At 41.9% G+C, this 72089-nt stretch overlaps 1 protein-coding gene and 2 long non-coding RNA genes across 7 annotated transcripts; 2 read left to right on the top strand and 1 right to left on the bottom strand.

Moving 5' to 3' along the window:
- Positions 1 to 25536: 25536 nt before the first annotated feature.
- Positions 25537 to 52088, bottom strand: LOC145658714 (uncharacterized). 5 transcript variants are annotated; one of them, XR_014124506.1, is made up of 6 exons: positions 50917 to 52088; positions 37809 to 37948; positions 37374 to 37513; positions 35130 to 36160; positions 31913 to 33131; positions 25539 to 31000 (listed from the first exon to the last, which is right to left on the bottom strand). It is a non-coding gene; the product is annotated as an uncharacterized LOC145658714 (long non-coding RNA). The 5 variants fall into 5 exon arrangements; XR_014124507.1 differs by having other exon boundaries at positions 31970 to 33131; XR_014124505.1 differs by having other exon boundaries at positions 25539 to 33131; positions 35130 to 35241; positions 36090 to 36160.
- On the top strand, positions 49849 to 52903 carry LOC145658718 (uncharacterized). Its single transcript, XR_014124509.1, has 2 exons — positions 49849 to 50074; positions 52238 to 52903. It is a non-coding gene; the product is annotated as an uncharacterized LOC145658718 (long non-coding RNA).
- Positions 52904 to 57723: 4820 nt separating this feature from the next.
- Positions 57724 to 62138, top strand: bhlhe22 (basic helix-loop-helix family, member e22). Its single transcript, XM_027004449.3, has one exon. It carries the CDS (start codon positions 59498 to 59500, stop codon positions 60299 to 60301), a length of 804 nt encoding a protein of 267 aa, XP_026860250.1. The 5' UTR covers positions 57724 to 59497; the 3' UTR covers positions 60302 to 62138.
- Positions 62139 to 72089: the final 9951 nt, after the last annotated feature.

Raw genomic sequence — 72089 nt, 5'->3', positions numbered from 1 at the left:
TATGCTTCGCCCCCGGCGCGAGAGAGTCAGCCACTGCATCGATCTGCATGCCACTCTCAAAGTCATGTGAAGTATTAAAAACACATAGTGCACGTTCCTGTCGTGGCTCTGCAGGTGCATTTCAGAGTGTAGCAAAACCCATTCAACTTTCAAACTAAACTATATTTTAAATAATGAAAAAGAAGGTATATCGTTAAATATGCTAATTACATGGTAGTGTTTTTAAATCTGTAGTTAGGAGTGTTTAAAATAACAGTTTCTCTGAGAAATGCAAAGTAATTTTACATTTAACATATTTGACATTAATATGTAAAACGGGAATAAAAGAGGTTGCACATAATTACTGAAAATTTCAACCTGTAATTGCAGCTGTTGTTATCAACTATCTATTACAAGGAATAAAATCATCCCCTCCCCCTGACAATATAATCTCTTTCTCTCTTTCTTCAGACACACACATGCATGCACGCACACACACACACACACACACACACACACACACACACACAATGATTTACATATCGTCTGCAGCCATCTGCTGTAAATGATGAGTAATTAACTCGGCACCATTGTCTTTCTCTTGCTGCTCCACTGACATGTATGGACTTTTTAAGAGAATATTTGACTGAGATAACGAGCTGGAGAGTGGGGGTGGGGGGACACAAGAAAGAAGATAATATGAGGCAAAAAAGGATTGCGAGACAGGCTAAGAGAAAACACAGACAGAAGAATAGTCATCAGCCCGCCAGCCAGTCAGATGGGCTAGTAAACATGAATCTCAATGTGAATGAATAATACTGCAGGACTGACCTGTAAAGCAACACAGGAAACCCATTAAGGTGATGGTGGGAGGACACGGCTCAAAAAGTCTTCAGTTTGTGTGCGTGAGACAGAGAGAGAGAGAGAGAGAGAGAGATAAAGAGAAAAAGAGCAAAGAGCAAGAGAGAGCGAGAGACATTGACAGGCAGAGAGAGAGTGTGTGAATGAAAGATCTGAGAGAGTACCGCGGCCAAGGTCAGGATGCATTAGACAGTGCTGCAACAGCCGTACATTACTGTAACATTTTAATGAGCCATATCCTCTCCATTCAAAACAGAGCTACAGCAGAGCGAAGCAGGAAGAGGGAGGGAGACCCAGACTGAGTAATACCCATAAAACAGCCATCAGTTCAATCAGTGCTGCATATCAAGGCAGTTTTCCTTCTACGGCGTAATCCCACAGGTCTAAGAGCTGTGCTGGCACTGAGGGCATTATAATCTAGCTGCTCATCCAACTCTCTCACAGAGTGCCCGCTGTCTATTCAACACCACACACACACACACACACACGCACACACACACGCACACGCACACACATACACACACACTCACACTATAAATAAGGAGGCAACACCCAAACCTTCTACAGGCCTCAGCTGAGGGCGGTTCCATAAGAACACTGATAAAACACAACAAACTGCTAAAGGTTCTGTTTATGGAAAAAGCTACATAGGTTGGAAAAAATTCAGAAATCACTGGAACATTAGCCTATGCAGCTAAATGCAGCACAGCTCTCTGCTTTACTGGCTCTTGGTGCTAAAGGTATCTCTGCTTCATGGCAGCTTCTGCTCCGAGAGCTTCCTCACTGCTGCTCGCTGATTGCGGAACTGTGTGCAGCTCTACATGTGCCAATCCTCTGGCCACTGCGGAACGTTTCCATAGTCTGCTCAGTCATGTGCGTGTCTGTGTGTGTGTGTGTGTGCTCTCCTGGGTTGCTGGCTTTAGTATTTCGTGTCCATAGTTTTGGTCTCTTCTCCTACTGAGTGGGCTATCTAAATAAACAAACACTTTTGTACAACACACACACACAGGACAGACCAAACTCCAAAGTATATCCAAAGAATATAGCAAAGATATGTTTCTTAAGTCACAGTTAGTGGGGATCAAGACTCCATGTTACATTTAAGAGCAGAGGTTTGATAGCGCTTTGAGGGTGCCTGTCTTTCTGAGGTCATTCCACCGACAGTAGGACCCCACCTATTTTCTCTCTCAGCCCGTAACGTATGAACTGTGCACCATAACGCTGGCCATCATGCCCTCCATCCACTGTAAGCCTGCCTATGAATTATTGAGATGAGTGGAGCACCCTCTCCGATTATCCTCTGATCGATATTCCTTGCGTGCCTCCCTGTAACATCAAACAAGCTCCGCTATTGATCTAACCGGTCACGCATGCCTGCCACATCTGAGGAGAGCTGCATAAGCTTGATTGGGCATACAGCAGACAGTGTACCAAGCTCGCAACATGTTCTTTCTCCCACCCTCTCTCTTTCTTTGTCAGATCAGAGCTCTAAAGTCAGATGACTGGCGAGCTCCATGCCACAAAGCGGTTTGGTACGCCATTTTACTGCACAGCGAATGGGCTGCTCTGTTGCCGTGGCACTGGACTGGGCTGTAACGGATGGTCTGACAGCCACCTGCATGTGGTCACCAGGGACCAGAAGGTGCATCAGATTTTAGAGGCTGGTCTTTATCTGGACCAGCCCAGCAGAACGGGGTAGAAGGTAGGTGGGGGTGGCGAGGGGTGTCCATGGATCTATTCATTCCAGTGAAGCCTGTACTCCTGGGAGATGGCAACCTCAAGTGAGTTTTATTGATTTTTCTTTTTCAATTACGTAGTCCAAGGTAAATCACAGTCAGAGGTGTTTCAAAATGAGCAGCATAAATACAAATAGAGCGCATGTAAGCGTGCAATTATACTAGCAACTGCCCTGCCACACTGCCCCAACCAGTTCAGCACACTGCAAGGCTATTATTACCGAGATGGAATTGGTTGTGCTGTGTGTGTATGTCCGTGTGTGTGTGTGTGTGTCAGTATGCTGTGCTTTCTGCACATGTGCACTAATGACTCTATGTCCATTGCACCACTTATAAAATGTAGAGTATGATGGTAGGCTCTGACTACGAAGACGTTCTCTCTGTGCACGTGTGTGTTTCTGCTTGAGCATTTTTGTTTGCTCACTTGTACAGCCACTGCAGTGTAGTGTGGTGCAGGCCCGCAGAGCTGCAGCTTCTGGTGCCTCTTTCTCTCTCTATCTATCTACGTCTTCTCCTCTCCCTTCTCTCCTCCTCTCTCTCAGTCTCTCTTTCTCTATCTCTCTCTCTCTCTCTCCCCCTCTCTCTCTCTCTCTCACTCTCTCTCTCTCTCTCTCACATTCAGCTGATTGATTACACAACGGCACTTTAAAGTCTCCCAAGCGGTCTGAGAACAGCAGCGAGCGATGGTCGGTATGGCGGATTGTTGGAGTGGAGCGACCATTCCATCAACACAACGAGGACGTAGTGCAGCGAATGGCAACCCAGCAGGCAATGCCGGCCTGCACTCAAACACCCGATGGAGAAGCAGACTGCAGAAGCAGCGGTGGGCTGCATGAGGGCTTGTCTGCTCGTCAGTTCGCAGGAGGGCATGCTGTTACGGTGCTAGTTTTTACAGAGACCCAGTCTGTTGAGTTTAGTAATATGCGCAGAACACAGCGAGTGCTAAAATTCGGCCAGCCCGAATTCTTAAAGCAAGAATGCTTCATAACCTCTAAGTGAAAGGAGACCAGAAGTGGTTTTTCCATACAAGACATCGGGTACACTACAGTTCTGCAGAGGGCAGTTTCATTTGGCACCAGGTGGTGGCAGTGTTCTCACTTAGCCTGACTGGCCGGTCCCATTCACTGCCTCTGTAGAGGAACTCATCTGTATTATATGAGACAGAAAACACACACTTGCTCTCTCTCGCTCTCTCTCTTAACTCACATACACGTATGCATGCTTTGAATTATGTTTTAAATTTGACACGGCCTGACTCCTTGGGCTGTATGGTTCCCAGGGCATTGATTAGGTAGGGAGTGCATTGTCAAATGGGCAGCTAAGCTCAGGATCAGGTGGCTCTGTCTGGCTTCAGATGAGGATCTGAGGTGCAGTGATGTTCTCAGAGAGGATCATGGGAGCTTTCTTTAGGATGCTCTTGTCACCTTAGCTATAATGTGCAGCTGTGGAAGAGAATGTGTAAGCATGTGTGTGCCCCCCCCCCCCCCCACCCAAGAATCTGAAGATGGAGGTGTGGAGAGAAAGACGAAGCTTAAGACTTTCAGTGGATTCTGTGAAATGTGAAAGGTGAAACTGCAACAGCCACTTTAAATGATGTTAAATGATGTTTAGTAATTATATAGTAAATGTTTAGTATAAAATAAAAATACAAAATAAACAAATACTAAATAAATAAATAAATAAAAAACTAAAGTAATTTGAGACCAGTTAAATTTTTATTTAATTTAGTTTCATTTTTAACAGTGTTAGTGCAGTATCCATACTGCAGGTGCAAGGTGCATTTGAAGCTTCAATATGCACGCACGCACACACACACACACACACACACACACACACACACACACACACACACACACTCAGCATTGCCCCATCTAACCTAACCACCAGTGCTACCATCCAGTTCCACTCATGGTCGGGTACAGAAGGCGAGAGCAGTGCCTCGATGCCATCCCAAGGAGGAAATTCACTGGTAAAAATCAATCTGTCAGCTCCTTTCACAGAGCATCTTCTACCACTGCTGGGTGTTTCTGGAACTTTTTAGGCAGTTTTCCACTTCAGGAATGCTGCTCCGCTATTTCACTTGCATCCATTTTCACAACATTCTACCATCAGAACAAACAGAATGTAAAGCTAAATAATAAATTAACATGTTATTCAAAACAGTTCAATGTACAAAGAGACAATGTTTTCAGTTTTACTTTATATTTTTATGTAACTGTTGTAGCCTTTGTGCAGTAGTGGCTATCTTAGGTTAAGCAGCTAAACACACTAGCTTGACCATTAGCAAAATGCTGGTGATATGGTTGAATCCAGGTGGGCTGTAAAACCCAAAAATCTGCTTACATATGAAAATCACACTGGATCATTTATGTGTAGCCACAGAACAAACATTACAGAAAGTTTTTGTTGTTGTTGTTTATCCAGAAACTGTTGATATCTTTGGCTTCTGGGTGAATATTACTTTCCTTAGAATACCATTTTATATGTTTTTGGCTTTTGTTAGTATAAAAAAACTAATGATAATAATAATAAACATTTTAGGTTTGTAGATGTGTTTATATGACATTCATGTGGTGTCCACAGGCTCAGCGTGCCCCAGAAGGCGTGCTGTTGAGAACAAGGCATCATCATAGAACTCAGTGCCTCTCTAGCAAGGTCAGGGGAAGGACGGTGCAGAAGGGCATCACAGGAGGAAACAGAGAGAGAGAGAGAGAGACAGAGGTGGGAAGAGGATGGCAGTGACAACAGAGGGGAAACCAGAGAGCAAGAGCGAGAGAGAGAGAGAGAGAGAGAGAGAGAGAGAGAGAGAGAGAAAGAGAGAGAGAGCATACGAGCGTGAACAATCGACTCTCAGACAAGACACAGGGATCGGATGGGCTGGGAGGGCAATGCTCATATAAATAGCTCAGCTAATGTTTCAGTGCACGGGCCTAACCCTGCATCACAGGTGAGAATCATGAAAGCCACAGGAAGCAAAGATCCATTTCTTAGCCTTATGCTCACATCAATAGCCCTCGAGCTCCCGTGGGGAGTGGGGGTGGCATACAACTGGCTTACAATCTCACAGCCGTGCTGCAGTGAGTGAAGCAATGGCATTTCCAAGCAGTATTTTAATACCTTTTGGTATCTACAAGTAATAGAGACTCGATTTAGCACCATATATAGTTTGTATAGTTGCTTAGTAAATTCTGCTAAGGGGCCTTGTTTCTGACCTGCCTTTGTGATGATAAAGAAAATTCTTACACTGTGTGTGAGATTTTCAGCACCTGCTAGTGGACAGTTCCCAGGCACATTTCTGTACTACAGTGTGTACAGCATCTCAGTTTCACACACACACACACACACACACACACACACACACACACACATTCGGTTTTATTACCTTGCCAGGATGTGGTGTCATACATATGTCATATATACATTATATGAATGTAACTACCTAGATGTAACAGGAATTTTTTATGCCTAACAGTATCCTTAATTTAATGAACCAGAAACATATACATATACATACATATATGCTACATGTACATATACATACATATATGCTACATATACATATACATACATATACATATATATTTTGCCCTTTCAGTATTAAATAAGTGAAATATGTAACTTTTGAAAAAGCTTTTTTTCTATTGTGCTTTTTCTGTCAAGGTAAGTTACCCCTCATTTTCTATTTTCTACAGAGTAAGGGCATTTTTGTCCAGTAGGGGAAAAACTGAAAACACATTTCTGTACTACAGGGTGTACAGCATCTCAGTTTCACACACACACACACACACACACACACACACACACACACACACACACACACACACACACACACACATACACACACACAAACACCATAAACAAATAAAAGATGCAGAACTGTGATATAATTTAAATTCAGAAAGCATGTATGATGTGAATGTAGTGACTGTGATAGATAAAGATGTGTATTCAGACATCTGTCCTGCACAGCTGCTATAGCTGTTCCAGTGTACTTGAGCTTTTGGGTTTAAGAGAATTTTGGTAAAACAAGCAACACATTCAAATTATTTCAGAGAAAGGCTACACATCATTGAAATATGCATCAAATAAGTTATAGTTTTATGACAATATTTTAAATAAGATCAGATTGGAATGAAGTAGATGAAGATTTTCTTTGCATGCAATGAATACTAATGTCAGAGAGTATTTAATAAATCCCCAACCCTGATTTATGAGCATGCACACACACACACACACACACACACACACACACACACACACACACACTCAAATGTTTCATAAATATAAATGGGCATAACAAAACCTCTTAAATGTCATTCTAAGTACATTAAACAGCTAATCCAGTAAACTGCAGGGTCCAAACAGAGCAGAGCGCTATCCATCAGTCTAGAACGACAGAATGATGCAGTTTCCCATTCCCATGATTTTATCCCCAAAAAATGCAGCAATACTGTATATCATAACAGTAAAGAAAAGCTCCCAAAACCAGCTAACACAGGCAGCCATGTTTTACAGAGGAACAATGCATTCACTGAGCTTTGTTGAGTATATATATATATATATATATATATATATATATATATATATATATATATATATATATATATATATATATATAACACCACTTAGATTAGTCAGAATTGAATGGATCATCATTCTGTACTGTACAATAGCATATTACTGTAATATTCTTCATAAATAACTGCCCTCATTACATAATTATTTTTCTTTCCTCATGTAAAGTGCATTGGTTGAAGCCAGGGTCAAATTCTATTCTTCTTGTCTGGAATTATGTATTTCTAAATAAATTATTACACTATTCTGGATATCATACTACAGACATGGTTGGCTTAAACATATGCAGCCATTGATGTGTTTTGGGAAAGAATTATCAGTGAATGCATTTTGACTGAACATTAACATTTAATGCCCTACCAAACACTCTTATCAGTGCACACAACACTTATGTGATATCACAGTTCACTCAGATCATTTGTATAGTGATAACCTCACTAAGACTATTAAGATAAATGCACTGAAGCCTGCAAAATTCCTGCTTAAGTCTAATATTTTTTAAATGCCTCTTTGCATCCTCTTCTGCACCCCACCATGCTCATTACATTTTGCTGGAAGGTAAAACATAATGAATCAAAACTAAACAATGAGTAGGTTTCCATAGAAACACATATAATTATGATAATTAGCCAACCATGAATGTTCATATCCTCCAAACAGAGTAAATATGCATCTTTTACACGAGCACAAATATCTGCTCTCACTTTTACACTGAGAACTTGGAAAACTTTCCTCATGTTATTATTACAGCCTTCTGTTTCTCCCTCATCTAATAAATAAATACTTCATCATTATACTGCCATCTTCACAGTTTTTTTGTTTCCAGTCAGTGTGCAGTACTGACCTCTCCAAATTGCCAACAATCCCAATCAATCACAATGCATAAATCACTCCGGATCATTATCTAAATAATATCACTTAGGCAAAAAAAAAAAAACAAAAACCTTAATTAGAATTTTTTTTAAACCTTTGCAAAATAATACTCAAGGGTATTGTTCAATGCTTGTTTTAAATATATACAAAAACTGATTTTTTTAATGATAGCAGGCTGGCAAGCCCCCAAATAAGAATTTAGACATACATACATTTTTATGTTTTTTGTTTTTATTAAACAAATGGGATTTTCATTTGGGGAAGCAGTTTTTCTTTTCCATTTGGCCCCTTTATATTCCTGAGGCAGTGGCTTCAGCCGTCTGGGTGCGGTTCAGACGGCTGGGGTCAGCTCACTGGACCGAGGGGCAGCGTTGCCTGTCAGAGACCCTGCCATGCCGTCAAGAGAGCTCCAGTACTAAACATCTGTCCTCTGTGGCTGGGTCATATGGCCATGATCGTCCTCCTGACTGGAGCGTCGCCGCCGGGTGAGAGCGATGGACGTAAGCACCTGCAGATTGACTTCAAAATACAGTCCATGCATTGCCTTGTTTCAGTCAACTCTACCTGCTTATGTGTCACTTGGGATCGAATATTGATGGATCACTTGTCCTAAAAAGAGAGCGTGGGAGTGGCTAATGAGGCACATTACTATGAAAGTAAAAAGAAATGGGATGGGCCTAGACTCTCTTTTCACCATCAAACATTTTTCTAGGTTTTTAAATTTTTTTTATTATTTTTTTATTTTTTTTACATTTAATTCCCCCCAAAATCCTTATTACTTTTTAGTTGGCCATTTGATATTCTGTATTTCTGAATTTCACCCACAGATGGTGAATAATCGTGGGATTATTGACTTGTATGTGGATAATAGAAGAACCTTTACAGATCTAGCAAGCCCAACAAATGTGATTATTCACTGGTATTAACAGCAACAGATTTTGTGTCCATATGCTTATGCCCAAAACATGAGCAGTATTACAAATCATCAGACCTGTTTCGATAAATCAGTGGTGCCTTTTGTCATAAGTGTCCAGAGTGGCCTAATGTTCCACTTCACGGTTCTTTCATGGTGCGAAAAGGAGCAGATATGTAGATCTGTGTGTTTAATTGAAATCCATTAACATAATGCACTCCACCTTGTGTATTATTCATATTCAAATGGGCTCATTTGAACTGAGCATAATTCACACCCCTCCGAGCTGATTGCAAATTGAGGTGTGGGGCCAGAGATCACTGCTTTAAATTACAGCTGAGACAACACAGGGATTTGCCTCACACGTAGGTCCTCACCTTCACTGATAAAACTAACATGCACAATATTGAATATGAAAATAAACATAAAATGTATTAACCTTTAAATTCACTGATCTGGTGACCACTCTTCGTGCATGGGATTTTGGTTGCTCAAAAATGCAATGAATGCAGCAAAGGGAATAAGGAAAGAATTTATTCTTTACATGCCCTGGCAGAAGAGCCCCAGCTCACCATGGGACATAAATGGAGTGTGTAAAAAGGGAGAATGATCAAATTCGGCAGCTCAGAGAGGCCTCTGTGGTCTGGAGTTGAAGGTCCATCTGGAGAGGTTTCCTGCTGCAGCCGTCACCTTGCCTTAGCTAAGTCTGATTAGTATCCACCAATTTGTCATGCAAATATCTCTTGTTCTCTACCAGCTATAAGGACTAACACCCTATATAATTGTCCCCCTGTGTGGAGGCCTGAATCCGGGAGCACGGTGAACATGCACACCTCCTCCCTGAGATTCCTCTGTGGGGTGCTCCTCAGTTTTCCATCAAGTCCCTTCTACATTTATTTCCACTGCAGATATTGGGAAGTTGGAACCATAGAACCTCTGTCCTGGAATTTTATAGCATGTGATGCATGAATAAGAACCTAATTGCTATATACTCTGCAAACAAATCATGGTACTATCACATATATACTCAGGTAGAAACATCAGCTGACTGCTTCTGAGTGAATAAGATTTCCGAAAATATATACTTATTCCATCTCCACATTCAGACTTCATTATTGCATGGATTTTAAATGTCTGTTTTGCTATTTGTAACCAGTAGCACCCGATACCTTTGGCAGTTAAGCAATGTATTTAAACAGAAACTAAAAAAAAAAATCCTTACATTAAGTCAGTGAGTATACTTTCCAAATTTCAAAGTTCTTAGGATCTCCTGAGAATAAATCTGTTTCTTGAGCTCACTTACTGTTTGAAATGTTATTCTGCTTTTTCTTCCACATAAACATTTAGTTGAAAGGCTAACAACAACAACAACAACAACAACAGCTGTGTATGAAAGGAGAGCTGGAATGCATCTCTTTGCTTTGGAAGGGAAGGAGCAGTAACGCATGAGAACTCCAAACTGGGAAACGTGAAAGCACCAAATGTCACGGGATTACTGCCCTGCAGAGCCATGGCAAAGGATGGTGGGGGAAAAGCCTCAGTAAGAGGGAGTTGAAGGAAGAGACACAAGGGAGTAGCTGACATGAGGGCAGGAGAAAGGGAAACAGAGTGAGAGAAGGAGAGAGAGAGGAAGAGGAGGAGGTGTCATCTTTTTACTTGTCTCCAAAGGCAACTGTGCCATTCATTAGAGTTTGCGCAATGCTTACTTAGTTGCACTCTGGGAATTCACCTAATCACTGCCATTTAAAACCCTAGCACATTCAGTAACACCAACAGTCCCTATCACTGCGAGGAGCGGGATCTCTTCAGAAGAGTGATAGCATCATTGTACTTCAACTCTATTAGCCTGCGCTACCAGGTACTGCTGTCCTCGCTGCATTGTTTCAGTATTATCTCAGCCTGGTATGGGCATCTGGGACCCATCTCTTTTCTGCCTCGCTCTATAGATGGGAGCTGCAGCCAGAGTCTTGGAGAAGCGTGGGCTAAATTTATCAGCCTGGACTCAAGTCTCCTGATAGCTGAAATGAGCAGGATGCTCTGTGAGAGGAGAGGAGACGAGAGGAGAGAAGACACAGGCTTGTGTATGTGTACCTCGCCTCTGGTCCTCCACTGGTTACCCTACCCAAACAAATCACCAACGCATCACTGGACACACACAGGACAGTTTGTGGGGGGTGGGGGGGTGGGGGGGTTCTATTGTGTTCATTTCATCGTCCTTTTCCAGATAAAGAGGTTGTGAGGCTTGTTCATAGCATGATGGAGGTCTAAGTGCATGCAAGCAACCAACCCTGCACATGTTGTACAAATGAGACACAAATGTAGAACAAGAACAATTAGCAAAAGGCCTCTTGTTAAAATCTAAAATGTGCTAAAATGTGCTTCCTGTTTCTCTGTTTGCATCATCAGCTCTCAGAATGCCATGAGTAGCTTACAAAGCTACAGCAGGAGCACGTTTACTGCAGTCATGTATCTCTCTCTCTCTCTCTCTCTGTCTCTTTCTCTCTCTGCATCTTGCTCTCGCTCAGCTCCCTCCATTACAAATTCTCGGCGCCGCTCTGGAAAATGGCCACACCCTACTCGCAGCGCTGATGTCACGGAGGAAACAGGCATTCGGAAATCGGGGTGGAGCGGCATGTGCATTCAACCCCCCCCCCAATCCCCCCCCAACCCCCCCACGGTCTCGCGCAGACTGAGATTATGGCTGGCGTATTGGCGGTGGCGGGACGCTCGGCCCTTTGTTATTAATAGCCGGCTTTAATCAGGGCGCGTCCCAGGGTGCCGCATCCCTGCAGGAGCTGCAGCGGCGGCCCGATCTGCAGCCGCCTCGAGGGCGGGGGGAGAGGCGGGGTAGAGGCAGGAGCTGTTTGTTTAGCCCCTGCCATGTTCAGATGTGAACGCGGAGAAGGCAGCAGCGGAGGCCGCTGGTGGAAAGCGCCCGGCAACTGACTGCACTTCTCCCTCACTCCGGAAAGTGAAAAGGGAGCGGAATGAATTATTAAGTTGAAAATGATCAATGCTGGGGCATTTCCACATCCGCTGTAATGCATGTCCTCCCATTCAGACTGAGAGATAAATAGGCACCGGGGCTGGCTTGACAAAAATTGACAGTGACTTCCACCTCCCCAGCCAGAACCGGTTTTAGCCTGATTGCAGGCAGTGCTGCAGCTGGCAATTTCCAGAATAATCTGCAGTTCATGGCTGACCCCACCCCCCACAAATTCATAAGCCCCTCCCCCATCACCCCCTAAGAATATTCTACCACCTCTCCAGCACCCCTGCCCCCACCTCCTCTCTTCTCCCCTCTCTTTTTCTCTCTCCCTCCAACTCCTCTGCTGATTCAGAAGTTCCTCTGGCCACTGCTGACTGATCATGCAGATGAGAATTGATGCCATGAGAGAAAGAGAGAAAGAGAGAGAGAGAGAGAGAGAAAGAGAGAGACCACTACAGTTCCAAACATGATTGTGCATTGATTTTTCAATCTATTACATTTTTTTTTATCTACAATTAAACAGTGACAGGAAAAGCAATACATAATCAAAAGGATGGGGGTAATTTCTCTAAAAGTAATACAATTACAATACAGAAAATCTGTTGCCTGCAAGAGTTTTTTGTTAACACTGACATTTGGAAAAAATACTGCACATGAAGTAAATATAGAAGTGAATGTGAAAGACGAAAATGATTCACATTATCACAATAACTATGTGAGTATTCTCTGATGAAGGCGTATATCACCACCAATATTCACCTCATTTTCAGACAGGAACATGTGCGATATTTGAAAACCTTGAGCGTTAATGCACAAAACTCACTGTGGTGAATGTGATCATTGTTGATTCATGGTTGACTTTCAGGAAGCTCCAGCCTTTTTCCCTGCAAGCAGTGGAGTTAGCAGCACTCCGTCTTCCTGGGGGGAACTGTAGCTCATTCCGGTGCATTATTCTTCATGCTTACACAGAATGCTGGATCGATAGCCAGAGCTGCGAAGACCTGACCATCCTTGTAGGTGTAAGTCATTTCCAGGGCCATGAGTCTTTATCCAAGGGAGGGCATGAACATGGTAGTGTCTCCCCTGCTTACTCAGCCATAATTGTGACCTACTCTCTTTATGCACCAGACCACACATTGCAGATGCAAATGACTTTTTTACATTCTCTTTTTCTTCACCTCACGTTTTTTTTAAACACACACACACACACACACACACACACACACACACATATATATATGTATATATATATATATATATATATACACACACACACACACACACACACACACACACACACACACATACACACACACACACACACATACACACATAGATAAAAATGCTTGGGCAAAATGTCGTGATGGATTTTTGAAGTATATTTTTGAAGCAAAGTGTCTAGTGCTGTCAAAATATCCAGTGATTGACAAACAGAACAGCACAAACAACATACTGCTACTGTACTTGTATCCAAAGAATTTTATTCAAGATTGCACAACAGAAAAGTTGACCAAAATGAATAAGTGAAAGCTCAGGGGCAGTGGTAGCTCAGTGGTTAAGGTACTTGACATGTTCAAGCTCCACCACCACCAAATTGCCACTGTTGGGCCGCTGAGCAAGGCCCTTAACCCTTAATTGCTCAAGTTGTACTCATAATTGTAAGTTGCTTGGGATAAAAGTGTCATCTTAATAATGTAAATGTCAGCTATAAAATGTAAATAAACACAGCAGCTTTGTCACCCATATCTCAGAGTATCTCAGACAGATGTCAATGCTCAGAGTATCTCAGACAGATCTCAGTGCTCTTCCCCACTGGAGTACCAACCCATTTCCAGTACTCAAACACATGTCATGTAGCCCAGTTTTGAAACCAGGATAAAGAACAATTCTCCCAATCTTCATTTACATTGTAACTGGTATCATTATGTGCAAGCACCACTACTGTTCCAGGTCTGGAAAGTACTGAACTTGCATGCTAAAGGTACTTCGTTTTAAAGTAACAAAGTGTTAATCACTTCCACCAATTTCAAACATGCCAGTGTTAAAAAGCTGGGTGACGCAATTTTCAGCCAATAGTCAACACTATGAAATTTACCTTTCTAATCCATTGTTTATGCTCTGCGTAGCATGTCAAGCCAATTTAAGAATCTCCAGTGTACTGGGTCTAGTGTAAAAGTACTGCAGAGTGTGACGTAGTCTTGAAGGATTAACCCCTACACTTGCCAGAAAGCGCTCACAGACATGAAGGGTGCCTGAACACATGAAGGTGATTAATGTGATTTTTAAAAGAAAGGTATTATGTATTTTACCTTAATAGCACAAGTTAATGTGATAGCAATGCAAGATACTTTTTAAATTGAACGTAAGGCTGAATGTGACCTACTGCTTTGGGGAGGGCAAACAGGGTCAAAAGGTATTATGTTGTTGTGTGAGTTGATCTGTCCCACACACCACATCTTTCATATTTTGCAGCTCTAAATATATGACAACAAATTACATTTTCATTCACCACAAAGACTGAAACGGTTGCAGAAAAAAAACGAACAATGCGCCGTCTAATTAAAAGGAAACTCTTTAGGGAAATGGGGAAATGTAGTGTTAACAACCTCATGCCTGCTCTAATCACTGTGGGGTATGCATGCGACTAATTATAAACTTGTATTAAGGGCCTGCCTTATACCACAAGAGAGTGTGCAGAGCAGAAAGACTTCCTCTCTATCTGATGTCTTTATAGGTCTTGTTCAGTCATTCTTTCAAGCATGCAGTAGCACAAACGGGGCCGTTTGGAACTTGGCTCCCAAGTCAGGAGGGATGCGTGTTCCATATTAATGCGTGCAGCAGAACTCAGCCAGTGTGGAGTCAGGCAAGACCCGCAGGAAAGAACAGTCTTGGGAATTAGCAGAACACTACATCAGATACATGGCATGGACCATATGCATGGTGTAAAAAGCAAGGAAACTACTGTGAACAACTCATGTTTTGTCTAGGATTTTTTTATAGACAACAATCATTTAAAAATAAAATCACACAGAACAAAATAATACAATTAACAAATTTTAGATTTGTATAATTACTACTCTCTTTATATATATATATATAAAAAGATTAAGGATGTTCAAGAAAGCCATTTTTGGTTTCACCAGTGTACATTTTCCCCCTCCCAATGGACGGTGGATTTGTCATTCTGTTAGCACCATCTTTATGGACCAGACTAATGAGATGTAAATGAGCTATGTAAGAATATAGAGCAGCATGCAGAGTCTCAGAATCAGGAGTTACAGTGTGTGTATGCGTGTGTGTGTGTGTGTGTGTGTGTGTGTGTGTGTGTGTGTGTGTGTGTGTGTGTGTGTGTGTGTGAATGAGTAGTAGAAATAACAGAGACATGGACAGAGGTAGTGAGGGAGAGCGAGAGTGAGAGAGTACATGACACCCCATGCAATTTGCTCAAACATTCTCTCAGCAAATCTCTGATCTTGAACCACGTCGTGCGGGTGAATTAAAATAGCAGTCCCAGCATGTACACCTGGAGGTGCAGGGAGTAAGAGCAGGAGAGAAAATGTGTACTTTTAGAACCGCTGGAACAATAACTGCTGCTAATAGCCTAATAGGCTGGTCACAGTGATAGCAAAGGTGTCCTGTAAGGAACACCTCAGTATTTAACAAAAGCCCTAATAGAGTTTGCATCGAGTGACTTAGTGCAGTGCCAAGTCTCCTTGCAGGGGTAAAATGGAAACTAATGGGCAAGTTTGCAAATGTGAAGAAAGCTTTTATAGTTGTTGTTAACCTCCTAGTCCAGAATTTTTAAAAAAGGAACAGTGTGTGGCCCCATTGACTAGACTGCTAAAATATTGGTATAGTACCTGGGCTGCCTACTTATTTGTCACGTGACATCCTGGCTAATGGATCAGGAAATGATTATAATCATTATATATTGGTGAAAGGACGTCTTTCACTGCATTCACTGCCATGGAATGAGAAAACAATCAGAACTGCTGATATATTGTCACTGTATGTATACAATTGTATGACAATTACAATAATGTCATTTGAAAGCTTAAATATTTGCCTTCTGGAATTTTTACTGCCTTGACTGTAAAACAAGTATAGCTGACACACTGCAGTCCCAGTTAGGCTATAGTTTGCCTACAGCCAGCCTGTTAGCAACATACTTTGTGACTGCTGGGTCAGCATGTGGAACAGACCCTGCTGCTTGGACATATGGATCAGTTCTTAGGTGTGCACTAAAACTTCATTTTATTACGTTTATTAAGTTTGTGTCATAGTAACAGTAGTGTTTCAAAAATCTTTGTCTCAAAGTCATGAGAGGGAAAACCAAGAAGCATAATTCTGTTATCCTTTGATAGCTGAGAATAACAGGCTGCCATGTTTGTAGGGTGGTGTCATCACAGAGATGCAGCAGCTCACCTAGACAAGGACATGCATGGAAGAGGGCCTGGCTGTAAGGAGTAAAATAAAAGAGCTTCTGTTCATTAACCCAAGAAATGAACCAACCAACTATTTCAAATGGCATCACAGTAGTGACTTGTAACAGTTAATCAGCCCAAAACTACTTTAGGAAAATGCAAATTTGATGAAATTTCCATTCAAAGGTGCAGAATAGGAAAAAAGCTACTAACTCCCATTTAGGTATCAGAGCATTCTGCCAGCATGTTTCTTTCTTTTTTTTCCTTTCTTTCTTTCTTTCTTTCTTTTTTTTTTTTTTTTTTTTTTTTTTTTTTAACAGTATTTGCACATGTGAATAATTAAATGGGTGTAAAAAAGCCAGTCCATAAGCAAGAGCTGCAGGCCCCAAATATTTGCCAATGGCTCTCATTAAATATCTGCAATCAAATTTACTAATGGTTAATGGCTCCTGAAGTTAACGACTGGAAATCCCAAAGATTAAAGACATTTATTCCTGAACTTCCCTCTGTACTTATAATACATTTCATGCTCTAGGAATTCTCAAATTGGGGCATTGTGGACTCATTGTTAAGGCAGCCCCTCCTGTTGTTGGCTCGGTGGGCTGGAATCTCACCCTGCTCCTGAAGCGCAGAGCTAGTATTCACAACTTTGCAGCTTAAGATGTTTGTGGCTCATGGGTGTCCGAGTTAATGCCTGCAATGTTTACAGATCGGCTGGGGGAATGAATGGGGCCTCAAGGATTGAATGGGGCCTTGGGGAGTCAATTGGGCCTTTGTCTCAGGGCCAACTGGGAGAGGCATGGGGCCATGTCTGTGTGTGGGTGCATGTTTGCTTCACATTTAGGCACTCGTCCTGGTAATTGGCAGCGGCACAACGAAGACATTCTTGTTGCTGGTGTGGCTGGAGTAAATTCAGGGGCCAACAGTACTGGGGGCCTGACAGCAAGAGCCAGTGTAGCCTCGAGAGCCCTGCTCCATCACTGGACACCCAGACACGGTTGGAATGGATTTCATCTGATGGCCTTCAGTGTGACACGCTCGGTTAAAACCTGCCATGCCTTGCTGCCCAAAAGCCTAATGCAGGTAGAGTGTAAAGGGATTAGGTAAAGAATGGTCATTGATGTGCCACATTACAGTAATAACATTTAATAACAATACGATTTCCTCTAAGCCTATGAAACTAAGTTGATAATATAGTTCATACACCAAACTAAATGTAGAACATGATTATATGCATTTCTTGAAGATGAAATATGAGTCCTACATTGGAACAGGAACCCTGGGTATGAAATCAGTCCATGACCTACAGCGGTAACATCTTTTACACACACACACACACACACACACACACACACACACACACACACACACACACACACACACACACACACAAACACACACACACACAAGCATTATGGACCTAGTCATACATGCATGCTCACATAGACCAAATAAGATGGTTAAGTTCTACACCTCTAAGAATGTCACAAATGTAGAAGGCAAGTGGGACTCACGCCTTCACAGACTGGCCCATTTTAGATTTCATGGATGGCTTCCCAGGAGACATTTCATGTTGGACTGTTTGATAACCTCACATCGATGCTAAAAATTCAAATGATAATAATACATTGTGAATTCTTCTGGCACATCCAAATTTGTGTCAGTATACTAAAGTTGCAGCTTCACAGGAATGGGGAAGAGAAACTGAACTTCACGCATCTGTGGGGTGTGCAGAAAGGGAATGAATAGTGCGCATTGAAGTTCTACTGTTTGTTGTGGAGGCTGCAGAGAAGACTGCTTTTGCTCACCTGATCTTCCTTACCAGGCAAGTCTTACTGTCCACCCCCTGAGAATGTGTCCCCACAGTGGCATGAATGCAAGCATGTCTGCATTTCAGCCAAGCTTTTGTGTGCCGTGCTTGTGAGCTTGTCCATGGTCTGTGCTTTCTGGGGGGCCATTAAACAAAGACAAAACATGGTCCACTCTTCTCCTCCCTCTAGAACAGTCCAGCAGGAGCCTGAATAGAACAGTGCGGCAACACGCAGCACGGCCTCGCCGTAGGCGCACTAGCCCTGTACTGACATGAAGCATCTAGCAGTGCGGCATTGAGCCAGTCCAGCGCTGCTGTGGAAACAAATGAAATGGCACCAGCTGCTTGCACTCTCCTTGGGTGTTGTGCTGCCTCTGCTTAGCATGCCCACATACACCACAAACTCCCAAACTCACGCGAAGAGTGTCTCTGCCCTGAAGCAATTAACACTCCTGTTCCTAGCCAGATACTACTGCATTATATTTCCTTTCCTTTTCATTTTATAAAAATCATTAAATCTAGTGTCCATGAAATGAAATGGAACCAGCCCATACTTTCTTGTTCCATCCTGTGCTGAAATCGGGCGCCGTGTCACAGTCTAGTCAAGGTAAGCATGGCATCAGCTGGCACGGCCACCCTACACGTGCCACACTCCAGTGCATAGCCAAGTCCAGTGTGGACGACGGGCTGTGGGCGGAGGGGGGGGTCACCAGGCTCTACATCACTGGAAGGGTATCGGCTAATGTGGATGACGGACAAATGTGATGAATGAAAAGCATGAGTCTGCCATGTTGGGATCAGCGCATTGTATTGATTGACTCCTAAATGAAATGGCAGGTTAAAGGCAGGTGAAATTCTTTTGGCTGGAATGCGTGATCCTGCTTTGGTGTGAATCTTCTTTATCAGATCTTTAAATATAGAGAGTATGCCGGGAGGGAGAGGGAGAGTGAAAGGGAGAGAGGCTTCAGTAACTTTGAAGCTTTAATAAATTATTCAGTGTACTACCACCCGTCCGACAGCCCATAGTCCGACTGCAATCCCAAAGCATGCACACACACACACACACACACACACACACACACACACACACACACACACACACACACACACACACACAATCTCACATACAGACACACACACACATAGATGCACGTGCACGAAAAGCACATGTGCATATACACAATTAAAGAGATAATTTTGCTGTGAAAGGTACTTCAATCTCTCACATACACACATAGCTTAATTACTAATGCACATATGTCATGGTTAATGCAGATAAAATCACACTTACAATTAACATTGTATTTGTATGTACAGGCTTGTTTGGGTTTAAGATTTGAATTTTATGAATGGCTGGGAGGCACATACGTAATTCAACTAAACTTTATTTGCTTGGCTTAATTTCTGAAAACCTGAAAAACAATCATACAATTAAGATTGAAATAAAATTTTCACCAATTGAAATACGATTTTCACCAAATGAATGAGCCACAAAAAGAATTCAAACTTGACACTCAAAACACACATTGGCCCATGATTTCAATCAGTGACTGCAAATATAATCACAGGAATCATGAACATACCCAGGTCACGTGCTTCTGACTGCAATCGTTTGTTCTGGTCTGCTGAAACCAGGTAGACTGCTGCCATCCAAACTTGCACAATTCACAAGACAAAAACAAACAAACAAACAAAAACCCACCACAACATGCATGTATAGTCTAACAGTCAGGAAAGACGTGGATGCGGGCAACAGAGACTGAAATGGAAATTGGCAACCGGGTGCATGCCACCGTACCCTTGTGATTAGTGAATCTAAGTTTAACTGGCATTGTGTGCTTCCGGGTTCACCTTTAACTGGATATATTAGAGCACAGCTCTCAATGTGTGTCCTCGTTTATGTGTGTACATGCTCGTGTGTGTTTAAGATTTGCATTTTACGGGTGACTAGGGGGCATCAACACTGTCAGCAGAAAAGGGGTACTGCATATGGCCCCTATAAGATGAGATTTATATGTACCTGATTTCGATTGACTAGGCAAAGCATACAAGAACCTTGACACTGGGTTATACTACAAGGCAGGATTTGTTCATGTAATTAAAGTGATGAGGACACCAATGTATATTTTGGATGTACATAGATAGTTTGGACAAATGTTTGTATTTTCTCACTTTTACTTAAAAAACACCTACTTTATTCGTAGCCATAACTGCCACTCAGTAACCTTAGCCATATATTTATGTAGGTAAAACATCTCCTATATATATATATATATATAAACCCAACTTAGACAAGAGAAACCCAACTTAGACAGCTAGCCAGAAAACTTTGTAGGTTTTAAAACAATAAAGATCCAGATGACCACAATATTATTATTAATATTATTATATTGTGGGTTTATCTTGCTAGTGAACACAGTCTGCTCTTTTCTTCATCTTTCGGGTATCTGTAAAATATAGTTCTGAATAGTTGCACAAAAACTCTTTCATATTGTAGTTTTTGTGTTTGCATGGCATTCAGATTGAACGATACGCTGTCACTCAGTGGGTGGAACTGCCGAGACGCTCAACAGCTGTAACACCACATGCATATCCTCTGTTGCAGCTGTAACACAGCAGAGTAGATAAGCGATAATGCTAATCTAGCCATGCTAAAATGGGAAAAACTTGTTGGAAGGACATTCTGAATCATTTTAGAGTTTCTATGTCATACATTATTATTATTTAATCATAACCTTGACAGATACCTTGTCATCACAGTTTGCATAATAAATATTAAAAACTAAAGCTAATCTACAGAAAAAAAACAATAACAGCTATTTATGCCGCTGTTAAATCAACTAAAACTAAACTAAACCAAATTAAAACTAAGTAAAAATAGAAACTAAGGAGAATTTTAAAAGTATAACAGATGTGTGCATGTGCGCACACACACTCTCTTACACAGCAATATAGAATGTTTATTCTAATCATCTCCTAACGACAACGACTTATGTTCTTAGATGATTTGTTTCCTGGGATTTAAGTGTGGATTATTTCCATGGCAGAGACTTAGCATAAACCATTTAGAAACCACAAGCACTGCACTTCAGCCTTGCATTGGGATTTTAGCCAAACCTAATCTGATTAAAGTAGTATTTCTCTATCTTTCTCTCCCTCTCTGTCTGTCTCTCACATGCCACACGGCCCTTAAAGTCCAACATGAGACTCTAGAAACAAATTGCTTGTAACAAAGGCAGAAAAGTTGGTCTGGTGAAAATAAAAGGTTTGCTCGGGCCAGAATTGTTTGTACAGCAGGAGTTCCAGCACAGCACACCAACTCCCTAGTGCATTCTTCTATTGTCTGTTTGCCACAATGCATCTTCTTTTAACATTTTTGAGATGGCAACAATTTTGTTCTGTCCAAGACACATGTTTCTGTAAAGATCAATAGAATGGGAAAACTGTTTTGGACAAACTGAATGGGACAAAGCTTTTTACAACCAAGCAACCATAAATAATACACTTTCACACACTGGATGATGAAATTAATATATTACAGAGGAAAGTTTAAAAGAAAAGAAACATGATTTACATTATAATTTGTAGCCTGTTATCAGCAGTGCATATTGTCCCAGGAGTTCTCCATAAAACTTGTAAGGCATGCATTGTACCACAGGTGTTAATCACATTTTTATACAAATATGAAATCTGCTCTCCTGACCTTGACAAAATTGTATAATAAAATTTTCATGACAATTAGTTACCTAAGGCTAAAACACTACTGCTGGGACCAATATTTGCCTCAACAGTAAAAGGGGCCCAGCAGAAAGATCACCTAAATCATTTCAGCTCAACAGGGAAATGTTAATTTGAGCTGAGAAGTCTTTTTTTAAGCCTGAAAACAATGTGTGTGAACCACAACTTTTCCAGAGTCATTCCTACAATTCTGCAAAGCCAAAACTTATACAGACCTAAGTCCTAAGACCCACGACCCAAGACCTAAGGTTGTGAGACAGACCTTCAATACTGGTTTCTGGACTGACCTGGATCCTTCAATGAGTTAATTGAACCAAGGAGATACTTTGGGGGGGGGGGGGCACAGATGGCTTTTCATGTCCTTTGTGTCTGTATTATGAAAGCTTATCAAAAAGCCTGGCCCTCCACATGACCAGCAAATCCATCCTGCTTCCTCGGCACTGTACAAAGCCACTATGTGGGAAAGAAGTAATACTGTATATAATCATAATGAAAAATACAATCCCTTTTTGCATTGAAAGCAAATATAATGGGAGGAGACAAAGAGGAGTGAAGTCAGAATTGGGCTGAGTCCAGTGTGCACTCATGCTGCAAATTTCATCAGCAATGTCAGTATCACTCTAAAGCCTCAGAAACAGAGGATATGATTTTGGAGGGGCAAGGATATCCACGGGAGTCAGGTATTTCATCTGTGCTACTGCACACGGGTCAGCAAGAAAAAGGACACTGGTTCCAAATATTCTTGGCATGCAGCCATATTCCTATAGATATTACATTACAATCACATGTATGTCCTTCTAAAAAACAAACAAACCTGTCAGCTGCAGTGCTCCTGGAAGCTTCTGCAAGTGGTGACTCACAGCTCATCTGATGGGAACTAAGCCCAGAGTTGTTGGTTATGGAAAATGATAAGGGGGCAGGGGTAGTTATAGGGAGTGAGTTTGAGCCACTTCCTTCACTGGTCCTTCTCAGCATAAGCTTGTCTGCGGAGTGTAGCTTTCAAAAGTGGCCTACAGAGAGAACGTGCAGGACTGAGCGTTTGGCGGGCTGGACCGAACAATCAAAACTCACACGATATTATGAGCTGAGCACTCCCAGCTGTCAATACAGCACCCGCGCTTTCAAGCTGCCAGGCTTGCTGTTGTCCCACCTATGCAATCTTACTTCACTAATGGATACACATGTCCATGCAGAAAAAGTGCAGCTGCTTATTTGAAAGAGAGCAAGACATGGAGGTTCTCTGCCCAAGGCAGCACGGCCATGTGAAAGCCCAGGGCTGTGGCTGCCTCTACAAAGGGAGGCTTGGGAAGGCAGAGAGGGCTGTCTTTCTGAACGAAATCCCTGATGCTAAAACCACTGCTCTCAAAGAACAACAACAACAAAAAAAAATTACAAGCCCTATTGAAAGCTGCTCCTCCATCTTTTGAAGCTATCTATAAAAGGCATCTGTTTAGGCCTGATAAGATGACCTAAAAGGAATAATGAACTAGAAGAGGCCAATTTACTAACAGGCTGATTCCAATCGTTTTCTGTACGACATGCTGTGCTAGCCCTGAACAGCTCTTCAGAGAGACAGGGTAACTGAGTCAGCCTGGAAAAAAGGTCCTAAAATAGCAGAGCTAAAACCCCAGAGTATTACACAACATCACCACCAAAAACGAAGACGCTTCCATAAGACACCAGCTCGCATTTCAGCGGCAAACAAATCACTTACACCCCCCCCCCCCTTATTTATTTCTTTATTTTTTAGCCTTAAAGTTTACGTCAGATCAAGAAAAGCCACAGTCATTACACGAGGTGGTGACATATGATGAGCTGTCTCTGCCTTTGAAAGAGGCATGTAATTAAATAGCTGGGGAGGAAAGGCAAACACAACCAAAGCAGTTGCTGACCTGGGTCAATAATCAGAGGGTCCAGCTGCTCAATCTGCCATGGTATTGACTTATGCTAAATCTATTCTATTGTTTCGCCATGCGGCTATTCTTCCTGAAGCCCTCTTCCAATGCACGGCTCTCAGTCTCTGATTTAAGTATTAGATAACCTCATTATTTTAAGCATATACATGAACTTCACATTGTTTATTAATATGAGGCATTGTTGGTGCTATATATACTATTGCTGTGGATTGAGAGAAATCTGATTAGTTTTAAATGGGGAAACAGATGTCTGACATTGATTAAAAAATTATTTTCTTTGTGTTTACCTAATGCATGAATGAGTGTGGATTTGATTTTATGGAGGTTTTAGACTATGAACATCAGGTAACTCACACATGTAGGTATTAGACATTACCTTTCATAAAGGGATTATGGGTTTCGGACAGGGAACATCATAAATTCACTTTTAAAAAATCAGTTCAGCAAAACCGTAAGATTTAAGTAATCATAGAAACACACACCTAAAATGGCTACACAGTAAATTGTCTTTCATGCACACACACATACAGCAATCTAGTCATGGCATGGCAAGTCTAAATTTTGTTACTCCGTACAGAAGTGAGTGTGCGAGTGTGTCTGAGTGCATGTGTGTGCGTGTGTGCACGTGTGTGTGTGTGCTAGCAAGGGCAGTGATGCTTGGTAATTGAAGAACAGCCCTGTCACTGGTGACCTGCAGGAGGTCAGGGATGAAATGTATTCCATTTTCTCTGTTTTGCACTGGAATTGACAGCCTGCTGAGGCTGGGCTCTGACAGGCCTGACTGAGGAGTTGCCCCACTGATCCCAGCCCTGTGTCTGTGCAGCAGCCTCCCCTGTGCCTCTCTCTCACCTGCTCCCCTGCAGCTCACGAGTACACAGGCCTTTGCCCTCCACACTTGCTTACACACACACACACACACACACACACACACACACACACACACACACACACACACACACACACACACACACACACACACACACACACACACACACACAATCTCCAATACAGCAGTGTCCACATAATCACACTATGATCTCTTCCCTAGCCTGTTCTATTAATTCAGTGTCACATGGCTTTTGTGCGGACCTGGTGTTCGTGTGGCGCGCCCTCTACGCCGCCTCTGATTTCTACCGTGTCGTGCCACAGAGGCCTTAAACCTTTAGCTCATTATTTTATTCGGTTTCAGATTTACAACATGTCACTTTCCATCCTGCTCAGCCTGGTCACAGGAGAGAGAGAGTGGGAGAGAGAGAGAGAGAGTTTGTAATAAGGACCTAGTTGCACACTATCGTGGTGTGTTCCTTCTGACGGGTGTAGGGAGAAACCCACTTTGCATGTTAAAAAAAAAAATCTAAAACAAATCCATCCACCTTTCCCCCTCTGGAAGTTGTGCACAAAGCAGAATGACATTGGGACAGATTAATGTATCCGAAGCCCATAATTTCTGCCCTTTATGCCATTCCACTCATCGTTTCTAATGTGAAAATCTAATCCCGACCTGGAAAAGCAGATTATGGTGCATTAAATTCTCTTAAACAGGACTATTTTAATACCACATTTGCACTGGAAAGGCCATGTGGACAGATTACGGATGAGCAATCCAAATGTCACAAGCAAAATATAAGAGTTCAGCTGTTACTAGAGGACTCTCTCAAATAATGATCCAGCATTAATATTTTAAATAATTTATCATGTCTCATAGACATCAGTGAATAAAAGTCTTTTTGTAAAGATTTTATCTGAAACCAATTTTAAAGAGGTTATGTAAAACAATTATTGAATTGTCTAATGGATAATATTTTAGAACATATTGTTTCTTTAATTTAAAATACATTCAAAATGCATTACGTCATGAATACAACAAAGAATATATAATGGATAATTATGATACATTCATGTTTTCTATTCTATACATTGTTTTTATTGGTCTTAGTTGAATATTTTGCTACAAAGGCAGTACATTAGTGTGAAACATGACCATGACCAAGAGCCCCATCTACCTCTGTCTCTGTTGCAAATAATTGATATTAAGACACAGAAATTCAGAAAGACACACTAAAATAAAAGTGTTACTGAGCTTTGGAGCAATCTGTTACAGTTTTTATTTTTGGTTGATGAACGTCCAATGTTTTGGACAATGCTGTGATTGAGAATCTTGCTCCATGAGGAAGTTAGACTATAAGAATGCAAAAGCGAATAAAACAACACACCTTGCCTGACTCTCTGTGTTTTAAGGCTAAGCAAATTACAATCTTACAGCCAAGAAAGTCCCAGGAGCTAAAGTTGTCCAAATTAGGAGCTGAGGGGACAATGTAGCATGCAAAAAGTCAGCATTCAGCCTCATTTATGTTCTGCCTATAGGGGACAGTTAATGCTGCACTGTGTTACCTGTCCATCATTCAGGCCAGTCATTAAAACACGGCAGGAGCACAATGCGAGCTTTGTTCTTGCCTCAAACAGAAAAAAAGGAACAGAAAAGAACAAAGGACAGAAATGAGAAAGAACTTGAGGGGAGAAGCAGTCCAAGCCCCACAAAGGAAGTTATACAACCTTCCAAAATCTCTTACTTTTCACTTCAGCCAGTTATTGACAAGTAAATTCTAGATCACAAAAATTTACACTTGCTATTTAATTTTTATATCCAGCTATAGCTATGTTTTGACATTAAACTGCCATTTTTAAAATGCGAATGAACTCCCAGCCACAAAGTTGTATTACTAACGTTTGTGATAGACACACTGAAATCCACATGTCTTGCCAGCACATTCTCTTGACTTTGACAAGGGCGTGATCCTGAGGCACTGATATGTGTTGAGCTGGTGTGTGTTCATTGGCACACGGTGCCGCTGGGTGTACCTGTCCCTGCTGGGCTGCAGGCTATTCCTGGGTGAGATAATGAGACAGCTAGCACTCATCTGCCCCATGAGCCCCAGAGACAGGCTAGACCACCACACAGGCCTAACCTCTGACCCCAGGATTAGGGATGGACCATGTGGCCCACTGAGTGGGGGTGACAGAAGGCAGGGAGGAGGCAAGATCATGGCTCCCACCTCCAGCTGAGAATGCAATATCACTTCAGATATGTGGGCAAATGCATACAGACACCTCCAAGTCCTATGGCCCTAATTTAAAGGGGGGCATGAGGTATCTATGGACAGTAATAACTTCAACACTCTAGAATAACACAAATATTAATGGTATGGATAACTGATTATCTTGAACTACATAATTCCTTTCACAATCTCTCTGTCTTGTACACACACTCACACACATATACAGTGGGCCTACACAACTGCATGGAACAATTTGCTGTAGTATATTAATTAATCTACAAACAATATCTACTATCTAATGTTACTTCTGTCAGTTAACTCTACTTTCCTTTGATGGACCTAATTACCACTGCTTTCTCATTGTGACCAATAAACTCCAGGCTTACAGCAGCAGCAGCCAATGGCAGGGCCCAGTGCCTTCACTCTGGTGATTAGCACTGGTGCTGGTTTCAGAGTCCTGTGCATTTCTGTACTGTGAAACAAACCTGCTTTGCCCCCAACAACTATGGGTACCCGCAGGTCCTCAGACAAAAGAACACATCTTGAACTCTGTCATATGCAATCACTGAAAGCCCATTTGAGCTTCTCTTCAGATCTAACAGCCCAGGGGCCTAGTTCCAAAAACCCACCAATCACAACTCGGCCCACAGCTGTACACCCCTCCTACCCTCGCATAAGACCAATGATAGGTGGCAGAGTGACTGAAAGACTGAACAGGCATGTGCACGAGCATGCCTGATATCATGATATATCCATGTGAACACACACACATGCCGGTGGGCACACACGGTGCCGGTTTAAACAGGCGCGTATGCACATGCACACACACGTGGCTTGTTTGCACAAGAGAGCATAAGCTCATGCACATGCACACACACACCCACACACACACACAACCTCTCATCTCATCTGAGTTCAACACAAGAAGAAAAACCAGGGGGCTTTGTGGGACCAGAATGTGCTGATCTGCCACTTCTGCATGTATTTCCAGCATCTCAACTTTCTCATAAAAGCATATTTGCACGTTCACCCCTCTTGCATGGAAATGAACACTCCTGCCCCCTGCCACTAGCATTCCAGTGAGCACAGGTAAGAGAGAAACTAACAGGATGAGATACTCATCAACCCTGCAATGACGAACCGCTCCACAGATACGCTGCATCACATCCAGCAGGCGCCTCATAGCCCACAGCCTATCTGGGTCACCCTCATGCTTTTTTGACCTTCTCCACACATCAGATAATACCCCTGTCCCACTTTCACATTCATACTTGGTACAACTGGGTATTTGCATACAATTTGCATTTGTACTTATCTGAATTGAACTGATCCTCCTCCTGCGCTTATGGTAAAGTGCACTTTGCAGCCAGAGTCTTGGAAACCACACTTTGAGAACTATAATTTAAATAATTCAAATCATTCATGTCTGTTGGCTGACAAACTTTAACATGCATGAAACCATGTTGCCTGCTTGTCCCAACACGTACAAAAAGATACACATGCATGAAACAAGAAAATATGAATTCCGCTCATTATAATGTATCATATATCATAAAATGGCATGCCAATTAGCATTACAGAGTCAACATGGGTGCAGGGTCTGCAGAGTAATTAAATTGAAATATTAATGATGAAATGTCCTCGCAGGCCTTCAGCCCATTATCAATCTGTGGCTAATGAGTCATTCATCTCTGCGTGCTGAGCTGTGCTCTGTCCTGGAGCACACTCTGAGACCAGCCTGTGCTTGGGGTTGCTGATGAAGTCGGTGCAAATCAACAGCTAAACAAAACCAATTTGTATTTAATAGCATTATTTTCCCTGAGACTGGCCCACACTGCAGGGTGTGTTTGTGTGTGTGCACAGTGTGGAAGCAGAGGGCTTCTTTTACTTCAGTGTTTCGTTGAAGATTCTTTTCTTTTTCAACCTGGAATGGCATCTTTCCTATGGTTGTGTTTTCAGAGAGCTGATACAATCTTTGTCTGAAGTGTCTCTGAGCCCTAGGGGGTCAAGAATATTTGACATTGCATGAATTAATTTTAGTGCATTCCTTTAAATGGAACCATCCTTATTCAAGAAAGCCATGATGTCTGCTAGTGGAATGCCTGCTTTCAGTCCTGCTGGTGCAGAACAAGCTCTCTCTCCCTCCTATTACGTGTGTGTGTGTGTGTGCGGGGAGTAGGAGGGTGGGGGGGGCTATAACTCTCAGTCAAGGGTGGGGGTAATGCTCCACTTCTTTCCATTCTCTTTCACTGTTGAGATGCACTGTCTTAGCTGCTGACTCATTATGCTGCTCCTCCGCTCAGCACCACGCGCCTCTATCAGAGCCAACCAACTATTTGGAGGCTTCTTAGCCCTGAGGCAGGCAGCCAAGGCCAGCTTCATCCCCTCGCTCCAATCAGAGCCTTCCCTGTCTGGGCCAGTAACAAGAGTTCCACCTATTAGAAGAGCAGAGGTGGGACGCTTCTGTGAAGCAAGAAAGCCAAGTTTAAACCATTTACTCACTCCTCAAGTTCAAATGATGTTCCCATGAAGTTGACAGAATAGATGAGGTGTGTGTGTGTTGGAGGAATGGACACGATTAATTAAGCACTATTGAGAGGAGCCATCTTTGGGTATTTTGTTATCTACACACGAGCTGCAGCCAGCCAAGTTGGCAAATAAGGGTTTAAACATGCCTTTGCTTGAATATGCATTACCTCCCAAAGGGCAAACAAATTAATGAATATTCATACTCAATCTATAGCCTAGGGCAGCATATGCATTATTCATACATTTTCTGTTGTAGTCCAGAACAGACAGATCAACCTGGTAATTAAAAAGAATAAATTTAATTTTTAGGAAAAATGTTTTTTGGAGACTGAAGTGTGTTATTAAATTAAATTGTCCACCCTGGGAAATATTACAATAACTTTAAATCCAAGCGCTCAGTGCATATTTCAAGTAGTGCTGCATGATATGGACAAAAGATCCTACTGCAATTATTGCACTACATATTGTGATTGCATATTCAATCTAATGCTTAAAAACATTGCTGCACCCTTGATGTGACATGGTTGAAAACTGCATTATTTTGACAAAAATTACTTATATTTATGTCGGTTGGATCATCGTAACGCTGTACTCATAGTGTCCAATAAAAAAAAAATCATGACTTGATACTGCATATTGCAAGCTTTTGCCATATCAGTATTGCCGGCACCAATATCATCATATTATTGATTAACAAAGCATATGATTTGCAGTTTGTAGCCATACAAACATTGTATGGGAAAAAACATTGCTATGATAAAAACAGCCTTTTTGACTTCTGGCTGACAGCACATCTTTGGGTTTGCAGCCCATTGAATGAACTACTGAGATGTGGCCCAAACACACTTTTAAATGCAACCATTATTTCCTTTCATTTCCTTCAAATCTGAAGTCATATTTAAGCAAGAAAGCCGTCACACGGCTACTTTGCTTCTTCCAGGCTGCTGTAGTTGGTGACCAAGAAGTGGACACACCCAGCTAAAAGGTTTCTTCCCAGGACAAGAGGCAGTTCAGATGACAGTTTAAAAGCTCTCCACTTCCTAAAAAAATGTGCTACCTTTTTCCACACAATTGCACTAGAATCGTATTAGTAATGGACTGGGGCTTTAAGGTGCAAAACAGTGGAGCGTAAACAAAGCATATTTGTTGCATGGACGTGTCCTGAAAGTGCCCCGTCTCTGCCAATGATGGTTATGCTGTTGTGAATTTTTTCTCCAAATGCGATCAAGTATATAGTCATCAGCGAAACGATACCAGGCTGGCACCTGTCTCACTTACAGAGTTCTTGTGAGCAGGAACTTGCTTTGGCCAACCTCAACAACTTTGTGCCAGTGCAGTGGTTGTCTGACTTTTGTTCATAAGACCCAAAACAATGGACGTCAACACAGATCACCAGACCTGGGGCTGAGGAGGCCCTTTAAAAACTGGTGGTTTTGAAGGAGCTTTGATATTTTGTGTTGCAGAGGGGGCTGTCTTGTAGGATTGGCCTTCTTCTTGCCTTTGTTTGGTGGTCAGGCAGATCCACATGGTTTACAGGTCTCCTCACACGATGCAAGGCGAACAACACAATTATTCTGTAACTGTTTGGAGAAGTGTGCCATCTTCAAAAGAGAAATCATTAGAATTTATATAATCGCATGCGCATGCAAATGAAGAAGCAATGCAACACTATTTGACCAAATATGAATATTCAATGGCCTTTATAGTGAGGAATAATTAGAAGAACATTTGCATTTTATTATTTGTCTTCCTGAAAGCTTGCTGAACATATTATTCATCCTTTCAAATCCAGGGAGCTTAGTTCCGCTCTTTAGAATGCCTTTATATAAATTTCAACAATGCACCAATGTAGGTTAGTTAAAAGACCTGCAAAGGAAAGTGAAAGAAAGCAAGCAGGAAGCAATGAGACTAATTATAACTTTCCTCATCTGTGATTCCACCATGAATTAAATAGTAAAATAGAAAAAAAACATTATGACAGGGAGGATTTATAAGACACAGAGTTGACATTTGGTGACAAAATCCAAGAAAAGTTGCCCTTATCAGCTGCATCTAATTAAAGGTCAGAACCTTCCTCAGTTTAATGCCACATTATTTGATTTGGAGGAGTTTCCTCCTTTGGTCTCTGTTTTAGCAAGGACTCGGCCACTCGTGAGGTAATGGCAGGTGATGAGCACAGGGCAAGAAAAATGTTGCTGTGCAGTTTCCACTTAATTTCCCTTCCTTTAGTTTTAGTATAGGTCCATTCAGAGGAACACGCACTGACCTGGTGCATTACCTCTAATCTGGGGAAAACCACAAGCACCTAAATAACACCAGCTGAGAAGTGTAAATACAAAAACTGCTAATGACTTTGCTGACTTTATGCAACCATGGCCTGCACAGGGAGCCATTCTGATGTAGTGAAATAGGCTAATGAAAAGAGAAAGAAGGAGATATGTGCATGGTGGGGTAGAGGGAGGGGGGGGGTGTGTGCGCGTGTGCGTGCGACAGACATCCGGATTCCAGCTTACTCAGAACATGAGAACAGCTAATCATAGCTCAGGAAAAATACATCATGCCACCACAACCTTTTCACAGCACATGCCCGGTGTGACGATGAGACCCAGGCCCGACCTCAGCAAGCCAGCTAAATGGCGGAGAGTGGTGAAGGTTAAGGCATGACGTAGCAGGGCTTGGTGAGCATTAGCGTCGGCGCGATCTTTAGTAGTGGGTGAGTACAGCGAGACTGTGGAGCTGAGACAGACATAGTGTGCGCACACACACACACACACACACACACACACACACACACACACACACACACACACACACACACACACACACACACACACACACACACACACACACACACACACACACACACACACACACGCGCGCGCGCTTGCCCATAAAACTCACACAGACATGAAACACATTCAGGCCAGCACACAGAAAAATGTGCAATAAGCAGGAAATATCATTGTAGACAGATAAATACACATGGACAGACATTAAAGCACAGATGCATACACAAGTGTAAATAGCAAATGAAATGACCTTGTCAGGCGCATGTGAACTGAGTCAAATCCGGCACATGGCTCACATGCAGTGCACACACAGGCAATAGATGGATAAAAATTCTATTACTAAAATAATTCAAATGATGAATGTGACACATTAGGATGAAATGACAGAGACCAACAATTTTTCAGCACAATTATTTTAGCCAGATTGTTCCACTGATGCTGGCTTATGAAATAATTATATCCCTGTCAGACAAAAGCTAATATTTGCAACATCTCTCATTCACTCGATATGCAGTTATGCTCTCACTTCATCCATGCATGGTACACACATTCATCATATCAGAACAACATTTTCAAACGAAGGCGTGAAATAAAGCAATCCACTGCCCCTATCTTCGGCCTTCGCCTCCTGCACCCCAAAGTCGGCTCCTAATCATCAAAACGAGCGTCTCTTAAACAGAAGCAAGGTTGAGTGTCCTGGCCTGGTGCGTTTCTCAAAAAAAAAGGTGTGTGTGGGGTTGGTGGGGGGGACAGATCAGCCGGGTTATACAGCACAGTGAAAAGGGGGTGTGGGGCTTGTTTGTGTGTGCGCGCGTGCACATGGTGGCGGTTGTGGGGGAACTGCTTTGCTGAGGAAGCTCTACCCTGTTCTGTCCATAAATCATTCATGGTCTTCTCTCCACGTCCACACAAAGAGCGCACTTACACTGCTGCAGCGGGGGCTCTGCCGAACAAACCGTCGGCACACACACACACACACAACCAGCAAGAGAGAAAAGAAAGAGATAGAATACATTACTATTTACAAGCATTTTACTGAGAGAAAATCAAATAAAGGCATAGCACATTTTTGTCCTTGACCCCACGGGTGTGAGAAATATTCACAAAGTGCAAGCAAAAATACGAATTTCAAAGAAATATAAAATATAAATACAAAAATTCTATATTGTCTGAAAGTGACTCTATATAAAATTAACCATCAATTAATACGATATACATTTAAACATATATTTAAATAAAGGAAGTGCTACTAAAAAATGGCGACGCTTCTGCTATACAGTGTAATAATTAATTTTCTTTTGAAGCCAGACACAAGTAGCACAAAGGGAATCATGCTTAGCTGGCATGGAGGCTGTTATCGTAGGGCAGAGCACAGTACAGCACTGATCTGAGTGCAGCTTAGTGCCCACGCTGCATTAATAAATAGGTCAGAGAGCTTTTTACCCTCTGAATGTTTTCAGGCCTGGCTTGGCAAATTGAACATAATTAAAGCCCAAGGCGAAGGCTGCACTTTCCCTGGCGTGGCAGACCATGCGGCCGCCAGGCGGAGGGGGGTGGAGGCCGGCCGGCCGGCCGGCCGTCTTCTCCGAGGGCCCGCCCAGGTGGGGGTGGGCTGCAGCCTCTGTCCTGCAGGACGGAGCCCCACCAGCATCCTTTACACCGTCCCACGGATGCTGTGCCTGACAAACAGAGGTGGGACGGTTCCTGGGGCAGCAGTCGGTGTTGCCAGACACGCCAGAGTTTTTTTGTTGTTGTTGTTGAGGCAGCGGTCATGCATGAATATGTGCACACACGCCCACATTCAAGGGCAAATGTGAGATTCATGAGAGGAGGTGAGGGGAGGCGGAGTCTCGTGCCCTTGTGGGAGGCTGGCCAGACTGGGACATGGCAGCTCGGTTTGCCACTTTTAGCCAGTAAAGAAGTGATACGATTATACTTAGCAGGATATAAGCTGCGTCTACTGCACCAATGAACATGCCTGGGCTAATCAGCTAAGGGCAAGTAAGAGCTTTTTCCAGGCCCATCTGGCACTGCTCTGTTTTAGACAGGAGCACACGAGGCCATGGGGGGGAAGCGGGCGAAAGCCTGCTGGAGACAGGCCCCCTCACCGCATGCACCAAAGCCACACATCATCACATGAGATCCAGTCAAAAAACTGGGATGAAGTTCCATGCTTCACAAATCTAAAATTATACCTCATCTTTCAAATATCTCAAATATCATCCTTTACTGCTGGTAATCTATACCTTTAACATATCCATAAAAAAACAAACAACAACAACAAAAACAATAGTTCCACTCCAACTAAACAGTTTGATTTATATAGCACAGTACAGAACCAGAGCTTTTCACATGTAACAATATTGCTCAGAAGAGAATAAAATTATGCCACTCAAATGGTTTGTAACACAGACTTATGAATTCCATTGCTGGTAAATGTTTCATAATGATAAGAAAGGGCTGTCACATGTGGTTGTCCATTCAATTCCTAATGATGCAGAAAGAAATCTAATTTTGTTAGAACTATGTGTCTATCACATGAGAAATATTTTCAATCTAATGCCGATAATGAGAGCATGCCTTTTCTTACATAAATATCCCCTATGCCACATCAGAAATAAAGGAAATTTCATATTCTACATACTTTGGCAATTATAGCATCGTGAGAAATTGAATTGGAAGACATTAGCAAATAAACTGCTTGTATCTGACATTTTCAAAAAACCTTTTCATCTGTAAACCAATTATGTTTTACAGAATATCTTTACCACGCAAAGGCTTATTATATCTTATTAATCCAGTTAAGGAGAAAATGACCAAAATAATTTGGCACTACTCATAGAATACAAAAATGCACTCAAAGTGGATAGTTTTCCAATTTGTGCAGGAAGACATACAGGTCGGAAGGGAAGTTTGAAGGCATTTCCGGCATGGCACTGACCTTGTGCTGGGTGTTGGACATGCAGTGGGCCCCTGCTTTCCTGGAGGAGTAGAATGGGCACTGAGCACTCCCCTCACTGGGACAGCCCCAGCTGGGCTGAACACCTTCTCCGCTGCCTCATGAGATTAATGGCAGAAAATCACAACCTGGAGGCTTTGATCCTCCATAGGGGGCCCAAGGACTGATTAATATGCAACATTATCAACTGTCTCTGACAGTGAGTGCACACACGTATGCATACATGTGCACATGCGCATGCACACACAGACACAGACACAGACAAGCACGCACGCACACACACACACACGCGCGCACTCACAATTCTATAGCTTCATTTAGATGCTTCCTTTTACCAGCCCTGTATTTAACATGAGATACAAATGTCTTTGTGCAATGCTTTAAAATATCTAGGACAGCATTTCCTCTCCCCGATTTAACTCCCCCTTCCTGATCTCACACCACCATCTTCCCACCTCTTTGCTGCCTTTTAATTATTCCCTTTTTCGGTTAAGCTCCAGTATTTCTTTTTCTAAACAATAAAACATGCAAGCATTGAAAATAATTAATTGAAACCTTTAGCAACCAATTTTGGGCCATTTACTCAAGTCATCAATGGCACGTCCCGTTTCAGCCTGAGAGAGAGGGAGGTTATGGGTGCAAAAGATGAGAAAGGAAAATGGACACATTTTAAGGGGGAAAATAAGAAAAAGATGAAGAATGTACTGTGAAAGAATGGGGGAAGGAAATTGGTGGGAAGAGGACAAGAATGTGGGGACTAGGGTGAAGGAGCGAAGGAGAGAGAAGGGAAGAGGAGAGAGAGAGAGAGAGCACCAGATGCCATCCGTCATGGACCCTCCCCCAGTCTCCAGTTCTCACACTGCATGTGTGTGGAGGACAAGATTGCAGCATAAAATAAGATCCTGTGTGTGAGAGTGTGTGTGTGCGCGTGTATGCACATACGCGCATGCGTGCACTGAAGGCATCTTCAGGAGGAGCGTCAGGACACATTGCTGTCAACCGCTGCTCTCTAGCTGCACAGACAAATAAAAACAGATAATCAGCATGTGCTGGGGAAGGCAGCCTCATTACCTCTAACTCATCTTCCACACGACCCGCCACATCACATGTCCTTCCCACTGCAAGCTCAGGCACAGGTTAGAGCATGGCATGCATGCAGCACAGTAGCATCTTCATCTAACCAGTGACTTCAATAGCACTGGGACAAAACCCTGTGATGTAGCAAAAGCTTGACTGCTCGATAAAATAAGGCAATTAATTAAAGAAATATATGAATATGCGAATAGGTACAAGGCGAGTGCACTGGTGAGAGACGGGGGGGAATAGGGTAATATATGATAACTGTCATACAACTGATCTGCTATAAAGAAACCGCATAAATTAGCCGGCAGTCGTCATGCTGTGGGTGGAGTGAGTGCAGTGTTCCAGTGTATATTATCTAGGTCATCCTGCAATGGCTTGGTGAGTTGACACACAGCGAGGGGCTCTGCTCGCATGCCGCGCTCTGCTCTCTACCATCTCCTGCACCTCTGCACGCACACGCTCTCTTTCACACACAATCACACACACACACAATCACACTTGCATGATCACAAGAAAAATAACAATAAGAATCCGCTCCAATCGCAATACCATAAGCAGTTCCTGAATACTGTATGAAGAACATAAATGAATGTCATGCACAAACAGACGGATCCTACAACAGTGATTACATAATTGCATCAAATCAGCTCCATTTTTTCCTTTGCTCATACAAGGACAGATTTTGTGGGTTTGATTTCAGCCCGGCGGCGAGGACAGTAGCAAAAGAGCACAGGCCCGCTGCAGCCCAGTCAACAACATTGCTCGTTTCTTTGCCCAGCAAGTGTGACCTCTGTTTGCTGGCACACAATGTCATCTGCCGTCTGCCTCATGCAGTCCACCTCCCCCCACAAACACACCCTTCTCTCCCCCCCCTCCCCCCCCCCACCACCACCACCTTGGCAGTGGACATGTGGCATGGATGCCAAGGCCAGTGGCATGCATGGCGATGGACAGATGGAGACGGTGCGCTCAACAAGTGTGAAGCGGCGAGGAAGTTAGCCGATTGCAGATTTGCAATTGCTGTGGAAAGCGAGCGAAAAAGAAAGGAGAGACAGACAGAAAGAGAGGGAGAAAGATGCAGAGAGAGAGAGAGACAGAATGAGAGGGAGAGAGAGGAGGGAGGGGGGCCAGACGCGAGTGTACCTGTACAGATGGCAGGCTAGCCCACAGGGACATGCTGTCACTGCTTTCCCAGGCTGCAGAAGAGAAACAGCTCCATGCACAGCTCTTGGGCTCAGCAGGCCTGGGCATGGCCCTGCAGCTGCACGGCTCTGTCCCGGCTGCTGAGAGGACAGACGGAAAGCACTGCATTAATGTCCCGCTGTGCCAGTTCTAACTAGCACAGATGAACCTTACATTTTTTAAAAAGTATTTGTGTGTGTGCTTTACATGGATTGTTAATAAGATATGAAAGAAATAGCCAACATTCTGGATCTGATAAATAATAGCTTAGCAGTGAACTGCATGTGTTCAGCAGAGTTTATCTACTGTCAGCAGTTCGTGTTTTCCATCACGTTGTTTTCCATCAGCTCCACAAAATAAATATTCGTAGTAAAAATACGTCAGAATACATCTTACCAGAAATAGTGTTTTTTCTCCTTCTAAATGGAGTCTCATTGGTGGTTGGTCGTGATGTCAGGTTGATTTATGTCTCGTCTGGGTCAGACTGTAGCCTCTGCGCACAGCGTGGGAGCAGTAGTCCCTGCATCGCTCGCGATCTGGGAACAGACACGATAACAAAATGCAGCCACGCTGCCGACTTCCGGCGAGTGACCGCTGCGACTGCAGGCGAACCCCGGCGCATGCAAAGGTCCATTACAGGAAATTAGAAAGAGCGGACGTCTCTGTGAGGTCATCATTCACTTTTATCTAGTCGGAGGCATGGCTCTGGGTGCACTGTGTGTACTTGTCAATAAACGGCAATTCACTGAGAGCCGATGGGCTGACATATAGCTGTGTAATAAGTCCTCTGGCAGCTTTGCGCTTGGGCCCGCACGCATGGCCAGACTCCTCACCTCGATCCCGCCCTTGGGAACAATGCAAAGAAAAATGTCATAGGCCTGATTAAATTTAAATACAGGACAGAGATTCCAGTTAGGATATCAAGGCTACAGTCACAGCACATAGCATAAATCACCTCTAACAAAGGGCCTGTGTGTTTTTATGGTCTTAATGAGCTGACATACGCAGCACAAATTCACACAAATGTACTGCACATTTTTAGTTCTAATAAGAACATAAAGGACGTTTTCTAGAATATGTTACTCCCTTGCAGTCAAACGGGTCTGTAGATAAACACTACAGACACAGAGGAGGCACTGTGTACTGTTAACGAAACAAAATAAATAAATAAATAAAACGACAAAAAAACAAGAAAACAACAACAAGAAAGGCAAACAAAGCGTGTTCGCTACATAGTCAGCCGTGCATGTATACGGCACACCTCTCTAATTCAGCGCTCAGCTCGGCAGCGCGTTTGGCCTGCTCGTTATCTGCAGTTTAAATGCAAACAAAGGCGTCTCTCCCTCCCCCCACAGCACGCAGGTTTCCCCCGGCAGATAAAGGGGGACGGCCACATCTTTGGGCCTAGATCATGTCGCAAACCTAACCCTGACAAATTCTTTGCGGGGAGCCCAATCCCCACAACTTGCGTGTGCATCTCACAAGATAATTCTCGCAGCAGCGAATCAATAATGCAACAGTAAATTCCATTTAAGATCACATTAGCGAACCCGCCTAATTAAAGGAGCTTCATCCGCAATTTGTCAATGTCACACGCACTCACCTCTTTGATGTCCATATGAATATTCCATTGATGCCCCTGTCCCCCACAGAAAGACACAGGCAGGAGGAATTTTCCTTTTTTTGCCGTCCATAAACACGCTCAGTAAGATTCTGTATGACAAAAGCAATGAAATATAATATAGGCCTACAATCTAAATCAAATTAGGAGTCATAAACGGAGTGGAGAAGGAGGGGGGTATGTGAAAAAAAACGGCATATGCTGAATATCTAATTATTCCAATCTGCATATAAGTCACCTGATCAAACGCTTCAGCAATTATGAACGCCATCAATCAAACGCAGGACAGTTAAACCACGCCCACATAAATTACTTACTTCTGTGGATTGCTTTTTTAGCAGCTTCTCAAAATCAGGAAGTCTAAAACACTAATGCGGTATTTAGGCCTAAGAACATTGTACTACAAAGAGATACATTGTTCTACTCAGCTATGACCAACAAACTTTACTGTAGGCCTGATAAAAAGACTACACAATCTGACAACTGCATGTTGATAGAAGCGAAGTGTGAGGCCATTAAATGCTTCAGCCAATGCCTCTCCAAAAATTTGTTCGAGCCAGAAGTCTTTGTTGGCAGGCTAACCATGCTTTGCTCTAAAAGTAGCAGAGTGGGTGTACAGCATGCCAAAAGTAATCCATGCTTTACAAAGAGACAAAGAAACCATCACATAAACAGATGATACTGACATTACAATTCAACACATAGAAAAACAGTATACAGTTTACCGATTACAACTATACTGCAATAGAAAGAATGACTTAGAGTCAAATGTTTAATGGAGGGTTTAAGTAGATGACGCCTCAGCGCTATTGTTAGCAACATGGAAGGGAAGCAAACCGCAGCATAACTCTGGATCTGGGAGTAGATGCTTCAAATCCCCCCAGTTTGTGCAGTGGCAGAGCCAGCGAGAGGGTTTCAACAGTCTTAAGTATGCTATCATGGCGTCTCTTGTGTGGGGCTCTTTTATTTGCCGCCGTCAGGTTAATGAGCCTACCAGCCCACTCGATGTCGAGAGGCCTGCCACAAAGCCGCGCCTCATTAGAGGCTGCCTGGCACAGCGCGGTGAGACAAAAGCGCATTCACCCGCCGCTGAATGCCTTCACGCTCCTCAGTGCTGCCAGCCTGTGGAGCTGCGGCCATGCCATCCCTCCCCGCACGCATGTCCTGGCAGCTGGCCAGCGCCGCCTCCCAGCCCCCTCTCCGTCGAGGGAGAGGCCACCGGCCCAGGGTCCCGGTGGGGCTGCAGCAGCACAAGGCTGCACAAGGGGCGTGGGGGGCACACGCCAGAGGTGGCACAGTGCCAGGGGAGATCCTCGCATGCACCCGCACGTGCCCCTCGCCTCTGTGCCAGAGATAGCTGGGACTTGACTATCATCCTTCTCTAGCACACTCTAAAAGTAATGGGGGAAGGGGGGGGTGGTAGGAGGGGGGAGGGTACAGGACCACAATAAGCCAGTCACTCTGGGCAAGGGTCCATTATCCATGGAAACGAGATCAATAGGGGAGAGGGTATATTAGGCTTGTCCACTGCATGGCTTGTATGTGTTATCTGTCTGCATGCAGGTGTGCTTTTTTAACAGTCCTCGGCATGGCATGATGGGTAAACGACAAATATCTTCAAAGACGGCTGACGTCCACTGCTCCTGTGTTATTCATGGCTTAGGCTCAGCTCAGATTTGTTCATATTTATGTGCATGTTATGTAATGTCTAAAGAGAAATCAACTGTGATGGTGGACAGTTTTTGTTGTTTGGGCTTTGTATTACAGCATACAGTATTTGAAATGAATCAATGAATTGATGATAAAGTTTAAGTGCAAGAATGGATTTAATTCAAGATTTAATTCAAGGAAATTTACATCTGCATGAAAATGTAAACACTAAAGCTCTTGGTATACAAACACCCCCATTTGTTTTTATACACACACCATCATTCTCTTATTTAGTACTTAGCTGTCTATCCTTTGTGATTAGTGAACGCCTGCAGCCCACACACCCAGTCCGCTGCTGGATTTCTTCCCTGGTGATGCTCTGCCTGCATGCAATGAAGCCAGTTTCATTTCCTGCTAGTCCTGAGTTTAATTTGCCTTTGTTTCGTCTCCAGGAGGGAAATGTGCTCAGCATTGCTCTGCTTTTTAGCAGCATTGCTTATGTTTCAGCTGTTGCCCTGCTGTATGGCACACCATTCTCCTAGATTTGAGGCATTTCGCTCAAGTCTGAGCAGTGAGGAACTCGGCCTACTGCTGCTGTCAGCAGTCATGTCATCAGTACAGATGAGCGCACCAGTTCCACGGCTGCCATATGTGTCCACACTGCCATGTTTTCCAGAAGAGGTGTGCTGATTTTTTGAGACATGGGCAGCTTCACCCCCCTGCCCCCCCAATCAAACTTTCTTCATTGTGTCACTTTTGGTAAAGTGGATAACTGTAAGCTCAAGCTACCTTTTTGTGTAATTTGACCATTTTTGTTCTTGGGTCATATCAATGATTTGTTTGTAAACTTTTGCTGTGGTCTGATATTATCTGATACATCTATACCTACATCCTCGACAGTGTTCTTGATCTGCTCAGCAGGAAGGTTTTCATGCATTTCTTGGTTATCCATTATGGTCCACCAGGTCATTTTCGACTGCTGAGCTCAAGTGTGGCATTTTGTTTTATAACTATTCTTGTTTTCAATTGATTCTCTTATTGATGTATTCTGATTTTACATCCTTTGCTTTGCTAGCTGATGATGCAGAGAAACTGTCCATCAGCTGGCAAAGAAACTTCTCAGATTCAGTTGTCCAATTCCTTCATATGATACAGGTTTAAATAAATTAAATTAAATTTTCTATTCTGCACTTTAACCTCATATTATTTAAAATCCAGTGGGACAATAATGCTAAAATTTTTCTCAACATGAAATTACTTAGAAAGTGCATTATATATGTATATAAAAGAAGTACTTGTGTGTGTGTATATATACATATATACTATATATGTATATATAAGAAGTGTAGAGCTGATAAAAGACCTCTGAAAAACACCCTGTTTCTCTGGAAACCTTGTGTACTACATTGCAATTTTTACTACCTCCCTCTCATATATTATATATATGCACTAATTACAGATTGAATTATTAACATTTTTAAAGTGTCACTTCTTCTTTCATAGTTTTCCCTTAGTTTAGTTTTCCCTTAGTTTTGTCTTACATACAGTGGAAATAGATATTTTGTGTATCTGCCTTACCGATATGATTTCAGCATGAAATGAATATGGAGTAGACTCTAAAAGGTTATCTGCGAGTTATAGTAAAGACTGAGGAGTTTAGTAAAAAAGGGGAGTCCATGTGCAACATTTACACATGGCTGGAAACAAATATTAAGTCAATGAAAATAAGAGCACTGCCACGAGCAGAGGTGCATGCGAGAAAAGAAAAATCATGCGTGACCAAATTGCCCTCACGCAGTAGGCCACGTTTACTTTGACAAAAAGCCAATATCTTTCAAGGCATGGGGTCAGGAGAGTTAAAGATTTCTCTGCATTACTGGGGCCCACTTCCCCCCTTGTGCACTATTTATAGAATGCAGGCAGAACCAGCTGAGCTGACTGCAGTGATGTCACTGGTGCTGATGGAATGCTTTGTTCCACAGCGTGTGCGCATGCCACCTGGGTCTGAGCAAAAGCCTGTGAGATGCGTGCTCTGTGTGTGTGTCTGTGCATGCGTGCGTGCGTGTGTGCGTGTGTGTGTGTCTGTGCGTGCGTGCGTGCGTGCGTGCATGCGTGTGTGTGTGTATGTGTGTGTTATTTGCTTGCAGCAAGATGGCCGACACTTGCCTACTTCAGTTCAATTACACGAGGCACTAGTGCACTGAAGGCTGGTAAAATGATGCAAAAACCTTGCAGAAGCACTTTTTTACTGTACCTTTCAGTAGAAGAAGTAAAGTATCTGTTACTTATTTATTTTTGATGTGACGCTATTTTAGATAATGAAATGCACAGGCTTATCTGAATTTAGACACTTTTAACAGCCTCTATTCTGACCCATTGTAAATTGTGCCAGTTTATCCTGACTGCTCATGGTATGCCGTGAGTATAATGTGCTGGGTTAGCTGAAGTATTAATGGAGCATTATACTCTTATATATTTTTAGCAAGCCTTTGGGCACTTCCAGTGTCCCTAAAAGAACATGGTTGCTAGGCAACCATTATTGTTGCCATGGAGATTCACGTGTTGGCAGCTGCTGCAATCAGCATTAACTCAAGGCACATATTCTCATTCCAATAGTCAGGCGATAGCAGACAAGTAGGACAGCACGTCACCAGGATAGGAATCACTGTAAAACATATGCTCATGCATTACTCGCTGCATTAATAACATCATATATGACAAAAATGATAGCTATGCTTCAGCACAATGATTACTGGCAGAATTAAATATCACCCTGTTCACTACCATAAGGGTATTAATTGCAAAAAGCTATTTTAAGGTGTGTGTCCATTTTTAAACGGTACAAGGTAGGATTGCAAATAATTGGTAGCACCTACTTAATGGAACAGAGCTTGCTATGGAACAGAGCTTGCTAAAATTCTTAATGCAAGTATTTGTGTTTATATATTTACTTTTTTTTTTTTAAATGGTAACCACCAATCTGGTTACTCCAGCAATGCTGTATGGATTTAACATTATTTGTATTCAAATACACAGATTCAAAAATGATGTAAATCCACAAATTAAGATGAAAGTAGTTGGTTACATTTGATAATACGGAGGATGTGCTGAATTCCTGGATGCTCAGAGCCAGAGCGGACGTGGGTGGAGGCACAAAACCCACCACACAAGCTTTCCCAGTACCTTTCCTTTCCTCTCATTTATGTTAGCTGATGCTGGCAAGGCAGCGTGGCCAAACCGAGTGTTTCCAGCACAGGCGCAGAGGCCAACTGCACAGCGATCTGAAAGGCTATAGGGAACAAGTGATATTTTCTTTCGATTGAATTGTTTCTTGTAAGGTGAAGTGAACAAAATCATTGGAAGGATAGTGGCACGAGTCCACGTGAGCATGGAGCAAACATGTGTAATAACAGTTATTTGGGGCGCCACTTTATCTGTCACTTTGCAGGTGACATCACAGAGATATGCAGGAATAAAGTGTAGCAGAGAAACCATAAACGTCATTGACCTTTGTTTATGACCCCGGGTCAAGTGCACAGATGCTCCCACTGTCGGCTCGACGGTATTCCAAGTGCTAGGTAAAAGTGATAAAAGTCGAGATATTTAATGGCAATGCAGTTTACTGCTGAGCATAAGATAAGACTGAGGTTAACAGAGAAGTCTACAAGTGAACATACTTTTACTTCAAATGTGAAGAATATGAAGAATTGTACAGCAATAGCATCGTCACTTAAACAGGAAATAATGCTAATATGGGATGTATTGAATTTGAAATGTCATATTTGTATAAGGAGAGAGGGAGAGAAAAGGAAACATATACATAGTTAAAAGTTAAAAGAAGCATGCCAAAATTCACTGTAGATTTTTTAATTTCATTATTTAGAGAAATGTAAAAAATAACTACTCTTGCACTCAGAAAGTGTACACACACACAAACACAGAGCCTGCCGGTCTGAATATAAAGTAGACTGAATATACCGCAAAGAAAAAACCCTTTAAACTCTTAGAGTTGGCCTTCTGGTTATAGATTAGGCCTAGTCCTGAACTAAATTACACTGTCATTTATACTCCACTGAAAATCTATTGTAGCATCAGCAAGCATTAATCTGTGACCAGAAAACCAGCCTATAAACCTGCTTAAAGTGGTGAATGGAAACAACAGGAAAATTAGCTAAGTCTGTTAAGTGTGGAATTGTGGAAGGTGAAAGTCGTGATTGGCGGGGGTGTTCATGCAGTCATCACTAGCCACTGCTGTGTCTGTGCACTGGTAATGGGTCCATAAATTACATTTTCTTTCCACTGTCTTTAATTGCCAGACAAAAGATGGAACGGTGCAAGGAGCTCGCGCCGAGAAGCTGGGGGGCAGGTGGGTGAAAAGGTCCAGAAAGATCCTCTCTTTAAACGCATTCTGCTGACATTTCCCTGCACAATGTGAGAAGGGCTGTTAGACCAGGTGCCTTGACATGTATGTTTGACCTGTGGAAAAGTCGAAGGGCAAAGGGCTTGAATGCAGGCCAGGGTCATCTCCAGCTGAGGACGAGTGTGCAGTGTGCATATCACGCATACCTTCCTTACCACAATGCCTGAGGCACTACAATGGCACATACAGCACCATGCATTGCAACAAGGGTGAACTACACCACAGCGAGACACAGTGTGATCTGCTGTGAAGAGTACAGGTTCGGTCCACTACCATTTGAGTGACTTGTGTGGAGCTGCCTTTTTGCAAACCCCCCCCCCCCCCCCCAAAACAAACAAACAAACAACCAAAAAAAAAAAAAAAAACAACCAAAAAATAAAAATCAAATCACACACAAAAGGGAAGATAGCAGATATACCATTCAGAGGTCCAGGCTGCAGATGACCAACGCCATGCACAGATGACATGACAAGCTTCTCCTGGGCTGCCTGGATGGGGAGAACCCCCCAGCATCCAGCACGCTTGCGCCCCTGTTCACAAGATGCAGCAACGAGGATATGCTGCATCTCCTGCAACTCATTATCAACCAAATTAGGTCACAGTGGGAGGGAGGAGGGAGAGGATTCAGTGCCATTCTTGCACGTGGATGTGGATAATCTACATTAGACAGAGCAGCCGCAAGCGGTGGAAGAGTGCATAATATGTCCACAGAGAGGGCTAGGAGACAGAGACCAGGGCAGCACAAACATTACAAAATAAAAAAAACATCAAGCAAGCACCTTTGCTTCAGTTCCTTACAAGTAAACGCGAATGTCCAAAGCAGAAATGTGTTAAATGAATCTAGAGGGTTAGCACAAGGCATGGATCAATCACAGGTGAATAAAGAATCAGTACATGTTGGTAGAATAGTCACATAACTCTGCTGACGAATTTGCGACAGTGCTGCCGGCAGCATTCATTCACTCAAATCTAATTTCGCTTTCTCCTCTTGAAGATTAAATCACATTATTGATCATGAACAATATGATGATATCACGTGATCAATGAAAATCTCCATTGTAATCATGTGCAGTCATATATATTGACTACAAATGGATGAGCTACTCTGTGGTTGACAGAGCAGTTTCATGGTAATCCAAATCATGAAATAGTCGTAACAACAAACACTAATGTAAACCTCGTTGCTTTTAAAAATATCAGAGCCCAGTCGCCTCAACATCATTGTAGAGAAGGCTTACCATCTGATAATCTTTCTACCATTTTACCAGTGATAGTTGAGCTACGACGTTCAGAAACTAATCCCAGATGTCAATTTTCAAACGCTTTATCATTTATAAACTAATCTGCGTTATAGTAGAAAAAGCAATCTATATTAAATTAATTTTCAGTGCATCGACAAAATTCCTGTGGAAAAGATGAAACTGAAAGTTTCGGTCTTTTTCGGTCATTTTTCGGTCTTGTTCAAAATAGCTTACTAAGAAATGAGCTCAGATATTCTTTCCCTCAGAAAAAACACATTTGCTGGAAAAACTGAAATGCATGTGAAAGTCTGCGAGGCTACACGTTGTGCTAATGGATACGGGGAGACATACACGTTGCTACAGCTGAGACAAGCTCCTTTCCTCTGTCCACAAATCATTTCACTTGCAAACGGCGCGCTACAAACATTGCGGTCTCCTCTGCTTACTGTCATTCGCTTATGCAGTTTACTTCAGGAAGATTTGTAGACTAGCAAAATATTAAACTGGGTCAAAACATCCAATTTTTGTAAGATAAAGGAGCAGAACTCCAGCTTTACCTTTTCTGTTGGATACAGTACAGGCTTTGCAATTTTTGCAGCGTGACCTACTTTTAGGTTTCTACTTCGAATAACTGATTGAAACCCAGCTATAGGTTACTGTAAATTGCAACGAATTTGTACCTATTTTTAAAGGCGGTCATTGGTTTTCGGAGGGGCAAAACGCTAGCTGTAAATCGATATTTCCCACATTGTGTATTTGCAGTCTAGCCTGGGTTTAATAACATTTAAAATATAATTTAAATAGGTTTACAAAAACCTTTTCTGGAAGATATATTGTTATACAGATCTTTTATTTACAAATACATAATTGCAGGCATAAAATGTAATACATTTAACTGTATCATCCATAAAGGTCATTTCCTGAACAAACTGACACACAATATTTCTTTAGGTATTATCTCCATTATTGGGTGACGTTAATCACCACTGTTCGACATCTCGGGCGAAATACAATGCTTAGAAAAAATGTTCTTTGACACTCAATCTATTTCACTTTAACAACGAAAATTTATGCTGTAATAGACAAAAACATTTTATCTTAGCTTTAATTCAAACGTTTGGTTAAAAAATGCCTTGGAAGGAAAAATAAATCTCTATAAGATGCTGTGAAAATATTTACTTATGTTTTGGACCCCAGGCCTGCGGAGATGACAATCACTGAACATTTGCTAACCCTATATCGATGGGAAGTTATTTTTCATATTTACAATGTTCTTTAAGAAACGCACGATAGACATCAATAATTGCTTAGAGAAATAATGAAACGTTGGCACATTCCCAAAAACACGAAACTGACTTTCAACTTAAGACAGAATCTGTGATGCTGACAGGGCAAATTCTAAACTATTATGAGCTACTTCATCTAGCTACAAGAAAAACGTTTGCCTCGTATAGACAATAACATGCCCAAAAAAATCTTACTTGGGGTATATCTGTAGTCCTTTCATCCACCACAAGACGCTTATTATTAGCATATAACGTCACATCTTCTGCTGGTTTGGACTACTCCTGACCTAACAGTGGAAGTTGCAACTGGAAGCAATAGTTACTTTCTTTCCCACTTTTTCCCATATTCCACTCCCTCCTTTTGCTTTAGTTTTCCTGTGAAACATGGGCCTCTGGTCAGCCCTGATTAATAAATGTTTATCTGTTTTGAAGTGCAGGACAATGGGGGGTGCCCTGTGACCCTGCGCAGCCTCGACCTCGCGCAGCTTTATTGTGGAGTGCTGGAAAGGGGGCCTTGGGGCCTGAGACCCTATGCACTGACCCGCGCACATCCCAGAGCTTTCCCATTCACCGCCGCAGTCGCCTACAGCTTCCATTGTTTCAGCGTGAACAATGGGGTTTTCCCAGGGAAAATAAGCTCTTTAAAATTCCCTTTAAAGTTGCTGCCCGACACCAAGCCACCGTCAGTTACTCCACCAGCTCTCTAGTACGGAGAAGCTGAATGCTGAAACATATGCGAATTTCTAAATGCTAAGGATTTTTAAAATTAGCATTATATGTTAATTCACTTCCATCTTCAGCGTAATGCTCTTTGTCCCATCTCAGAAGACAGGAGGAAAATGCTTTAAACAATGTCTTCTCTCTCTCTCTCTCAATGACACCAAGGCTTGTCCTTTTGGACAGAAAAGGCCTCTGCTAACCACGGAGGCGCACCTTTATCTGAACAAAAGGCTGCCGCATTCGGCTCAAGATTCAAACCCGCATAAGAAGTTATGCTATATGTGCACCTGACCTTTGTAATCTCCCCTGGTCCGCGTGAGAGTGTTTTACCTGTGAAATGAAACTGGTGCAGTTCCATAAGATGGCCCCAATGTTGCTGTTTCTCCTGCAGTTGTGTGTCTTTATAACAAAAGAAACAGGATCTAGCACCAGAATGGTGGTGAGAAACCGTGACTTGGCTTAGACAACTGTGCCTTTTACTTTCCTTAATAATTAATGCAACATCAGCTCTCCGAGTTAGTTTTGACAGGTGAGGTGATAATCACTGGCACATCACAGTCGAACAAGCCGGTTTTTTTTTGTTTTGTTTTGTTTTCAGAGAGTTTGGAGCATCTTGCGCGTTATATAACGTACCGACTAAAGCATAGCAAATTTTCTTAACGCTTGTTTTAAAATAGCTTGTGTTAAACTCACCTTAAATGCTATCTACAATGACTCGACACAGATTTAAGTTAAAGGGTAGCCTTTGTGGAAGAACCAACAGCATATGCGATATAGGTTATTCTTTCAGTCTGGTGTTCTATTAGATAACTGTCTATAGGTTTTTAGAATAGCTTACTAGGAGAGCACAAATAACCACGAATAGTACTTGTATATAAAAATTACTAAACAAGCGAACCTCTCATGTTCCGACATCTAATTTAATTGCTGCGAAATAAATTGTCATTTAAAATTACAACTGATTCATGAGAGGGATGAAAAAAATACTCCAAGATATACAGTGGGATTGAATAATGATGCAGCGGTGTAATGTGTATCACTATAGCGTAGTAATGGACCACTCAGGACAAACGGTATTAAACATGACAAATTGCGTTCAACACATGGAAGCGACGATTCAATAGTGTGCATTTATTACGCACTCGTAATCTAAGGTCTGAGATAATCGCTGATGCAACAAATCTGCGCTAATATGATTTACTGCATTGATAAATATAGTATCGCCCATGGATGTACGTGTCCGGCAACGCCGTTAGAGAACTGCAATATTATAAATGCTATTTTTTCCACAAATTTCATTTTAGAATTTAGAACACAACGCGGTCGGTGTGTGTGTGTGTGTGTGTGTGTGTGTGTGTGTGTGTGTGTGTGTGTGCGTGTGTGTTTGCATGCCGATCGAGAGAGTGCGTGAGAGGGAGGAAGAGGCAGAGGGAGAGAGAGATTTAACTCATTATAATGCATAGAACGACCTGCCCTCTTTCGGAAAAAAAGGAAAACGCGCTGCCATGCTTTGCAGAGGCTCGAGCCCCTGACTCACTCTAAGATAGGGCAAGTCGCTTAACGGATGCCTCCTCCTGCATATCCACATTCCATGAGAACCAGGAATACAAATAAAATCGTTTTAATCCACGAGAAACGCACAATACCGCGGTGATTTCAAAAAGAATAACGGATATGATTCCAAGGCATATGACCTACCATCTACAATGGCGTGGACCGAAAGCGTAAGTAGCCCATGGACCGTTGTACCCTACTCTTTACGGATTACATGTTATCCTCCTTACTATGCAGTATTAAAGAAAATGTCGTTTTTTGCTTACATACGTATCGAACCAGGAAAACGAAACGTTGGGCTTGCACGTCTTAAAGCTCAGTCGTTCTCAACATCAGGAACACATAACGGAACAGCCTTCCCACGTTGCACTTGCCATTGTTTTTCCCGTGTCGAACACGTCCGGGCAAAAACGCCCGTAAAATAAAGGGCAGCGACGGTTCTCGACCGCTGGTCCCTTGATTATGGCAGAGCGCATATTTCAATGCAAAAAAACCCCATGTTCGTAGATTACGTGTCGGTTTTGCTTTGTTTATTAGCGCCTGATTCTCAGAGACAATAGATTATGCACATAGGGTCAACTGGGTCAAATTTTAGTGTCCATCCATAAGAGAGCAAATGCCGATAAAACAAACCCTACGTAATAAATAACACGGCGTACATGCTGATGTGTTTTAAAAGAAAATACACTTTGAATAGGATTTTTTTTTCTCACTAAAATGGCGTTTCCCTTTGTTTCACGAGCTCATCCATACTGCTGTAATGCACAATATGAAATGGATATTTTGTGCAGAACTTGCCAAGGGATTCGCAGCAAGGGCGCACGAACGTCTTCTAGAGATGTTACCGATGATACAATGACTAGTGCCGATTGGTAGGCTAATGGTACTGCATTAGTGTAAGTGGTGGTTCTGCGGCTGTGCTGCGATGGCTTAGGCTACTGAATTTCACATAGCATAAGACACAGCCAGAAGCTTAGAAATATTATAACACGTAGAAATATGTAATACTCACAAAGAAATAGGAATAGCCCACAGACAGGATCATAGAGTAGTACTTCACCGGGCCTTTAATTACGTTCAAAATGTGTAGCACTCTTTCGGACCAAGCGCCATGCTATATATAGGTTGCCTGGATTATGGCACAAAACGCTTAGTTGTTTCGTAGTACTACGAACAAAGGCTTATATTTGGGACCTTTGGGACAGGTTGTATATCAAGCAAACACTGTCAAACAAATTGGAATGTAAATATTTTCAAAGGGTTCCATCTTCAACTGACACATTTTATCTATTTTTTGATAAACCTTTTGACAAACAAATGACAATATCACATTATCAGGAGCAGACGATGAGGGTTGGAATATGTCAGTAGACGACGCAGTGTACCAGAACACTGCACGGCGCGCTTATTTCTGTGCTTAGGTGTGCGCAAGCGCGTGCGTGTTTGTGAGACTGAAGGTGCCCTGCATAAAAAAAAGAAACAGGAAGTTTTTACTCAAAGTAAAAGAATGCTATGATTACATCAGTACACGCGCAACATACGCAATATATTCCATTTATTCTTTTAAAGGAAACAAGTGCATGAATACACCGCAGCCCCCGCTTCATTTGCATAATGTATTTTGTAGAAAGGAGCTAACGCATTTAAATGTACGGATTTCAACTGCGAGCTTTAAACTCTCTAAATGCATTCAGTAATTTAATAGATGCATCTGTAAGATGAAGGTGGCAGCTGTGGGAACAGCGAAGTAATGACTGGGAGGGAAATAAATAGAATTATTATGTCAGAGTAAACGTGCGTTCACTTTAGTTTCAAGGACGCGAGGAGACGGTCAGGACGTTGGTCGCAAACATCTGTTTGTCCAGTGACGTCACCGCCCCGTGCAATCCTCTTGTGCTCACGGCAGATGCCTTAATTTGTTTGGTTGGAGAGCGATTAATTCCAAAGTAAGTCAGCCAAGGGAAAGACTGGACAGAGGGGGATCAGTATCATTTAACGCCACAGACGCTGGGAATATACACCTCGTCCATGGTCCCAGAAGGATTTGTGGGGGAGCGGTGTCTTTGTGGGTTTTGCTTGAATATGGAATATTCTATGCGTTTAAGCTTCCTCCAGCCTACACCTTGCGCCGACATGTTTTTTTTTTTTTTTGTGGTAACGCTTACGATGGGACCCACATTCTCCTAATGTAATTGATCTAATGTCTTTTTAGCATCTTTTAATGAAGCATCATATAGGACATTGAAGTTTTTACTTCACGTTCAAAGAAAGCCATGTCAGTCTTAACTGAGCATTTAAAACTAATGATACGTTTTTGTGTTTTTTTCTTGTAGGTGTTTGAGGGTGTAGCCTTCGGTCATGAAGCCACGGATGCTTTTTTTTTTTTTACACCGCCGACGTCCTTTGAAGCAGATAAAATAAACCTCTCTTCGCCTCATTTGGTCGGCAATCTTTTTAAATCTAGCTCCAAAAATTTAGCAACAATGGAGGCGGCCTTTCTTGACGGCGTGCAATGTCTTAAGTAATTCGCTCGACCCACCCCCCGCTCATCAAAAGGGGAAGCTTTTCATCAGCACAGGATTCAAACGAAACAGCATTTCAAGAGTGTCATGCGCTGGAAAACAAAACTAATGTTCCTGGTAAACTGGGATAAATAAGGATTTGCAAGGATTTTGCGATGTAACAGTGGCTATGACATAGTTATGATGATTCAGAAATTAAAAGGAGAAAAAAAATCACCGCGTGAGTATATTTGTAGCAAGTAGCCAGGTTCTGAGTGATCTGGGACTCTAGCTCTCCGTGTTCACAGCGGACCTTGATTTAATGTCTTACAATTAAGGCACGCGGTGAATGCCAAGAGCGGAGCCTTCCACCGTCAGCACGCTTGCGTTGCACTTTAAAAATGCCTGGACGCAAAACGTCGTAGGTTTGAGTTATGTTTGAGTTTATGATTACTTTACATTGCATTTTATTTCCTAATAAAATACAGTATAACACGATCATTAGGTCTGGGTTGTATCTTTTGGTTAGTTTGATTTGTAGTTACAGATATTATGGCGTTCCACGTCATGGTGCAGGAGTTCTGTAACCCTGCAAATAATGAGGCGCTGTCCACTTCTTGTGGTGCTGAATTTTCTAGCTACATCCTGAACGGTCCAAAAGGCCTATTCTTAACCCAAAATGTAAAAAAAGAATATACATATGTATTCGATTGGAAATCATAGTCGTGCATTATGCTATAATTCACTGTTAGTTATTCGTAAGTGAGGGAAATTAATAAAATCGACTTTTGTCCTTGTAAGTTAAATAGCACAGTATATAAAGCCTTTGAATTTCTATCATATCTACGTTAATCTAGGTTTGCAGGACAGTTTTGACTAATACTTACTTTTCATAGCCAAGCGACTGTGTGTTAGGGATGACAAATGTGAGAAAGGCCTACATTTGGAATCATAAGATAAAGATTATGACCGCGTAGCCAATTAAAATCTTGTACTTGCAGCAAGGATAAAATTAAAACAAGGTTATATATATATATATATATATATATATATATATATATATATATATATATATATATATACACACAGACCAATGTCGAATAGTTCTCTCTGGTCACAGGCCTCTCCTAATCTGCATTTCACGTCAATCTCAGGCAATAGCCTAGAGCAGTATGCATTAAAACTGTCAATATTATATAACACCTTCGATCATGAGTACATGTCCAAATGAAGTTAATCACCAACGTGTATATCATTAACGTCATAATGCCAAAATTATTTAAACTATTTAAACATTCTCAAGACCCATATAAACTTAAATACCCACGAATAAATACATATATTCAAAATTTGTTTAGCCTATTTTAGACCGTTGACAGTATTTTATATAGATTAAAACACGATACAAAAGTCAATGAAAATAATTAAGACAAAAATAACTTCTGCTTGTGTAGGCAAACAAAACCATTGGTAAATTAAGACTCATAATGGCCACCAATGTACAGTGTGGTGTTAATGTAAAAGTGGTGATTTTACACCTTCACTATCTATCTATCTATCTATCTATCTATCTATCTATCTATCTATCTATCTATCTATCTATCTATCTATCTATCTATCTATCTATCTATCTATCTATCTATCTATCTATCTATCTATCTGTGTGTGTGTGGGGGGGGGGGTTAGTTTGACAAGTACGTCAGGATCTCCGTGGCAACTTAAAATTCAGTTATGAAGTTCGTCGTTTTTAGAATTAGTGATTATTTTATAGCCTGTTCTTACCATTTTATAACACGTTCTTACCATGTAAATTAGGCCCACATTAAGAGCGTGTTACTCAGTTTCACCTAATAGAAAATTACCATGAATGCAGTATCATGCATCAACGTTGAATCATACGAAGTTTAAAGAAAGGGATCTTCGGGAGACAATGTAAGTATGTACTCATTAAAATCAAAATAGAAACCTGACCTCCTCTTTCATTTACTCGCGTACAATAAGTGCGCACTTATAGGAAATAGCGCCATCTATTAGTAATCCTGCAAAACCTCAACCACAAAGATGACCACAAAGCAATAGGTGAACATTGGTCAGAACCACTTAGTTTATTAATTCAGATAAGATTATTTAAAATAAATCCTAAATGAAGTTATAAACTACATCATTAGGAACGATCTTAACAATATTATTGTACAGGAACATTTTCATGTTGCTATAAGACTTACCAGAATGAACAATCTTGCAAAGAAGGAAAAATCTCTCCAATTTTACATCCTTCAGTAAACACCGCCACAATCTAAGAGCTCTTAAATGACGAGATATTAATATACTATAAGTAGAGGCCTCCAAATTCTAAAGGTTTGGCTGATATTTAATGCAAAAGTAAAATGTTAACTGAGCTATTCTCAGCCATGATTTTGTCTTGACATCTTGTGTGTCATGTGACATGCTGCTGTGGCACTATCAATATCTTGATAGTGAGCTATATGCATGCTTCATGGTATTTTGAATTTGAGATTTCATTAAATATCAAGCCATCTCATGGGTCATACCCTCAAAAAATCATTACTGCATTAAAAATCCCAGTAATCAGCATTATTTCAGGCCCTAATGTATCTGTTACCATTTCACATGTACACACATGTGAAGGTATTTCTGCAAAGCACTCTGGCTAAAGCATATATGCCACATGCATACAACCTAGCAAAGTAAGTGAACCATCCCCGCAGAGAATGCATGCATCAAAGATGTGGTTACATCATTATTCCAAACATGCCTTGGGGCAGGACAGGGCAGCCCGCAAAGCTGCGGTAGCTAGCTCTCACATGAAGAGCACAGACTAATTGGTATGAAGTGACCACTCTGAAATGATGAAATTGCTACTTGCTGGAAAAAAGAAAATAACATCTCTTAATTCGATTGTGTTGCTAAGCAACTGATGTTTGTTAAAGGCACAAAAGGGAGCAAGAGAAGTAATTGAATTAGCATGCATTATGCATGCCAAACTTCAGCACTTGCACTCAGCAGGACTGCGAAGATGTGCCATGCTGCGGGAGTGAAGCAGTTCTGCCCCCACCTGAACAGAGAGAGCATTGCTGCTTATTCTGCAGTCTATGGAAGTCATCTACAGGACACTGCCCTTCATTTACACTTGTGGCAAGATGCTCAAAGAAAGGTTGGATGGATAAATGGATGGACAGCAGGAGAGGAGGGAGGAAGGAAAGATGGACAGATGGATGGATAATATTTCCAGGCAGAACCTTGTCAGAGCCCTTTATGAAACCTTTATTCATCCTCTTCACAGAGGAGAAGAACAGCTTTACCTCAACCCAAAGTCAATCCAAAAGTAGGAACTTTACTCTTACATACACATTTACATGTTTCTTTCCACCACAACTTGGAGACTAGTTCTTTATTTAAGGGTGCTCTGAAAGAATACAATGTGCTGGTTTTGATATTACACAAATTGGTATTGGTTTGGCCATTCCATTGTACAGTATTTGGAGAATGGTACCATTATCTGAAAATAGCATTTCCTAAGTTTCATTCAAAGCACACTGTATGCTTGTTTATGTACAAGTTAAAACCCAGGTGAACGACAGGAAGCACTGGTAGTGAGGAACACAGTATGAAGCAGAATTATTTTCTTTTTAACTCAAGCACCATTTTCTTCATGACTTCTCTTACTTGGACTTAAGTAGTGCCCAGAAAAATAGCCACTGCAGTGTCCTTAGAGTCATATGTTACTGTGGAGATAATAACAGAAAAAATACATAACTTGAATAAAAGTAATTTTAATTTTAGTAAAATGAAAGTCCATCATACAAAATGAGTTAAAGTATAAAGTGCTTACACTAAAATATAAAACTCCAAAACTAAAACCAAATACTACATCCATGACTCACATTACATAAATTTAAGGACAAAATAGCATAAAGCAGATTACTGAATTTCCTTATTTCGTCATATAAACAATTACAATTATTGTTGCAAAATAATAGTTCATTGTTTAGTTATTTGTTTATAACAGTGCATTATTTATTAGAATCACGCTTACATGTAATAATCTTATGAACTCCCCAAAGTGACAAGGCTTTAGAGAACTATGGAGCTGTCATTCATCATAAAACAATTATTTTAAAAATGCAATAAAAAAAAATACAGCACACACAAAGGCTCATCACAAAGCAATGAAATGCATGAACAAGTAAATGCAAGTGCAAAGTGAGGCCTCTAAGCTAAGTAAATGAAGTGCCGTTAGTGCATGGGGAAAGAAAGGCTCCACAGTATCTTTCAGTTTTACTTGTCTCTTAGTGGCATCCACTTTTACAATTCATTGTACAGGGTATTTGGGAGCTGTCTGCAGCTTAACAGAGAACCTTTAGGGGTTCCTTAAAACGCACAGACCTGGCCACCTAATTCAAAGGTGTAATGATCACATGCAGAGTTAGGCCTGGGTATTAGGACTGGGTGTGTGGTGTACAATGAAAGGAGCTGAATCTGCACTGTTTCTGTCATAAATATGAGTGCCACCATACCTGTGTATAGCTTCCAGACTTCTTTACTAAAATGTTATCATCATACGGTTGTTATATTCACATGGTTGATCTTTAACTTAGAACAACATTGAAGAATCTTTTAAGTACTTCTAAGTTTAGTAAAAAAGTAACAAACAGATTACATTGGAAAGGTTTTTAGAAAAAAATGAAACTTCATAAATTTAATCAACAAAGCAAGATCTCTGAAATGACTGTTAAGTATGAAACGTCTATGCATATACTGACATCAGGTGGTACACGTATGTTACTGCAAGTAATTTACTGAGCTATGAAAATTAATATTAATTTTCATCACCATTTTTAAACATAAATTAATGCATTTAAATATTTATGTTTAAATACTCAAACACACACCCACACCATGCTTTTTTAACATATGACTGTTAAACATTTTTTAACATATGTATAACATATTTTACATATAACATAGAACATATTTAACATATGTATATAGGGAGTTCTGTAGGTCCTTGAGAATATTGATAAATATTCCAGTATCCTCTCTCTCTGCTGCCCTATAGCACCTCCCATCTGCCTCCCTTGTACTATTGTTTTCTTGCTCCGCCAGCTTATATGCCTCTCTCTCCCTCTCTCTTTCTTTCTCTCTCCCTTTCTTTCTCTCTCTCTCTCTCTCTCTTTCTCTCTCTCTCTCTCTCTCTCTCTCTCTCTCTCTCTCTCTCTCTCTCTCTCTCTCTCTCTCATTTCCTTCTAACAAAACAAGAACATTTTTTATTATAAACTCTTATTATAGCAGGTCTCCACACTTGGCTCTAGCTCAGTAGCTGGCTGCTGGCAGCCGGGCTCAGGATATAGGCCGTCCTGGCTCATCTTGTCTCATTAGGGATGTTTGATTGGCCATGAAGGTGTTCCTGCACTATCACAAGACAAAGAGCATGCCTCAGGCTCTCATCTGCCTGAAAAGTGTTCTATCCCACTGCATGGCCACAGCCCCACACACCCAGTCCACAATTACAATATCTGCACAAGCCCTTACAATTTGCATCTCAACAGAGATTTGTTTTTGCATCACCATCAAGAGCAATAACAATAATAATAAATGTGCATTTGCCTTCAAGTGGATGATATGCCAAGTTTGTTGCATACTAGCGCGTGGTTTACTACGGTCAATTTTGACCACGTGTTTGTTGCCTTTGCATGAACTGTTAACATGTGACCACTTGGTGGCGATACAAGCTCAACAATTCTTTACTAATATGAATTCTATACATTTTTGAGATACCTATAAAATGAACTTCTAAACTCGAGCATTCGTAAAATACAGATTAGGCGATGCAGAGATTATGAGCAATATAAACATATCCGAATTAACCACACAATGAATTTGCTCAATATTTACCCTATTCAGTTTTGGTTTTAACATTTTTATTCGGACCTACATTACAAATCGATTATTAATTATTAATCTACGTTAGTGAAATGTTGCACTTGGGCAAAATAATCATGACTAAGTGAGAAAAATGAAAAATTCACAAATATGACATCATCTATCCTCAAATATCAACTATCACTCTGAGTAAGCAAAAGCAGTTGTCTATATTACAGCCCGGCAGGAAAACAAAGATGAAGGATAGCATAAATGAAAAAATAATAAACCAGTGTCACTGTACTGAACTAAGATCAAAAACGATTTCTCAAACGTAATACTTCAGTTATGACACAACGAAAGCCTAATTTGTTTTAATTTAAAATAATGGATCTGCAAGTAATTGCGGAAAGAGTCAAAGGTTCTGGAAAGCCAAGCGCTCTCCGGTTGCAATAATCTTTAAGAATGATTCTGTCCAAAGTCATTATATACATGTTTAAATGACCACAAAGAGGACACTATGAGCAGCTCTTGCTCACAAATAGACTTGAAAGGGCATAAAGCAATAATCCTAAACACAACTTCATGTAACTAAATACATGAACTACATCTAACTAAATAAAAGAACCGGTCCTTAAATTGACCTTCTGTTTAGGGCACTACAAAAAGTTGAGAACGCATCAGATTCGGACACAAAGGTAAGGCTCTGAATAAAAAAGGACATGCTTTCCTATATGAGCTACAGCCTACAGACGATATCCGGAATGAAAGACTTAAGAGCCTTTTAAAACGCTGCGAGGAACCCCTCCGATAAGAGCGGAGCGCGCGCACTAAGCAGACGGAGAGGACAACCCACACGCGGGAATGTTTGTTACCGTTTTAATCCCATAAATTAAAACGTTAACCTGATTGGGTAGAGTGCTTGGTCCCAATAGGCGAATGCTCTTTATATTAATAACCCGCCTCGAGATAATGATGTAAAAGACTCCCCCTTCTGTTGCTGATGCTGATCGTTTTGAAGATCTGGGGTAAGGTGACTCAAACCACGATAAACGCAGAGCAGAGCACATTAGGAGGAGGCACTGTTTCCTCACCTCACTTGACAAGTGTAGACAGCACTACAACAGCACTTTCTATGACAGAAACGTAACGCGACTATCGAGGACAGCTACAAGAGACGTCTCTATCAAACTGACCTTTTCGGAGATTATGGACAGGAGAATGAACTTGGGTGCACCCGGAGACATTTTTCACAAAAGTCTGAGCGCGGTCTCCAGCAAAAAGATGGACTCTTTTCGACCGACTTCGGGTGTCGAGCCACCTTCCAGGGACCGTCAGTCGCCAATCAGCTGCTTCGACCCGACTGACTCAGACTCCGTTCAGCCCGGAGGGCTGGCAGGAGGGCGAGGAGGAACGCTTGGTCTCCCGACCGGATCTTTGTGTGTGAAATACGGCGAGAGCGCAAACAGGACTTCGGCGGCTGAGAGCAGCGGCGGGGAACAGAGCCCGGACGATGATAGTGATGGCAGGTGTGAGATGATGCTGATGCAAGACGGGAGGACAGCGGTGCCCGGAACGAAGTCTGATGGAGGTAAGAAAAACAAAGAGCAGAAAATGCTGAGGCTAAACATCAACGCCCGGGAGAGAAGGAGGATGCACGATCTGAACGACGCCCTCGATGAACTGCGAGCGGTGATCCCCTACGCGCACAGCCCGTCCGTACGGAAACTCTCCAAAATTGCCACCTTGCTGCTAGCCAAAAATTACATCCTCATGCAGGCACAAGCGCTGGAGGAGATGAGAAGGCTAGTTGCATATCTCAACCAAGGCCAGGCTATTTCGGCTGCGTCGATCCCTGCAACCACAGCTCTCACGCCAGGCTTAGGCGCATACGAACAGCCGCCTGGGTATCCGTTCCCCACCGGAGTTGCAGCCTCCTCCTGTCCCGACAAATGTGCCCTATTCAACAATGTCACCTCCAGCCTCTGTAAACAGTGTACTGACAAGCCTTAAATACTACAGCTAATGACTCTTATAGAAGCACCTGCGCAACCTTGACTTTGAAATTGACACCACTAGACTATTTGGTATGGAGGTCAATAGAAAAGGCTAAAAGAAAACCTTTTTCTTACATCGCGATTTCATGCCAACAATCGCAGTTTTTGTTCAAATACTTGATTGTGTATATGAAGTGGTCTGGAACTGTTGGTGAGAGTGAGTTAAAACCAAACAAAACCTATGTGACTGCAAGACTGGTGAGAAGTGACAGTTTATTCTCTCGCGCAAATACCGGCACTACAGACTGACGAGTATTGACCTGGCAACATGCAACCATAACAAGGCCTGCCACACTTTTCGGGATATTTGCTTAATCTGCAATAATACTGATGCTGCTTTCGGTTAATGTTGCCTGAATGTTTGCTTTTTTTGGTGCATCTTGTAATTTGAAAAGTAGCAACATGACTACCTTAAAGAACAGAGAAGTACATTACAAAACTATGGACTTTTAACTCAAATTAGATTTTAGCATATTTCACATCTTAGTTTAACGTGATAAGTTAAATGATGATATAATACACTACAAGTTTGGTGGAATCGTTAAAGTTGACTTTTTGGTTTGAATTTATTTAAGGACTGTGAATATAGTTAAATTGGTCTGCATGCAAGATTTCGTTCGGCACAGAACCTTCGCTGTAAATTTCGCATATTATTTTCCCCCAGACTCACGCGGTCGGCTATAGATTAGGTAACGGTTTCGGTTTGTTGTCAGGTCAAAATGGTGAGCATTGTAGATACATTCGTTTCAGTATGACTGCAGAGGGCCGTTTGTATATGTTGATGTACTGGAAAGCTTTATTAAAATATTTTGATCAAACTTATACTTTCGCCTGGTTGTCTGTTGTGAGGACGCAAACGATTAAGTGATGAACGGCTGTTGTGTCAGATAAGATAAATACAGTAAGTCCTGAAAAAGATTAGAAAGATAACTAATTTATGCATTTGTCTTGCGTCCTTGGGGTAAATACAGTCTACGGTTTATTACAGGATTTACTTCGTCAACAGAGAAAAACAAACAGAGACAATTCTTGTTTATTTCTTAAAACTTGCTGTGTCTAATAAGTTGAACATTACAATGACAGGATAGTAACATAAGTATAATATACTAAATCAGTAGTATACAGTGTCATAACATGCACAATTATGATGAAACACGAAGCCTTAGAAGAGCATAAGAGTCATCGTGTTGGGAAACGATGCCTCCCTACCATAAGTGGAAATCCTCGGGTGTTAAAAAACTAGGGAGACCCCAAATATTGTTATTAAAAAATTTCCATGACGGTATCTAATGTGTTAATTGGAAAACAATTGTGTATGAAAACTGTCGACTGCAGTACCTACATTTTTTAATGAAACACATCGTTAAGACAATTACACCTTCCGGATGTGATTAAGAAATATAATTACGACAATGTTCATTGCTGTAATTGGGTGTCTTTAATCATAGGGCACAGCGACGATCATCAATGCCATTACACTGCATTGTTCTGTCTCTGTTGTACATCACTTTGATTGGAATTAAACACAGCTAAGGGGCAGCCTTTTCGGATGACTGTAGCAAAGAATGTGTGCAGAAGTTTCGACTACTAGATCCAATGCAGCGATTGCAATCAAAGTCACGACAAAACGATAACGCCAAACTCAAATCAATACTTTTATCGAGCGTTTAATACAAAATGTGGCAGTTATATATATATAATTATATATATATAATGCTTAAATTAAGGAAGTAACCGGTTTAACATAAATACTACGTATTTAAAATATAAAAAGCACAGTGTTTTGTAAAGATAAATATGCAGCAAATACTCTGGAAACAATGTGATCTCCAAAATAATTTTTAACTTTTAATGTTAATAAAATTAATAAATTCGTTCCATTATTATTATCATTGGTATTCTTAGTGTTATTATTGTGATTGTCAAAGACAAAACAGTCTCAGAAAATGTTCAATTATCTACATTTTAAAAAGACTAAAAACAACTCTGGATAACTTTTTTATTATTTGATTCATTAACACAATAATGGGCAAAACAAAAGGCTAAAAGTAACTAAAACAGACTGCAGTTTAAACGCGACAAGTTATTTCAGGAGTTTCCTCACACTTATGTTAGATATTTACGTTAAAAATAAATTGTTTCAGTGCAAGCTGATAGTGTTATAGGTATGTCTTTATACAGCAAAAGTCTTACTAATTTAAAACACACATATAGCGATATATTCGTTTGTTTTCTAAACAGAAGGTGTAGATTATTGCATGTCCACAACTTGATTTCTCATCCTAAATGCACGACCTGACTGCTCACAAACTTCGTTTTTTAACGAAAACCTCCAAATGTATACAGCCACGTATTTAATTTATTTTTTCTTTCTTTCTTTCATTTTTTTTTTTGGGGGGGGGGGGGGGGGGGGTGGATATAATACTGTAATCTAGAACTGGGGATCAACCGTCATCTTGATGTGCAAAAATACTCCATTTCAGCACCAGGGACAGCTACTTTCGTGTAATATAAATGTTTTTCTAAAGTTCACTGATTAAAAAGCCCTATAAATGTTTAAAGGGGAACGTTCAAAAACTACTTCCCATCCAAAACAAATCAGTTGCAACGTGGAACGTCCCTTACCATGTCGACATTGTATGTTGGGGTATGAATAAGGTCACTTAAATTATGAACAATGTGTAGCTAATTGTCACTTAGCGTAGGCTGGTGGGGGCAAGGCCTCAACAAAATATACCTCAACAAATCTCATTCAAGAAAAAGTGCAAAAATTTAACCTTCAAAAAAAGACTTCCTCCCTTTAATCACACATGCTTCTCTATCATAACAGAGGCATAAGCCAGGAGGAGAGATTGCTGGGCAGGGTTCCACTTTTTCTAATGTGTCCGCTCTGTTATTAGCCATTTAGACAACAGTGATATTACTCTGTCTTCTCTAATCCTGAGCTCGGCACAGATGCAAAGCCCTGTGCTCGAGTCGTTAATCAGGGCCAGCGGTAATCAGCCGTCACTGAGCTCTGCCGGATAAATACTGTCAGCAATTACTGTTTGGAGTCAACTACTTCCAGGGTTTCTTCCTTGTTCCTCTCTGGTCACCTCCCTACTTCTACTTTGCTCGCTGCAATGCTTATGCCTTAACCTGGGACTATAAGTGTCAGACCACTATAAGCCACCATGAGACTATTAATTATGGATGCTGGAGAAATGCATTATTTAATGCAGCAATTAGCCCATGTCAAAGGTCTTAATTCTCCAGGGAAGGAAAACAGGGTGCGCTGAGAGTGATGCATTCTTACACAGGGATCAAAGCCTCAAAGTTTAAGCCTTCTGTTTTTTTGCTCGTTTTTCATCAGATTGTTTTTCAGACAGATAAGCTTCAGCCAAAAGGCTCAGAACAGTCCCTGCCCGATATTCACTCTTCTCAACCTGTATGTTTCTCTATAGGATGCTACAGAGAAGGAACTACTAAAGTAAATACTGATAAAAACTGATAAAGCAGTTCCCTAAGGGTGCAATGTATTACCAGGGATACAGAAACAAGTGCATTTTTTGCCCAAGTTTTCTTTCTTTTTTTTTATTATTCATGAATCCAATAAAACTTAACCTGTCTGTAATATGTTTGCATATAGCCTCAGAGGTCATGACTACAAGGGAAATCATTTTTTTAAATGTGCCTTTCTATAAACCATAAAATATCCAATTTACCATATCAAGAGCCACCAGCATGCTTATTTATAATATAGATGTGCTGTAGTCTAAGGATGATAAAGAGGGATATTGAGAAATATGCATACAATTGGGGAAGTGGACTATCCTCCTTCATATCAGTACCACACCAGTATTGTGGGAACTGAATCATCTCTCTCTCCAAGGGAGGGAAGAAATATTCCACACATAGTCTGTGCCTCCCACTGTCAGATGCTGTAATTCACAAGTGTCTGCCATGACACATTTATGTCCCTTCGAAACAACTACATTAAACATGAACGCTGAAAATGAACACTCATCAAAAGGGCTTTGATCATTTAAAGATTGCATTTAGTTCAATTGAAATTCAACAAATTTACTTCATTTGAAATTAATAAAAAAATACATAGTTGACGAAAATCTGTTTATAAGTTCAATTTGTTCCATAATTTTGGTTTAGTGTACTTTTACCAGATTTAGCAATGAAAGTGCCTGACTTAGAAATGCATAGGAATCGAGAGCTAGATTCTTTTGTCATTACGATTACCTGTTCTTCAGACAAAGCGGAGTTACTGAATTACATTACAGAGCATTCTCGCTGAATGAGCTTAATAACTGGCAGTGTTAGGATCAAACCCGATGCATCACAAAAGATAGCGCTTTCCATGTGTGACAACCACGTCACTCCAGGGACCTCACAGACAGAGCATTCCTATGTAGCACTGCTAGATTACAGTTAGCACTCTGCTGCTTACTTTAGGATGCCAAACAGGGAAAACAAAGTTTTGGTGTTATTCACTGAAAGTATTTTAAACAACATGTTTTATAGAGAACAAGACAAGTGGAAAAGCTCACTGTCTGCAGGACACACAGGCAATCCTAAAGCTCGCGGTGTCCATGCCTTGTGCCTTGCCTACATTGTCTGCTTTATAAAAGAAAATAAAGACTTCAAGCAGCAGCAAAAAGATTACTTTTACCGTAGTCCGCAGTGCCTTTCTTTATAAAGGCATCACATGCTGTAGTCTGCAGTGACCTTAACGTACAGTCATGTGATCAAGTCTTGTATATCATTGGGGTAAGCTGGAAGGTTTGCAGCCCTCAACCCCCCACCCCCACCTACAGCACAGTCACAATGGGAAACATTTACACTCTTTGATATTCATTAAATGTGTCCACGGTGTGGGCGGGGCACCAACGCAATGACCCAATTACTGCCGGAGTTGGTCCGAGGTCAGAGTACTGACTGTGATGCCCTCTGCCCTGCCTCCTGCTCTACCTCCCACCCTACAGGACAGGATAGAAGGCCCTGGCCCATGTGAAAATGAGACACACATTGCATGTGCAAAGTGGAAGGGAGCCCCTTACTGACAACAGCTGTAATGCTGCTCACAGCAGACTACATATGTTCACAATTATCATTTTGTGGTGATGGTTATGTAAGGATCTGGCAACATGATTTGAGTTTGTTACAGTTAGATCTGTGTACTGCAGCTTGTGATCAGACCACAATCCAAGGTCAGCTTCTGTCAGCTTCTGTGATCAGGCCTCAATCCAACAGATTCCCAGGTAAACCAACCAAAGATGAGATCCGGAAAAATGTCTCAATGCACAAAATTCATAACAAATGACAAAAGAAATATCCGTCTGAACACTTTAAAAGTTATAGTAATTTTGAAAGGAATAATCTAAGGGGCCTAAGATGGGGCCTACAGCATGAATGAGCAACATAAAGCATTGGCTCCCCTCCAGAGAATCAGAGAAGAGCTCATGTCTAGAGGGAAGAGGACAAAGCAAATAAGGCAGAACAGCTGGGGGTCAGTGTTAGCGTAATAGCAGTGGACATAGTACACTCCCATGGCATCACTGTGAGACGTGTGGCTGAAAATCTCTCTAGTGTTATTGAAGAAAATCCCCCTAATGAAATGTATTATGAGTGCTCATATTAGAGCTGTAGAGCTGTGAGTAACTTAACAGCCATGAATGTCAGACTTGTAGCCACTGTCAGGCAACCACACACACATACACACAAAACAACCATGACTACAAAACATACTCACACTTACACCCCCCACCTCCGGCCTGCCAGTCTGAATATACTAAACACACATGCTCAGATTCTTGCAGGAGCATGCACGCTTGTGTGCAAAACACGCACTCGGGCACACAGTAACCACAAGCGCAGCGTCCTTGGCTTCCCCGTGGCCTTCACCTTGCACTCTCGGCACACTGAATTTTATGGCTAATTTCCGGCAATTTATCCTGGCAGTTTCAGCTGAAATTCCCGGAGGAATAATGTGCATAATTTGCATAAATCATTCTGATAGAATGCATATCAGCGTGTAGCCCCCCCACTCCCTGTCTGGCACCGCGACATTTACTTTGTAATCAAAACTGACTTTCTCCCACCCCAAAAAAAAAACAAAAAAACGGCAAGGGAAACTGAAAGGCTGCTCAGAAAAACCTTTAACATCATCCACTCAGAATGCAGCAGAGCCTATGCAGAGCAGGAAAAGCTCCATATGGCACTATAGAGCACAGGGCATTAGAGAAGGACTGCGTGTCTCCCAGCCCTGTGGAAATGCCTGTGTTCAGGAGCATTAATGGCCAGCATGGCTCCCCTTGGCTACAGAGGCCAGGCTAAGGGACTCTCCACTTGGGGAGCGTACCTGAGGTCCCCTGCTACAGCCCCTGGCCTTCTTTCTGGAGTGCATCCGACTGAGGAGAGAGAGCCCTGGAACTTCTCCAGTCTAATTGGAGCTGGTGTCTTGCAGCCTCCACCCATGTGAGGAGGGAGTGTCTCCCCATGAAGCACCAGGGCCCAATGGGAGGCCCTGGGGCACTGCGGCAGGACCGTTATGTCAGTGCAGGCACGGAGACGAAGTGAGGTACTGACGAGCAAACAGAGCAATGACTCGACCTTTAGGACCCAAAGGGAGGAGCGTTAGCAATGTTCCACAGCACTGGCAATGAAGATGGCTTAAAAAATGAGGAAGCACAGCCATCGCAGCAGTTATCATTCCATTCGTGGCACGAGCGAGCTACTCTCCAATTGGCTGCCACGTCCGCTCGTCTAGCTCCGGTGCTGTAATATGGGGTCTGCTGGGTGGATGTTAATACAGTAATCCAGGGTAGGGGGAGAATGAAGAGCTCCGTTGCAGTGCTAAATGACGTGCATGCCTGAACCTGCATAGTGCAGCCCCTTGCAGGGAGGGCTGACAGGGTCGGCTGCCTTCTTAGCTAATGCGAGATTTGGAGCAATCAACACAATTATTACTCAGTGACGGCGGTCGCATTAGGATCAGCCAAAACAGATTTGCTGAAACTGATCACGTTGCTGCCTTAATCTTTTCTTAAACAAAAAACGTATTTCTCCAGTGGGTGACGAGACATAAAGGTCGCTGTTATTTGATGCTTTGAAAGGGCCTGCAAGCATGCGTGATGTGGTTTAACCACATGCAGATGGGTACATGGGCATAAATGCATAACATGTACATGTATGTCTGTGTTCAGGAGAGTAACAAGGGAGATCTTCCACTAAGCACCCAGAGACAGAATGAATGACCCAGTGCAGTGGAGCAGCATCTGTTTCCATGTGTGTGCTGAGTAAACAAGGCAATTTCGAGCATGTCAAGGGAGGTGCACACACACAATGCCTCTGCCCTCCCTCCTCCCACACACCTCATACACACTATACAAGAAATGTCCTGAGTCAAGCAGGTCTATAACATTTATTTTAGAAAATCAAAAAAGTTTGACCCCTTTTAGTCCCCAACAAGAAATTTAAATGAAAGGTCATATATTTATCATCTTGGGAAATAGAAATGTATATAATATTGTGTAATTACAACAAACTCAAAAAATCAGTAACGTACTACCATTTTAATATGAATTTATAGGCTAGGGAGAAAAAAGATCTCTCTCTCTCTCTCTCTCTCTCTCTCTCTCTCTCTCTCTCTCTCTCTCTCTCTCTCTCTCTCTCTCTCTCTCTCTCTCTCTCTCTCTCTCTCTCTCTCTCTCTCTCTCTCTCTCTCTCTCTCACAGGACATCTACCACAATAACTGCCCACATGCAGTGAGGCTGCCCCCACACTACATCCGTGGAAGCTGCACATCACCTCAGGCTAAAGTGAAACTTTACAAAAACCTACTGATGTTTCAGTACTTTCAGTCATGACTCTCCCCATGAATGGATTAAATAGAAAGAGGTGAATAATGTCCACTACCACACCAGTGACAGCCTGAGAAGACCTGTTAGTCCACTTGAGACTTCCCAGTGCCGCCTACAGCCCCTTCTCTATATAGTGTTGAGGCTCACAATGTAACTGCTGAGCTGAAATCAGTTAGAGAGTACCTCTCACTCACAGAAACTGAAACTTTTGGGAGAGCAAAGGAAAGGCACACTACATGTTGTTTTATTTGACAGCTAATTAAAAGACGTCAGGACAGTGGCCCAGCCAAGAAACGGTGGATGCTAATGAGGACCAATAGGCTGCAGCGTAGTAATTTCCAGTCTAACGAGGACAGTTTAAATGTAAAGTTTGGCAGAGGGAAGACTAGGAGAGGAGGGTGTAGCAATCACTGCCACTGGTGTGATCTTTCTCATTATCCCCATTAAGAGCCATGTTTTATATCCTCAGCAAAACGGCAGGCCTACTAGAGGGTGGTACAAAATTCAATTATCCTGAAGGCTTTCTTTTTTTCCCAAAAAACAATAAAAAACATTTTATTATTAGTCAATTAGCAAGAATGTTTGAAGGTCACCCACCATTGTCGTGTCTTATGACTGGCCTTTTCCTAAAGTAACCAGGGCTATATATTTTAACAGCGGAGGTCTTGGCCACCTCAGTTGCCCATAGTGCTGACAGCCGAGAGGTCTGGTTTGGTGTCAGGTCCCTCGGAGCTGGAGCTGAGTCATGGTGGCTCAGGAACCCACACATGTGGCTGCTGTGATTGGAACAGTTTGGACATAATGGGCTTAATTTCCCCCACAGTAAAACTTTGGCGAGCCACATTTCACATGTCTGCACATGGTGAGAGACACCAGTGCGCCATCTCCAGTTAAACTATCTCCAATTAAACTATTAAAAGCGATGAGGAAAGAAATAGAATATATTTTCAACTTGGTGTAGTAAAATGTACAATGTTCCAAAAGCCCATCATCAATAATCTTATACTAATCTTATCTTAAGTTAACTCATCAGGATCTTGGCTTATGGCTGCTTCTGATTCATCATTCACAGCATGACAAACACTACACTGCAGTCTGTTCTGAATGGCCTTTTCTCTGCTGAACTCACACATCTTTTATTCACTTACAAGTTAGGGATACAAAGAATTTCCCTAGATCAAAATATATATTTATTCTGAAAGGTGTATATACTGATGAGAAGATATACTGATGAGAATATATTATTGTCATGCCAATATCTACTCTCACTACTCTCAACTGTGAAATCTCTACTCAGACAGGAGCACATGCATTTTTGTGCACAGTACATGGAGTGCTATTTTGGGGCTCAAAGTTAAAACTCGGGACTTGCTTATGACTTGCTTCTGTACGATTTACTGATACCACTGCGATTTGGAATATTAAAGAGTGAGAGACAACAAGTAAACCTGATTTAGAAGTGCTATCATTTATTAATAAGGTGATAGTTATCAACAATTTAGTCCTCCTGACAGATACACCTCATTCATTTACACAGGGATGTTTATCAGTGTAATTAAGCCATAATTTAAAATCAGTAATGAGCCTGCCTAAAAATAAAAGATGCTAAATACTAAACATGAATGCCAGCTAAAGTGCCACATCAATTCATGATTAATTTCCCATTGAATATTTCAAGAAAGCTCAGAAACTACAAGCTTGTGTTTGTGCATTTTGCCCAAAACTACAGTCACTGTTAAGCTAATGAGTGTTGCACCTTCCCATTGTTCTCAATTGATGTGAACCAGCAAACATTTGTGTTTTGCTGTGACCATAATCACTGTGGCAGGCGGATGACCATGTGATGCAGACCTCTGCCCAATTAAACTGAACAATGACTACAAATGTAAAGATTCTGGCATTAATGTGGACCAACTGTAATGTGTTTGTCATTTAATATCATCAGCCTTACCGGTGGGTCCAGTTGAACATGAAACCTTGCCCTAGGACTGTCACAAATCAAGCCTCCATGGACAGTGCTGACTTCTGTGTACACGCAACAGCATACAAACATGCAGCTGATAGCCCATGATGTGTCATGGTTCATACTGCAGATTTAAGAGTCCGTATTAACTTGTAGTTTATGGTTGTGTGTCTTGAATGTTATGACACTGTGCCTGCTTAAAAAAGAGGTTTAGCAAATATAAGGCAGTGACACAAAATTAAAAATGTGACTTTTAAAGGAAAAACTTTAAACATATGAGGACAGAATTCCATACCTACATGCAGCCTAAACTGACACATACTAGTTTTACTACATATACTAGTATATACTAATCCCAAGATTATTGTGTAAGTATTTGCTCCATGTACTAGTCGATGTATTACACTTCTTCTGCCCTCTGTAAGCCAGTTTTCAGTTCTCTCCAGTACACTTTACTCCCTGATGTTAAATTGAAAAAGGCAGGCATGCAGCATATTTCACCTGGCTTGTCAGGCATTTGCACGCCCCTTCCAAGCCAAGAGCACAGCTCCTGCTTTTCATGGTTGAGCTGCGATACCAAAATAGTCAATTGGATGAAGCAGGGCTCCTTGGACGCCTTCCGGGGAGGGCTGAGTTCTTCCCCTTGCCCCAAACATGAGAGCTTCCTTGAAAGTTTTGTTCTTGCCTAAGGGGGGAAAGGGTGACATCATTTACAGCTTAATTAGGAGATTTCCCTGGGTCACTAACAGTGATGTGTACTGAGAGTCTGTGGGCTTGACATTTGGGGGTGGGTGAGTCCGATGTCCGCACCAGCTCACTACGTCAATTAGGAAAGCCTTTTTCATGGACAGGTCAGGGCGTGGACAGGCATGAGGCTTCATGCCTTGACTGAACTGATGTGTGTGTCCCCTGTGACAATCATCGCCTCGTCACGAAGGATCCTACAATTAGGAAGATCACTCAAGCCATTCCAAGCCTGCGCTGGCCATTCCAAGCACTCCATTTACGTTTTCCGAGTGACCTGCTCAGAAAAGAAATAATTGCCATGTGAGTATAGTAGGAGATAACAGAGCACTCATCATACACTTTTTAAAAGAGATGCACAAATAGGAGATTTGGAGCACTGCAAAGCACCATTCAGAGATGACATCGAACCAGGTTCATACCACCAGATTGTTATGCAATGCAATCTACTTCAGTAGGTAGCCTCCTAAAACAAATCTAGGGTGGCATATGTGGATCTTAACTGTGCAATACAATTAGATCCATTTCAGACTCAGACTCACTGGCTTTAGTGTAACGCTGTGGAAGTAAATGGTTTTTGTAGTGAAGTACACACGCCACATTACTCGACACACAAAGGGCATGCACACACAGCTCTGACAGTCTTTGGGGAGTCTGTCACCTTTCCACACCACCTCACAAGACCCAGGATCTTTTTTTCACTAAGCACAGGGCAATGGCGGTTCACGGTGGGCACGACCAGGCTTGTTTTCAGGCCGTGACAGGCGCAAATGTCATTTAAAAAAAAAAAAAAAAGCAGGGCAAAATCCACGTGATGCTGCATCTGCACTGGCTTGTTCCGGGGCAGAGAGGGGTCACCAGACGGCAGTGCCGCGGCGCTAAAGCACACAGCAGATTTAAGGGCTGTAAAAGGAAATAAGGTGACGAGACTGAGTCAGACCTGCGTTAACAAGACAGGCCTGGCCCATCAGCTGTGAAGGTGACTGCATGGGGCTGTATGCTCAACAAGCCCCTTTTGATTAATCACGCAGTATTTACAGGCTGAGGTTTAATCACAGATCGGTACAGAGTGCGTGCTGCATCAGCCAGCGACAGGGGATTTACACAGCGTGGCCGACCCCACAGAGTTCGCTGCTCCAGCCAGGTGGCCCAACCCAGCTAGCCGTGGGACACCGTCTATTCAG

The sequence above is a fragment of the Electrophorus electricus genome, chromosome 1 (assembly GCF_041902795.1).
Source record: "Electrophorus electricus isolate QZ-2024a chromosome 1, ASM4190279v1, whole genome shotgun sequence".
Classification (NCBI taxonomy): domain Eukaryota; kingdom Metazoa; phylum Chordata; class Actinopteri; order Gymnotiformes; family Gymnotidae; genus Electrophorus; species Electrophorus electricus.
Note: the sequence above shows the minus strand (reverse complement) of the source record. Positions and strands in the feature narration are given on the sequence as shown.

Excerpts from the sequence above, each read along its gene's own strand:
- bhlhe22 (XM_027004449.3), top strand. The coding sequence starts at position 59,498 with ATGGACAGGAGAATGAACTTGGGTGCACCCGGAGACATTTTTCACAAA.